Source organism: Nicotiana tomentosiformis, chromosome 12 (genome assembly GCF_000390325.3).
Source record: "Nicotiana tomentosiformis chromosome 12, ASM39032v3, whole genome shotgun sequence".
In the NCBI taxonomy this organism is placed as follows: Eukaryota; Viridiplantae; Streptophyta; class Magnoliopsida; order Solanales; family Solanaceae; genus Nicotiana; species Nicotiana tomentosiformis.
Window position 1 is genome coordinate 27,076,000 of NC_090823.1, and position 72,089 is coordinate 27,148,088.

General features: G+C 38.2%; 1 protein-coding gene and 1 pseudogene across 1 annotated transcript; both read right to left on the minus strand.

Moving 5' to 3' along the window:
• Positions 1–35,462: 35,462 nt before the first annotated feature.
• Positions 35,463–36,152, minus strand: LOC138902386 (uncharacterized). The gene has a single exon (XM_070190246.1). It carries the CDS (start codon positions 36,150–36,152, stop codon positions 35,463–35,465), a length of 690 nt encoding a protein of 229 aa, XP_070046347.1.
• A 17,509-nt stretch (positions 36,153–53,661) lies between these two features.
• On the minus strand, positions 53,662–55,854 carry LOC108942803 (putative pentatricopeptide repeat-containing protein At1g12700, mitochondrial; annotated as a pseudogene).
• Positions 55,855–72,089: the final 16,235 nt, after the last annotated feature.

Consider the following 72,089-nt stretch of genomic DNA (forward strand, 5'->3'; position numbering starts at 1 on the left):
AATTTGGTATCAGAGCTCTAGCTTCATAGGTGTTATGAGTCATAAGTAGATTTTGTAGAGTCTCGCGGATCGGTACGGAGACGTCTGTACTTATCTTCAGGAGGCTATGGAATTGTTGGGAAAATGTTCACTTCTTTGATTCCTTATCGTGCGCATTTGTTGACTTCGAAGTTCTAAATCATTGTCTTTCTATTCTCTCACAGATGGCGAGGACACTCATAACTGGATCCGATGATCAGACACCCACACCCCCTGTTGGAGCCACAAGAGACCGGGGTCGGGGCAGAGGTCATGCCAGAGGCTGAGGAAGACCACGCGGTGCATCCAAAGCACCTGCACGAGCTGCTGCAGTAGAGCCACTAGTAGCTCCAGTTGGATAACATGCACCTGAGATGCCTGTTACTACCCCTGCACATCAGGAGACTCTTTCCCAGTTTTTGAGCATATTTGGCACTCTAGCTCAGGTAGGGCTAATTCCACTTGCTCCTGCCACATCCTAGGCTGAGGGAGGAGCACAGACTCCCGCCGCTCGTACCCCAGAGCCACGGGCCTAGGTTGACCACGCCCCAGAGGTTATACTAGTATAGCTAGTTGTCCTAATTTGGCCTGAGGTTAGGGCAGCAGTTTCGGAGGTGGAGCAACTCAAGATCGAGAGGTAGAAGAAGTACCACCCTCCCACTTTTAGCGATTTGGATTCAGAGGATGCTTAGGGTTTTCTTGAGGAATGTCACCGTATCCTCCATACTATGGTTATTATGGATTCTAGTAGGGTTTCTTTCATGGCATTCCAGCTCAGAGGAGCAGCCTACCACTGGTGGCGGGCATACGAGTTGGATAGTACGGCTGAGGCAGTTTCACTCACTTGGACTCAATTCTCAAATGTGTTCTTAAAGGAGTGTATGTTCCTCAGAGTCTTATAGATACATGGAATGCATAGTTTGAGCAGCTGCGCCAAGGCTCTATGACCGTGTCAGAATATGCAGTCTAATTCAATGATTTGGCTAGACATGCACCAGCCTTAGTTGCTACTGTTCGAGAGTGGGTTCGTCGATTTATTGAAAGGCTCCACCCTAATATCCAATTCAGTATGGCCCGAGAACTGGAGATGGACATCACATACCAACAAGTGGTGTCAATTGCTACGATATTGGAGGGTATGCAGACTCGGGATAAAGAAGAGAAGGAAGCTAAGAGACCCCGAGATTCCAGCACATATAACAATTCTCATGCCCCAGCTGCAACCCGTCATGTTAGAGGCTATGCGAGCCATCCTATTCTTTTAGCACTTCCAGCTTCCAGTGATATTCTGGCTACTCCCAGACCTCAGGTTCCATATTATACACCGCTAGTGTCTATTGTACCTCCTGTACGGGGTGCCTTCAGCTGGAAGTCTAGTCGATCAGGCCCGAGCCAGTCCCCGCAGCCATGTCCTACGAGGGCTTATTTTGAGTGTGGTGACACTCGTTATATCATGAGTGATTGCCCCAGACTTAGGAAGGGTGCACCTCCACAGATTTCTCAGGCCCCACCCATTCCATAGGGCCCTCAGGTTTCTCAGGCCATAATCACTAAACCAGGTTCCATTCCACTTGCACAACCAGCTAGAGGTGGAGATCGGACAGGTAGAGGTCGCCCTAGAAGGAGAGTCCAGGCCAGTTATTATGCCTTTTTTGTTAGGACATAGGCCATTGCATCTTATTCTATTATCACAGGTATTATTCCGGTCTGTCATAGAGATGCATCAGTCTTATTTGATTCAGAATCCACTTATTCATATGTGTTATATTATTTTGCCCCGTATTTGGGCGTATCCCCTGATTCTTTGAGTTCTTCTGTTTATATATCTACACCCGTGGGTGAATCTATTATTTTGGACCGCGTATATCGGTCATGTTTAATTGTTATCAGTATTTTTGAGACCATAGATGATTTATTATTGCTCAGTATGGTGGATTTCGATATTATTTTAGGTATGGACTGGTTGTCACCCTATCACGCTATCCTTAATTGTTACGCCAAGACGGTGACGTTGGCTATGCCAGGTCTACTGTGGTTAGAGTGGAGAGGTACCTTGGATTATGTTCCTAGCAGCGTTGTTTCATTTCTTAAGGCTCAACAAATAGTTGAGAAGGGGTGTGACGCGTATCTGGCATATGTGAAAGATGTTAGTGTTGATATTACTACCGTGGAGTCAATTCCTGTAGTAAGGGATTTTCCTCAGGTATTTCCAGCTTATCTTCCGGGTATGCCACCCGACAGGGATATTGACTATGGCTTTGATTTGTTACAGGGCACTCAGCCCATTTATATTCAACCTTATCGTATGGTCCCAGCAGAGTTGAAAGAATTAAAAGAGCAGTTATAGGAGTTGCTTGATAAGGGCTTCATTCGGCCTTATCGCCTTGGGGTGCTCCTATCTTATTTGTGAAGAAGAAGGATGGTGCTATGAGGATGTGTATTGATTACCGCCAGTTTAACAAGGTTGCAGTAAAGAACAAGTACCCATTGCCACATATTGATGATATATTTGATGAGTTCCTTGGGATGTCTTTTGGACTGACCAACGCCCCAGCAACATTTATGCACTTAATGAATAGTATATTTCAGCCCTATCATGATTCTTTCATCATTGTGTTTATTGAAGACGTTCTGGTGTATTCCCGGAGCCAGGAAGATCATGAGCAGCACCTGAGAACTGTGCTTCAGACTTTGAGAGAAAAGAAGTTATATGTAAAATTTTCAAAGTTTGAATTTTGGCTGGATTCAGTGGGATATTTGGGTCATATAGTTTTGTGCGAGGGAATCCGGGTAGATCTGTAGAAAATTGAAGCAGTGCAAAGTTGGTCCAGACCGTCCTCAGCTACGGAGATCCCGAGTTTCCTTGGGATGGCAGGGTATTATCGCCGATTTGTAGAAGGTGTTTCTTCTATTGTTTCACCAATGACTAAATTGACCCAGAAGGGTGCTTTGTTCAGGTGGGCCGAGGAATGTGAGGAGAGCTTTCAAAAGCTCAAGATAACTTTGACTACGGCCCCAATATTGGTGTTGCCTACAGGTTCAAGATCTTATACTGTGTATTATGATGCATCGCGTATTGGTCTCGGTGCAGTGTTAATGAAAGATGGTAGGGTGATTGCCTATACATCCAGACATTTAAAGGTACATGAGAAGAATTTTCCTATCCACGACCTTGAGTTAGCAGCTATTGTACATGCCTTGAAGATTTGGTGACATTATTTGTACGGTGTCCATTATGAGGTCTACACCGATCACCGGAGTCTACAACATTTGTTTAAATAGAAGGATCTTATATTGCGGCAACGGAGATGGTTGGAGTTGCTTAAGGATTATGATATCACCATTCCCTATCATCCCGGAAAGGCCAATGTAGTGGCTGAAGCCTTGTGTCATAAGGTGGAGAGTTTGGGCAGTTTAGCATATCTATCGGTAGCAGAAAGGCCTTTAGCCTTGGATGTTGAGGCCCTAGCCAACCAGTTTGTCATATTGGATATTTTCGAACCGAGATGAGTTTTGGCTTGTGTGGTTTCTCACTCTTCTCTTTATGATCGTATCAGGGAGCGTCAGTATGATGACCCCCATATTCTTGTCCTTAAGGATACAGTTCAGCACACTGATACCAAGGAAGTCACTATTGTAGATGACAGTGTATTACGGATACATGACAGGCTATGTGTACCCAATGTACATGGCTTGCGTGAGTTGATTCTCCAGGAGGCTCACAGTTTGCGGTACTCCATTCATCTGAGTGCAGCAAAGATGTATTAAGACTTGAGACATCACTATTGGTGGAGGCGGATGAAGAAACACATAATGGAATATGTAGCTCGGTGCCTGAATTGCCAACAAGTGAAGTATGAGCATCAGCAACCAGGTGGATTGCTTCAAAAGTTAGAGATCGTAGAATGGAAATGGGAGCGGATCACTATGGATTTCGTTGTTGGGCTCCCATGGACATAGAGGAAGTTCCATGCAGTTTGGGTGATTGTGGATAGATTGACCAAGTCATCACATTTCATTCCAGTAGTTGTTACCTACTCTTCAGAGAGGTTAGCGGAGATTTACATCCGTGAGATTATACGCCTTGACGGTGTGCCCGTGTTTATCATATCCGATCGAGATACGTAGTTCACCTTGCACTTTTGGAGGGTTGTACAACGTGAGTTAGGCACACGGGTTAAGTGGAGTACAATATTTCATCCACAGACAGACGGACAGTCAAAACGCACTATTCAGATATTGGAAGATGGTTCGCACTTGTGTTATAGACTTTGGAGGTTCTTGGGATCAGTTTTTGCCACTTGCAGAGTTTGCATATAATAACAGCTACCAGTCGAGCATTCAGATGGATCCGTATGAAGCATTATACAGGTAGGCGATATCGTTCGCCAGTTGGTTGTTTGAACAAGGAGAGGCTCAATTGTTGGGTACCAATTTGGTACAGGATGCCTTGGATAAGGTCAAGATTATTAGGGATCGACTTCTCACAGCTCAGTCTAGACAAAAGAGCTATGCCTACTGTAAAGTTTATGACGTTGCATTCATGGCAGGAGAAAGAGTATTGCTCTGGGTTTCACCTATGAAAGGTGTAATGTGATTCGGAAAGAAGGGCAAGTTGGGCCCTAGGTATATCGGACCCTTTGAAATTCCTGAAAAGGGTGGGTGAAGTAACCTACAGGCTTGCACTACCACCTAGTTTATAAACAGTTCATCCGGTGTTCCATGTGTCTATGCTCCGGAAATATCATGGTGATCCGTCCCATGTATTAGATTTTAGCTCAGTCCAATTGGACAAAGATTTGACTTATGAGGAGGAGACGGTAGCTATTCTAGTTTGGCAGGTCTGACAGTTAAGGTCTAAGAGTTATCCTTTAGTTCGGGTTCAATGAAGAAGTCAGCCGGTACATGCGAAATAGACATCCACACCTTTTCACCAACTCAGGTAATTTTCTAATTCCATTCGAGAACGAACATTTGTTTTAGAGGTGGAGAATGTAATGACACAAAAATGTCACCTTTAATTTAAACGTTCATTTTTGTGTTCTATGAAGATGTTGAGCTATGAGTTACGTATCACCTGAATAGTTGATGCTAATGGCGTTCCTTTTCTTGTAATATATTACTTATGATGGCACTGTTAGTATTGTTTTCATGTCGTGTTACGTTGATTGGATTATGTATGTGTTGTTAGGATTGGTTTTGGGATTCTCTGGCAGGTGGATAGGCCCAGTTACAAAGGAAACTCTGGCAAAATGTTTAGAAATTTTGGGAGTTAGTAAAATTTCGGGAAATTAAAATGGGTGAAAGAAGAGATAAGTTATGTTATGTGTTTGGGGGCAGACTCTACTTCTCAATTGTGAAGTAGTAATATTACGGATATCAATTGGATATGATAATAAGTGTACGAGGTATATCTGTCAGCGTCCGCAGACTCCGGAGTCCCCTTCTATCCTTATCATGTTGCTTCCTTATTTTCTTTAGACTCTGATATATAGAGATATTGAGGATAAATCCTTAGAAGCTTGTGACTTATTTCTACTGGGTTTTGGGAGTTGTAATTATATGAATTTGCATAGTTATTTATTTCAGATTTCTATTGTTATTCCGCAATGATAGGCTTACCTAGTATTAGAGACTAGGTTCCATCACGACATCCTACAGAGGGAATTTGGGGTCGTGATAGTTACTTGTTGAGTTGGTTGTACTCATACTATACCCTGCACCTCATGTGCAGATCCAGGTATTTCTGGACACGGTGGTTGATAGTTTTTCGAAGCTTTATCTGTTGGAGACTTTCGAGGTAGCTGTTTGGCATCCGTAGACCTTGACTCTCTTTCCTTTCAGTTTTTATACTGTTCTATATTTTCAAACAATATTTTTATTAGTCGGACTTCGTTATCATTTAGTTTCACATGTACTCAGTGACATTGGATTTTGAAAGTGTATTTATATCCAGTATTTGTGTTCCCTTAATCTTAATTATGATGTTTTCCGTATTTAAAAGATATTGTGGGTTATTGATATTGTCGGCCAACCTAGTATTGAGTTAGGCGCCATCACGATGGGTGACATTTCGGGTCGTGACACTATGGTTTAGGTACTTTAGTATATTTATTTTAGGTCTTATAATTTCTACGAGTCTTTTGGTCATATATGATATTTATATGCTAGTAAAACATATAGAAAATTTCTAGTTCTATTAGTGACACTATTATTATTGTTGCTGTAGTATAATATTGGTAGAAGATGAGGAATAACTGAATAAAAACGTTCTAGAATTAATGTTATCCAAAGCATAAAGTGTGCTCTAAATCTTGCAAATTTCAGATTTCTTCCGACCTCAAAACACCAAAGAAAACATAAAGACAAACTTATAAAGAGAATAACTAACTAGAATGAATTACTTCAAAGAAACAGAAAACAAAGTTCCAAACGCAATTGTAATCCTAATTCACGCACAGCATTAGGTGTTATTTTAGTCTCCACATATGTTACAGAATTGTAACGACCTAACCAGTCGTTTTGATTTTTAGAACTCTGTTCCCCTAAATAAAATTCCCTATATGTGCTTATAATAAATTATGACTTGCGGGGATGGTTGGTTCGGGATTTGGGATTGTTCGGGTTGAAATAGGAACACTTGGTTCTTTAAGTTGGCCTTAGAATGTTAAGTTTGACTTCGATCAACATTTTGAGAAAACGACCCTGAAATCAGGATTTGACTGTTCCAAAAGCTCTGTATGGTAATTTTGGACTTAGAAGCACGTTCGGAATTTTATTTGAAAGTCCGTAGTTAAAATAGGCTTGAAATGGCTAAATCAGGAATTTAAGTTTGGAAGTTTGACCAGGGAGTTGACTTTTTGATATCGGGGTCGAAATCCAGTTCCGAAAATCTTCATAGCTCTGTTATGTCATTTATGACTTGTGTGCACAATTTGAGGTCAATCGGACTTGATTTGATAGGTTTCAGTATCGAATATAAAAGTTGAAAATTTTAAGTTTCATTAAGCTTGAATTGGAGCATAATTCATAGTTTTAGCGTCGTTTTATGTGATTTGAGGTTTCGAAAAAGTTCGTATGAAATTTTAAGACTTGTTGGTATATTTGGTTGAGGTCCCGAGGGTCTTGGGTGAGTTTCGTATAATTAACGGAATAAAAGTTGGACTTAAAACAACTGCTGCAATTTTTCCTTTCAGCTAAAAATTTTAGGTTGTGATCGAGCCCAAGATCGAGACCCAGGATCGAGGCCATGATCGAGGGTCATGATCGAAGTCCCATGATCAAGGGTCATGATCGAAAGACATGATCGAAGACAAAGGCTCAAGAGTTGAAGCCACGATCGAGGCCGGGGATCGAGGCCATGATCGAGGCCGAGGATCGAGGTCATTATCGAAGACCCAGGATCGAGGGGCATGATCGAACCACGATCGAGGTCATGATCGAGGGCTGCCTGGGCAAAATTATAAAGGAGGGCATTAGTCTCATTCGCCATTTTTAACAAATTGGAGCTTGAGCAGAGGCGATTTTTGATAGATTTTCAAGGAAAAGATATTGGGGTAAGTGATTCAAACTCAGATTTAATCAATATACACGAAAATATTATTGTTTTCACCATTTAATTAGTGTTTTGAGATTGAAATTTGAAAAATTATTAAAAATCTCATAGAAATAAATTTTTGAGATTTCGGTATCGATTCGGAGTCGGATTTGAGTGAAACTGGTATGGTTGGACTCGTAATTAAATGGGTTGTCGAATTTTATAACTTTTACCGGATTTTCGAGATGTGGTCCCCACTGAATAATTTTTAATTAATTTCAAAATTTTTATTGAAAATATAGTATTTTCTTATGAAATTGATTCTATAATTTTTGGTGGCTGTAACGAATTATTTTTGGTTAGATTCAAGCCATTCAAAGTTGGATAATCAAGGAAAGGGTCTACTAGTAGATTAAATTGGAGCAAGACGAGGTAAGTCTCTTGTCTAATCTTGTGAGGGAGAAATTACCCCATAGGTAATTAAAGTAATAATTATTGCTAATTGTGAGAGAAAAATTACCCCATAGGTTAATTAATATATATATATATATATATATATATATATATATATATATTGTGAATTTTTAGATAAAAATACTAAAGGATGGAAATCTCATATACTTGATTTTCTGTTTTAATTAATTAATTATTAAAAAAAATTATTCTTCCTCCCGAATTTATCTTATAATAAATATACTCTCCTTCCGGAGGTACATAAGAAAATGTTCTCCTTTCTTGTGGAACGGGCCGAACGCCTCGGCAGGATAGATGCATCTATGGACCGTGCCGCACGTCCCTCGGCAGTGTACACGACACTCTGGATCGAGCCGTACGACCTTGGCAGAAATAATGCCTAATAATAATATTTACACGATACTTTGCTATTTTAATTGCAACTTGTGAATTTAATTAATAGATTGAGAATTGTTGCATCTGAAGAAATTTAATTGATAAATTTAAAATTATTGGAATTGAAAGATTAATTATCTCTGTTTGTTAAGGATATTATGGTTATTCCTGTAAATGAGGCTAATTGATAAATTAAAAATTTATTGGAATTGAAGGAATTTAATTATTTCTGCTGGTTAAATAAAATCATTGTAAATTCTATAAATCATGTTGATTTAGACATTGATATCTTTATTTCATTTATTATTATTGACTCTTAGTGAGTGTCAAAGTCGGCCACCTCGTCTCTACCTCTTTGAGATTTGGCTTGATACTTACTGGGTATACATTATTTTCGTACTCATGCTGCACTTGCTGCACATTTTATTGTGCAGGTATATATATGTCTAGCGGCCTTGTGGGCGCAGAGGTTGGTTAATAATTGTGGGGATAAAGGTGAGCTGCATTCTGTATTACGATCCGCAACAAAAAGAGTATCCTTCGGAGTTATTATATTTTCCTGTCTAATTTGTATTCTGGACAGATGTTGTACTTTATTTTTAATTCCCTAGTAAATGTTCATGTACTTGTGACACCGGAATTTGGGAATGGTTATGAACTGTTTAGAAATTTAGTGCTAAATTATTTATCATTAACTCTATTAGTTCTATCTTTATTATTTCAATGAAGAAATTTTGATTTCAAAAATTCTCAAAGAGGATTTAATTAACTATTAAGTGTTGGATTGCCTGACAGCGGTGTCTGATGCCATAACGACTTTAAATGGATTTTGGGTCGTGACAACATGGTATCAGAGCACTAGGTTCACGTAGGTCTCACGTGTCATGAGCAAGTCTAGTAGAGTCTTGCGGATCGATACGGAGATGTATGTGCTTATCTTCGAGAGGCTACAGGGCTGTTAGGAATACTTCCCTTTTTGATTCCTCAACGTGCGATTCGATTCCTTTGAGGCTTATGCCTTCATTTCCTTCTTATTCAATCTTATGCGACGCAAAGCGCTTGTTATAAATTGGGGATCGAGGAAATTTTTAATGGTACTACAGATGTAGTGCAGGATGTTTCTCCCTATGTAATTAATTGGGCTCTTGTCGTCGCCTTGCGGAAGGCCGCTCTATCCTTTCAGTTCAGTATCAATACTATCTAGGGTTTTGAGATTTTGCATTGATTGTTATGACGATTCATGCGTTGTTATCGCACAGTGTTTATGTAATGGTAAAATGCCTATCTATGTGTAGGGCAGTAAACGACTTGAAAGAATGTTTTTCCCAGTACATGATTCAGAGGTTCCATGTTTTATTTCCGGCAGAGAAAAGACAATCGAACTATGAATGTTTAGGTTTGGGGTTGATGGAGTAACGAAGCATGATATCTTCGAGCATGGTAGAGTTCTCAATTTTGATGTGGTGTCATCGCCTTGTTAAAAGCGTTAAGGTTTGCCGATGTTATAGTTTTCTTCATCTCACCTTCACGGCGGTGTGTTAGGAATTGGTATAGGGGAATCAGTTGTTAGAGATCATGGTGTGCAGTGGTTCAGGGTCGAAGCAGTGTTCCTAGTATTGATGGCTCGAGAAGAATAATCCTCGGAAAGGTTTTAAGCTGGTAACGACCTATTGGTTCAAGTGCTACAGAGACGGATTTTTAGTTAAGGCAACAACTGGACAACAAAGGAAGAGGAAGAACATGTGAAAGGTATCTTGTGGTGGTTAAGTTCCTTGGAGGCCAAGTGTGAGAAACATAAGTCGAGTAGTTGCTTAAAGGAGAGTGGCAAGGTAGCATATGAGTTACATGGTAGGATAACTACACGGCTTGAGAAAAGTTTGAAATGATTTTAGGATGGACAGTGACTAGGTCTACGAACTTAAGTTGTAATATTAGTTGCTATATTGAGGAAGAGTGGATACAACAGGAGGGACTTGCTTGATATGAAAAAGGATACGACATGACTTTGGATTGGAATGTATTGTCGTACCTTTAGTTGACGTCCATGAGGAGTGAACGGACTAGTACAACTAGTGAATGAGCTTGGACTCGGGATGATCTACTGACTTTGTAGTAATTGCACCCAGTGCAGCGATGTTGGAATATGTCGGTATTTAATTTCCACAAGTGGGTTATCTCCTGTGAGCAGGTTATCGGTCACGTGGTGTTGACGAAACTTCTGCGAAGAATTCTACTGGCTACCTGGTAAGAGATTTAATATGTAAGTGTGGCTAATGGTTCATAGTGTTTATTAAAGGTTAATAGAAGGATTTCAAGAAATTTGGCAAGTTACGTGTGCAAGATCATGTCAACGATGAAGAAAGAATCTCGGTGGATTCCAAAGTTATGTAATTGTAGCTTCAAGCTAAGTGGGAGAGCCCACCATCTACAATTGGATTGCATGGTTGTCTATTTATGAGGTTCCTAGTTATCAGTGTATTGGTGGGTCATTGCAACTAAGGGAAGAAAACATCACTGGTAATTTGAGAAAAGTATTTGGGGAATGTGTGTCATATTTGGCCTTATCGATTCATATTCAGGTTTTTGGAAGACTCAGAGTTTATGCTTTGTGTAGATGTAATGCACAGGGAAAGTGAGTCCGTTAGGTGTTTGATTGAGAAAGTGTCCATGTACTAGAAGGGCCTTGGAGTTGATTATATTTGGGAATAATTCAGAGCAAGTGACTCTTGATAACGGTCTTAGAGGGTTCAAAAATTTAAAGTATGGTGCCTAAGGATCTCGAGTCCGTAGTATGGATGAGTATCGAGCTTTTGCAATAGATTATGAAATAGGGCTTGGAGTACTCTGTGTTATCTTCCGGTTGTGGTGTAGCATTAGAGAAACGGAAGAAAATAACTTCATATTCATAAAAGAAGTATTAGAATGGGTGTACCAGTTGAAGATGTAAAAGTGCGCACAAGGAGGATTATGAGATGATTCGTGGGTTTTGAAACAGCGTGGTCTCGTGAAATAAGTTCACTCTGGATGAGTGTGGATTTGAGTTCGTGATGTAATGATTGGAGTTATTATTATTTTTTAGGCAAGTTGAGAATAAATTGAGAAAAAGACGTGTCGGCTAACAATGGTTGAATCGGTATGATGGTGGCAATGATCAGTTCTTTCAGCGCATAGAGTTGTGCATGTAATTTGTGGAGGTACGCGTGAGGCTTGGCAGCCTCTGTAATTGATTTTATTTGGAGGAATTCAAGTATTATGGCATGTTATATGTAGAGTGATCCTGGAAGAGTTATGGTGGATTAGGCCACTACTTGAGTCCGGTATTTTCTGCGGATATGGGAATTTAGTCACGTGTTGCAATAGTTCTCTTGAAATGAGTTAAGTAGAAGGTTGATATATGATGAAGTGTTTACCCTATTAGTGGTTCGAGAGTTATGATGGAATTCTTGTACTCCTACGTATTTGCATGATTAAGTGCATTAAGTAGCATGAGATTCGAAAGTTGAGGATTTAAGATTTCGGTTCAGTGTTGACAAGGATGTCACAAGCTCGGACGAGCAGAAAAGGAGTTAGAGGTTTAAATCAAGTTGGCATTGTCTTCAGTATCACCTGAGATCGGTGTTATGTGTAAGAGGCTTTGTGTATTGATTTGTGGATCCTTGATTCTCCTTACAATATTAGTATGGCCGGTGGTATGGATGTGCAGACTTGTTATCTGTTGCGGAAGGTCGTAGGAGCGTATTCCACGGGAGAGTTGTATAAGTATGACAAATAGTCACTTGATTGATTAAATATTTAATAACCAAGTATGAAGATTATGGTGATATCGCTAATTCGAGAATTTATGCCTGGAGGGCACTCGGTTCACTTGGTTGTGGAATGTGGAAGTTTGTTTCGGTTATGATGGTTGTCCTTGTGTGTTATGGGAAAAAGGGTTATTATGGATCCTTGAAAGGTTATTACCCTAGTACGGTGCGATCAGAATCGTCTTGAGGTCTGTGGATGGATTTAAATATGAATGCGGGCTCTATATCAGGCCGGATGTGTTCAATTCAGTATAAAAGCTCCTTATGGATGAGTATTCAGACGTTGGATGTCGTTTCGTCATCGATTATTTCATATAATACTATATTGTGTCGTGTGAGTTGTGAAACGGCTTGATAAATTTCTTATGTGTTGAGGTTCCGCATAGCGATGGTGTTATGTGAGCATGATGGCTCTCGAGATTCATATCATATATCGCACCTTAGTTGTGCTTGAGTTTTATAGTGTATGGAATTGTCGGTCCTTCCATGGATGGTATTATGCACTTAGCGTGCTTGTATCCGATATTCGGATATTTTATAGTAATGAGCATTCTAGCTCAGCAAGTATGTCTTTATAGATTCTTTTTGTGCAGATCGGGTGGCACGCCGCCACGAGTATGTTGTTTGGATCGGGTTGTACGCCGCAACAGTGTGATGTTGAGTACAGTCCCCTATATTCTATTTTGTGTCTCATTTTCTGTGGAAGGTTCATGACACCTTTTCAGTTGCCTAATTAGTCACGTGGGTTGTATAATCCTTTCCAGAGTTCGTCTTTCCTTATGTATCGCAATCGAGACTGTAGCTTATTAGCTCATTGTGGCGTCATATGAGGCTTTTTTCCGTGTCTGAGGTGGCTTATTGCTTGGGTAGCTTGTACTGGGGTGAGACGAGATTATTGGACCTGGGATCAGTATGATCAGATTTTTTGAATGAAACATATTAAAGAGCAAATGTCGTTATTTGGTTCATAATGAGTCAATGGTTCTTGTCTGAAGGAGAAACTCAATAATTTGTTGACTCGGCAATTGGTTATGAATTTCTAAATATTTCTTCCATCGTGGAAGCATTTCAAGAGTTGGAATAGGACTTATATGTATCATGAGGAGTGTTGTGAACATCAGATTCGTGGAATTTTGGCTATTGCTATCGGAGGATATTATTATGGTCATATGAATGATGCGGTGCAAGATCTAAATTCTACAAAGGTATGCAATCTTGTATTGGTGCATCATGTAGTGATTGATACGGTGTTCATAGGCTGGAAATATGCATGGTTGAGAATTCTGAATGTTAGAATTGGGATCTAAGTCTTATTTGCCTGAATAAAGGGGAGAATCTTCAAACGAGTTAATGTGCTCAACAAGGTGTGGTAGCACAGGTAGGTGCACGAGGTGTTAAACAGTGATTTTGGATAACTTCGGAACACTCCTTAGCACGTTCGAGGACGAACATATATTTAAGTGGGAGAGAATGTAACGACCCAACCAGTCGTTTTGACTTTTAGAACCTCGTTTCCCTAAATAAAACTCCATAAATGTGCTTATAATAAATTATGACTTGCGGGGATGGTTGGTTCGGAATTTGGGAGTGTTCGGGTTGAAAAAGGAACACTTGGTTCCTTAAGTTGGCCTTAGAATGCTAAGTTTGACTTCGGTCAACATTTTGAGAAAATGACCCCGGAATCGGGATTTGACGGTTCTAATATCTCTGTATGGTGACTTTGGACTTAGGAGCGTGTTCGAAATTTTATTTGGAAGTCCGTAGTTAAAATAGGCTTGAAATGGCTAAAATAAAAATTTAAGTTTGGAAGTTTAACTGGGGATTTGACTTTTTGATATCGGGGTCGGAATCCAGTTTTAAAAATTTTTATAGCTCTGTTATGTCATTTATGACTTGTGTGCAAAATTTGAGGTCAATCGGACTTGATTTGATAGGTTTCGGTACCGAATGTAGAAGTTGGAAATTTCAAGTTTCATTAAGCTTGAATTGGAGCATAATTGTTGGTATATTTGGTTGAGGTCCCAAGGGCCTCGGGTGAGTTTTGGATGGTTAACGGATCAAAAGTTGGACTTAAAACAACTGCTACAATATTTCCTTTATGCTGGAAATTTTAGGTTGTGATCGAGCCCAAGATCGAGGCCCAAGATTGAGCCCAAGATCGAGACCCAAGATCGAACCCAAGATCAAGCCCCAAGATCGAGACCCAAGATCGAGGCCAGGATCGAGGGTCATGATCGAAGGCACGGCTCGAGGGTCATGATCGAAGGCCCATAGGGCTCGAGGGTCATGATCGATGGCCCATGCTCGAGATCCATGATCGAAGAAAAAGGCTCGAGGGCCATAATCGAAGCCACGATCGGGGCCGAGGATCGAGGTCATTATTGAAGACCCAGGCTCGAGGGCCATGATCGAAGCCATGATCGGGGCTGATGATCGAGGGTTGCCTGGGCAGAATTATAAAGGAGGGTATTCGTCTCATTCGCCATTTTTAACAAATTGGAACTTGCGCAGAGGCGATGTTTGATAGATTTTTAAGGGAAAGACATTGGGGTAAGTGATTCTAACTTGGATTTAGTCAATATACACGAATATATCATTATTTTCACTATTTAATTAGTGTTTTGATATTGAAATTTGAAAAATATTTAGAAATCTCAAAGAAACGAATTTTTGAGATTTCGGTATAGATTCGGAGTCGGATTTGAGTGAAACTGGTATGGTTGGACTCGTAATTTAATGGGTTGTCGGATTTCGTAACTTTTACCGGATTTTTGAGATGTGGTCCCCACAGAAGAATTTTTAATTAATTTTGAAATCTTTATTGAAAATGTAGTATTTTCTTATGAAATTGATTCTATAATTTTTGGTGACTGTATCGAATTATTTTTTGTTAGATTCGAGCCATTCAGATTTGTATAATCGAGAAAAGGGTCTACTAGTAGATTAAATTGGAGTAAGACGAGGTAAGTCTCTTGTCAAATCTTGTGAGGGAGAAATTACCCCATAGGTAATTAAAGTAATAATTATTGCTAATTGTGGGGGCTACGTACGCACAAGGTGACGAGAGTCCGTGCGTAGCTACTATTAATACTAAAGTCCGGGTTGTTTAGGACTCAAAGCATGAATTACTTGTGCAAATTATATTCTTTGTTTAATTAATATTATTTGATATATATATATATATATATATATATATATATATATATATATATATATATATATATATATATATGTGTATATATGTATGTATGTTGAATTGTTAGATAAAAATATTAAGGGATGCAAATCTCATATACTTGATTTTCTGTTTTAATTAATTAATTATTACGAAAAATTATTCTTCCTCTCGAATTTATCTTATAATAAATATACTCTCCTTCCGGAGGTACATAAGAAAATGTTCTCCTTTCTTGTGGAGCGGGCCGAACGCCTTGGCAGGATAGATGCATCTATGGACCGTGCCGCACGTCCCTCGGTAATGTACACGACACTCTGGATCGGGTCGTACGACCTTGATAGAAATCGTGCCTAATAATAATATTTACACGATACTTTGCTATTTTAATTGCAGCTTGTGAATTTAATTAATAGATTGAGAATTGTTGCATCTGAAGGAATTTAATTGATAAATTTAAAATTATTGGAATTGAAAGAATTAATTATCTCTGCTTGTTAAGAAAATTATAGTTATTCCTGTAAATGAGGCTAATTGATAAATTAAAAATTTATTGGAATTGAAAGAATTTAATTATTTCTGCTGGTTAAAGAAAATCATTGTAAATTCTATAAATCATGTTGATCTAGACATTGCTATCTTTATTTCATTTATTATTATTGACTCTTAGTGGGTGTCAAAGTCAGTCATCTAGTCTCTACCTCTTCGAGATTAGGCTTGATACTTAATAGGTACACGTTGTTTTCGTACTCATGCTGCACTTGCTGCACATTTTATTGTGCGGGTATATATATATATCTAGCGGCCTTGTGGGCGCAGAAGTTGGTTAATAATTGTGGGGACATAGGTGAGCTGCATTCTGTATTACGATCCGCAGCCAACAGAGTATCCTTCAGAGTTATTATATTTTTCTGTCTAATTTGTATTCTTGACAGATGCTGTCTTTTATTTTTAATTCCCTGTTAAATGCTCATGCACTTGTGACACCGTGTTTTGGGAATGGTTATGAATTGTTTAGAAATTTAGTTGCTTAAAATATTTATCATTTACTCTATGAGTTCTATCTTTATTATTTCAATGAAGAAATTTTGATTTCAAAGATACTCAAAGAGGATTTAATTAACTATATAGTGTTGGCTTGCCTGACAGCGGTGTCCGGCGCCATCACTACCTAAAATGGATTTTGGGTCGTGACAACAATGATCGAAGTAAAGTGACGCTTCAAGCTCAGCAACTTTAACTTCAACTTTTGTGTTTTTAAATGGCAAAATACATAAAGACCCAATTAAACTTATCAAAAATATAGGTTTGAACATTTAAACTAAACAGGTATTCTTTTACCCCTATTCTTGTCGGGATGAATTAAATAACACCCTAACACTATAATACCAGTCTCACAATGTGATATACTTTACACACGCGCCACATCATTGCCACATCAGCACCACATTAGAGCCATATCAACGCCACATTAGAGCCACGTCAGAAATTATCTAAATTTTAATTTTTTAACCTTTTCGTTTCTTTTTGTCTATTCACATTTTTTTTCCTTACTCATTATTTAATACATTAATAAATCTCTAATTAATTATTAAATTCCTCTTAATTATATATTTTTCATCGAATCCATATATGCACTATAAATTTAAATCCCTTCGATCTTGATTTATTCTCCTCTTTTTTTTTTTGTTTCTTTATATAATTATTTTAAATTTTTCATTTCAATCTTCAATATCCTCGATGATATTTTTCTTTTCAATTAACCGCAACAGAGAAAATACGACAAAATGCTAAATTAATTTTTAATTTTCAGGACAAAGAAAAATTCATTGAATAAAAAAAAAAGATGAGGCAGATGGCGAGAGAAAAAAGGAAGAAGAAAGAAGATGAACAGATAGTGCCAAAGGAAAAAATTATTAAAAAAAAGAAGAAGATGAGTACAGGAACAAAATTTGAAACAAAAAGAAGAAGAAAGACGACGAGGAGAACGGGGATGGAGAAGAAGGACGAAGGGAGGGGAGGGGTACAAGAAGTAGAAAGAAGGTTAGTGGGTTAAAAAAATTAGAGAGGCCCAGTCTTTATTTTATTTTATTTTTATTATACATTATTAGCGAACCCTCTTTTTTTAAAATTTTACGCGCTTTCATTTTATTTTCTTTTTTTTTTCCTTTCATATTAGCATTTAGGGTGTCATTTAATTCACTCCGAACAAGAATAAGGGGGGTAAAAGAACACACATTTAGTTTAAGTGTTCAAACCTATTTTTTGGACAAGTTTAACGGGGTCTTTATATATTTTGCCTTTTTAAATCATAAACTGTTAATTTCGTTTTACTCCTCCGAAACAACACGCCTCCATCAAAGGTCACATCGTCACATACCAATTTGCATAGTTTTCTAATCTCCTCTTATTTTCTTCATTTTACTCAAAATATATTCTAATCGTGGATATATATATATATATATATATATATATATATATATATATATATATATATATATATATATATATATATATAATATCCATTTTCCGTTGACATTCATCGTCTCTATTGCCCGACTCTTTGAACTAGGTTCTCTCAAAAAAGTCAAAATCTCTCTTGACTCTTGTCTGAGAAAATGAATTCGCTTGCAAACCAAAATACCAATTCGTATAATTTTCCCTGCTCTGTGGAAAGCAATTTTACTTCAGGCTTGTGAAATGCACCATCCCGAACAATATTCCTACAGTTTGGTTAAAAAAATATTGGTGGTTCTCAAAATTGGTTAGTAATTTTTGGATTCGCATCCTAAATAAAAATGAAGGGAAAGGGAACTAATAAAAAGTAGAAGCAAGATCATGTAAAGACCATGCATAGTATTTATGAATTTGATATTCATTCATCTGTTGCAATCTTTATTATTTGTATTAATATTTGCTATAACAACTGGAATGGACAGGAAGTAAGCCACAAGTATGAGCAGATGCTTCGTATATTCAAATTAAATATATGCCAAAAATACATCATATATCACTATGCATATCCAAATAATTATATATAATATGTATATATTAATTATATACATTGTATATAATATAATAGTAGTAATATTCAAAAGGTATATTATATAAATAATATTTATACAACTATATATATATTATTTATACAACTATTATATACTATATATAAAAACTATATATTATTTTTAGGAGTGAAAACGGAATAAAAACAATATAAAAGTAAATATATAAAGAAAACCTCCCATCACGTACACAACTTCCCATACTTGAAAATCATTGTTTTTGTCTATTAAAAGAAAAGATAAATTAAAGGGGGTAAATCAAAACGGAAAAAAGAAAAAGAAAAAAGGAAATTGGAAATGAACAATATTAATGTGGTCTAACGGTACTGCAATCTCACCTATAAATCAGCTAAATGTGTAACGTATCACATTAAAAGTAAGCAACGGAAAATGGAAAAGATTGAGAGGTCCATTAATTAAAATTCACTCAGTTGATCATTGTTACGATCTAAAATTCATTAAAAGTCGTGATGGCGTATAACACCGTCGTCAGACAAGCCAACAATAATTGATTAATTTAATTACTCATTTTAGTATTTTTAAAATTATAATTTCTTTCAATTAAATAATAAGAGGTAAAATTCACAGAGTAAATGGAAATGTTTTCACAACTACAATACTGAACAACCCATAAGTATCCCCAAAATCCAGTGTCACAAGTGCATGAGCCTCAACTAGGGAATATAATAATTGCAACATCTGTGTGGAATACAAATTAGACAGGAGTATGTAAATAACACTGATGGAGACTTTGTATGCTGCAGATTCGTAACATGGAAATGCATCTCACCGTAAGTCCCCGCAATAACTGCGCCTCTGTGCCCAAAAGATCACTAAACATATATGTACCTGCACAAAAATGTACAGCAAGCATAGTATGAGTACGTAAACAACGCGTACCCAGTAAGTATCAAGCCTAATCTAGAAGAAGTAGTGACGAGATATCGACTTTGACACTCACTATGGGTCAATAATATTATAATAAAAATATTTAATTAACCATGACTTTTAGGTGAACAACAATAATTTTCTACACAAGCAGAAATAATTAATTCCTTACATTTCAATAATTTCCAATTTATCAATTAACTTCACAAGCAGCAATTAAAATATCAAGATTTCGTGTAATTATTATTATTAGACACGATTTTTGCTGAGGTCGTACGACCCGATCCAGAGTGTCGTGTACACTGCCGAGGTACGTGCGACGCTATCTATAGATGCATCTATATTGCCGAGGTGTTCGGCCCGCTCCACAAGAAAGGAGGACATTTTCTTATATACCTCCGGAATGAGAAGTTATTATAATAAGGATAAAACATAAGGATGTACAATTTCTATTAACAATTAAATAATTTACACAAAAGTTCAAGTATATGAAATTTCGATCATTTAATATTTCCTCTAAAAATTTTCAATATAATTCCAATACTTTAATTAAATAAGGATGCAATTATTACAAGTAATTCATGCTTTGAGTCCTAAACTACGAGGACATAGTATAATTTGTAGCTACGCATGGACTCTCGTCACCTCGTGTGTACGTGGCCACCACAATTAGCAACCATTATTAACTAAAATCACATATGAGGTAAATTCTTTCTTACGAGGTTAGACAAGATTGTCTCAAAGCCCGCTTCCGATTACGACGTCGTTTAAAAATCTAAATTCGGTGCCGAAAAATCCAAAACTATCCAAATATTATATAAAATAATAAATACATGCTCAACAATTCGAAATTTATACTATCCAATAAATTACCCGACCCAAAATGGTAAAATTCCTAAAATTCATCCCAGGCCCACGTGCCCGGATTCCGAAAATTTTTGGAGCATAACGTTACTCATAATCTCAAGAACTCAAATAAATAATTTCCCTCCAATTCGATGTCCAATTTCGTGGTCAAAATCCAAAAATATTAATTTCTAGGTTTTTCTTCAAAAATCCCAAATTTCTATAAATTTTCATGTCTATATCCATGTATAAACCTTATATTTAACTTGCAATAGGTGGGAACTACTTATCTCGTGTTACTTGATGAAAATCCCTCCTTGAAGTTCTCCAAAAATCACCTAACCAAGTGGAAATGAGAGGAAATGGGCCAAAATCCCGTACTTAAGCAAACCTTCTACCCATCGATCACCGCACCTGCAGTCCTGCTTCAGGCCCCTCATTTCCTGCTTTTGCGGCTCCACACATGCGGCCAAAACTTTGCAGGTGCAGTTACAGCAGAAACCAACTGCCTCAGCATTTTCCTTAGTCCAATAATCGATCTGTTAAGTATTCGAAACTCACCCGAGGCCCCCGGGCCCCCAACCAAATATACCAACAAGTCCTAAAAAATGACACGAACTTGCTCGAGGCCTCAAATCACATCAAACAATATCGAAACTACGAATCACCCTCCAAATTCAAGTTAATGAACTTTGAAATTTCAACTTCTACAATCGATGCTGAAACCTATCAAATCACGTCCGATTGACCTCAAATTTTGTACACAAGTCATAATTGACATTACAGAGCTACTCCAACTTCCGGAATAGGAATCCGACCCCTATATCAAAATATCCACTCCCGGTGAAACTTCTCAAAATCATGCAAATTTCCAACTTTCGCCAAATAACCCCAAAATGACCTACGGACCTCCATATCCACTTCCGGTCGCGCTCTTAAGGCCAGAATCATCATACGGATCTATTCCAAGACTTGGAATCCCAAACGGGCATCGATAACATTGAAATACACTTCAACCCAAATTTATGAAATTTTTTCAAATGCCAGCTTTTCACCATAGGCGTTGAAACGCTCCGGGTGATCCAAAACTCGACCCAGACATACGCCCAAGTCAAAAATCATCATACGAACCTATTGGAACCTTCAAATCCCGATTTCAAGTCGTTTACTCAAAAATCAATCCTTAGTCAACTCCTCTAACTTAAAGCTTCTAAAATTAGAATTTCTCTCAATATCAACTCTAAACATCCCGAAATTCAATGCCGATCACACGTACAAGTCATACTAGCTGAAGTGAAGCTACTCAAGGCCTCAAACCGCCGAATGACGCGGTAGAGCTCAAAATGACAGGTCGGGTCATTACATTCTTCCCCACTTAAACATATGTTCGTACTCGAACGTGCTAAGAGTTGTTCCATAGTTGTCCAAAATTATTGCTTAACACCTTCTACACCTACTCGTGCCATCACCATCCCAGTTTGGCACCTCAGCTTGAGCCGGACGGAAGGTCCTTCCTTTCTATTAAATTAATAAGCCTTAGAACCAAATTCCAACCTCCGAATTTCTTTATAATACCTTATTCTAACATACGAACACCGAATCAATCACTGCACACTGTGCTAAAACACGATTGTGCATTTATGCAGACATCACACCATCCACCACATAACTAATTTGCCCAAGACAACATCCTTCGACCACAATAACTGGAATTTCACGAACCCGATGCTCGCAATACACCTCATGACACATATAAGTCCTGTTCCAACTTTTGCAATGCTGCCACGGCGGAAGATATGTGTAAAAATTCATAACCAACTGCAGAGTCAACAAATCATTGGGTTTATCCTTTTGACAAGAACCATTACCTCATTCTGAACCGAATAGCGATATTTGTTCCTTATTATACCTTATATAAATCTGATTGCACTAATTTCAGGTCCAATAGTCTCGTCTCACCTAGTATAAGCTACACATGCAATAAGCCACCTCAAACACTGGCCGAGATCTCGTATAATGCCAACAATGTGCTAATAGGTTACAAACTTGAATGTAATACATAAGGAAAAGCAAACTCTGGAATGGAACTTCCCAATCTGCGTAACATATATAACGGTCGACTAGACGCTATGAACTCTCCTCAGTGAATGAGAAACAAAATACACATAAATAAATATATGGAACCGTACCCAACATCTCACGATTGCGGCATGCAACTAATTCATCACGACACTGTTGCGTCATGCAACCTGATCCAAACTAGTGCAATGTGCCACCAGATCCTCACATAACAATCAAGGAGAAATCGCACATCAAGTCACAACGCTTACACTTATGAAATACTTGAATATCTATTACAAGCACACTAGTGCATAATATGAATCCTAAGAAGGCGAATAGCACTACACGCTACGAAACCCAAGCACAACTAAGGTGCAATAAATGACATGCATCTCGAGAGATATCCTACTCATATAATACCGCAAACTACACGGGCCTCAACACACATGCAAATAATCAAGACATCTCACAACCCGCGTGGAACAACGTAGGCTACACAGAATAACTGACGGCGAAAATAACATCCAATGCCTGACGATGCCTTAGTAAGGAATGTTATGATGAATAGATATATCCGACCTTACGCAGAGCACACATTCACATTAGTCCCACCAATGAAACTCAAACCGATTCTGATAATACCATACTGGGCTAATAACCTTTCAAGGATTCACAATGGCCCTATTCACCGCACACACGAGCAGCTGTCCCAATCCGGAAGAAACTCTCACATCAACGATTGTACCCAAAAATCTTCACACTTAGTTTTTAAATCTTTAGTACTCAAGTGACCAACACATCACACTTTTACAAATTTTCCCTATGGAATACACTCCCACAACCTTCCGCAGCAAGCAATCATATCTGAACATCAATGGACATCAACCATGCTATTTCTACATAACTAGCCAGGCATCCACATTTCAATACCCCAACACTACTAACGCAACATATACCATCCTCCGACTGCCCGGCAATAGTGCCACCATACACTGGACATCTAAAATCCTCCGCCGCTCCTATGAGCTTGTGACATTCTTATCAAAACCAATCGCAACCTTGATCTTCAACTTCCAATTTCCATACTACTCACCGCACTTATCATACCGCTATGCAATAATACACGTATTACGCAACCCTTGAACTACTAGTAGAATTAAACACTTCACTTGCTAGAAACCTTCCGCTTAGCATCATTCCATAAGGGCCAATGCAACACGCAACCGAATTTCCCCAATAGTAGAAAACAACACAACCTCAAACTGCGATCTAATCCGTCATAACTCTTCCGGAATCCATTTACACAACAAAGCCATTTGAATCAACTACCTCCCAAATCATCATGACCCAAAATCAATTAAAGGTTGTGATGGTTGTCAAGCCCACACGTACAACCGCAAACCATATATTATAACTTCACACACTGAATGAACCGACCACTGCCACAATCATGTTGATTCAGCCATTACAACCGACCCAACTTCTTTAAATTTACCCTTGACATGCCTTATAAATAACGTTACCTCCATTCACAACATAACGAACTTAATCTGCACTCATCCCGAGAGACCCGAATCGCGAGACCATATCATCTCAATACCCATGAATCACCTCATACCTTTCTCCAGTGCATAATAGCATCTCCGACTGGTATACCCATTATGCAGAACCTCCCGCAAATCTGAATCCCTTCCTTACTTTCCTTCAATACTGCACTACTTACCCGATAACAACATAGAACACCCCAAGTCCCGTTCACAATCCACTACAGAACTCGATCCTTAACCATACAACAGACCTGAATCTTTATGTACCAGAGTTGAATTCTTGAACTCACTGCACCATTGTTAAGAGTCACCCACTCTGACCTACTCTCAAATATCACCAAACCCCATTGCCCTGCTAGTATATGAATACCCTCACAAAGAAGCAACCGGTTAAATCCTTGCACATTACCTCCATAATAAGTATAACTCTGAGTCTACCCAAGATCTTCACCTGAATCGATAAGACGAAATATAGCACACATTTATCAATCGAATTACCACTAATGTTCCCTTTTTATTAGTCAAAAATAATCCACCAATGCGCCAATAACCGAAAGCTGCACAAGCCGACAACCACACGATCCAATCGTAGACAGTGGGGCTCCCCCACTTAGCTTTAAGATACCATCACATAATATCGAACCCACAACTATTCCTCCTCCTCATTTACCATGATCCCGCGTCGTTAACCGCCAAATTCTAGAAATCCTTTTGTTAAGCTTTCCCCAAACATTCTGAACCATCAGCCACAATCACCTATTCGACCTCTTACCGGGTAGCAATTAAAATTCTTTGTAGAAGCTTCATCATCATCACAAAACCGTTATCCAGCTCACACGAGATAACCCACCTGTGAACTTCCATGTCGACATCTTCCAGCGACGTTTCACTGGGTGAAACTACCACGCATTCAGTAAACCTTTTGAGCCTTTTCTTGTCCACCAGCGGTACAAATCCGTCCATTCCCTATTGACATCAGTTGAGAGTTCAACCGTATCATCCAACTTAAGTTATATTGCATCTGAAACGATAATCAAATCTTCACACCCCTTCTCATTTCAAGCAAACTTCTTCCTGCAATATTAAATCTCTCTCCATACAATGACCATTATTCCAAATAGAATACGTAGACCAAATCACCTTTCATCACGATCCCCAAGCCGTTCAGCACTTTCTCAAGACACATCGTTATTCTACCTCCGAATCCATATACTACTCTGCCTCTTCCACTTCGGTCAAATCATCTCCTTTAAACAACTTCTCTACTTACGCTTCTCATACTTGACTCGCTAATAATTCAACCAACGCAAGATACCTCCCACCTGTCCTTCCTCATTCCTCATTACCCAATTGTTGTATCAAATCAAAATCCATCTCTGTAGCACCTAAACTAACAAATTACTACCAATTCTAAGTCTCCTAGTAGATCATCTTCCTCTAGCCATCAATATTGGAATCACCCATTCGATCCTGAACCGTTGCACACCGCTATTTCTGACAACCGCCCCTCAGGCACCATTTCACAACACATTGTCCCGATAGAAAAATTAAGAACACCATAGCAATGCGAATCTTAATACAATAAAACAAGGATAACGACACCACATCATAGATAAAACTTCCACCATAGTCAAAAGTACCAAATATCGTTACTCCATCAGCCCAAACATGAACATTTATAGTCCGATCGCTTTTCCTTTGCTGGTATTAAATACTGAACCTCTAAATCATGCACTGAAAAATCCTCTTTTCGATCCATTCACCGGCTTGACACATAGACAGACACCCTACCATAACACCACCACTTGTTATGACAGAACCTTCTTTCGTAAGAAGACAATAAACATAGGAATTACCGATCTTGAGCTGAAATGACAGAACCTTCTTTCGTAAGAAGACAATAATACTTGTTTGAGTGCGCAGGGAGAAACATATAGATCCACGTCTGTAGTACCATTGAAACTCCTTGATGCCCAATTGACACGAGCGCTCAACATCATACAAGAATGAGTAAGAAGGAAATAAAGGCACAAGCCTTAATGGAATCAAATCGCAAGATAAAAGAATCAAGAAGGGAAATGCTCCTAACAGCCTTGTAGCCTCTCGAAGATAAGTACAGACGTCTCCGTACCGATCCGCAAGACTCTACTAGACTTGCTCATGACTCGTGAGACCTAAGTGAACCTAGAGCTCTGATACCACTAAATCTCATTAAACTAGTCAATTGTTAATTGGCTTACTTAGCGGGTTAGATTAGGTGTCATCACGACTAGTTAGATTTTGGGTCATGACAAGTTGGTATTGGAGCTCGAGGTTCATAGGTTCTACAAGTCATGAGCAAGTGTCTAGTAAATTCTTATGGATCGGTACGATAACATCCATACCTATCTTCGAGAGGCTACATGGCATTTAGGATAAACTTCACATCTTTATTTCCTTATCGTGCGGCATTGATTCAGCTTGAAACATAACTCTTTGAATTCCATCCACACATTCGTGTGCGCATGTAAGGGTTAGGTATTAGTTGTGCATCGTCGGCTTGTGATTCCATAGATGAGGTGCGGGATGTGATTTCTGTGTGCTGATGATGGGACATTTTGGAGGACTTGACGCCGGGTTATGACTGTAGATTGAGCATGTGGATTTCGGTTATGTGAGCATGTGCTTTTGGACTTATATGTCTGGTAGTGTCCCTATGAGTAGAATTTTTGACAAGATGAGTGGTTGGATGGCTATATGATGAGTATGATGTGACTGCGGGATGTGTTCAGATAGTTTGAATGTGATGAAAAGAGTTTTCTTGAGATGTAAAAAGGACTATTGGGTGCTAGATTTCTGTCTTGATATGACATATAGTCTCGAGTTGAGTGTGTTGAAAGTTTGTTCATGTTGTTTAATTGTGGAACGAATTAGATTTTCATGTCTTGTGGTGAGTTCAAACTCAGGAAGATTAAGTGATGGCATAGTAATCGCGGCTGCAAAAGGGTATAGCAAGATGTCAGTTTGAGGCTAAGCAGGTGGGTTATCTCCTATGGAGTAATCTATAGAGGTATGGTCATTATAATGTTGTGTGGAGAGTTTCCTTTCTACCAGCGGGGTATATGTGTTGATATTTGAATTTGAATTTGGTTGAGAAAGTTGACCTGATCGTCATGTGGATATATGCGAGCTTAGTAGATGATTTGAGGTACTATGTGGTTTGTGTTATGTGAGCTTATGAAGGATTTAGTTGAATCTCCCTACGGTATTATGGCAGTAATAGAGTATGGGTATGGTGAGTTATCAGATGTTCTATTCTATGGCATTGAGCTAAGTGGGGGAGTCTGTTATTGACGATTTGATTGCATGGTTACGTGTTGCATTGGTTTTGGTCTGAGGAATACTTGTGGATCAGTTATGACTTGTAGAGTTTGAGATCGAGGATGACTCGAGTAAAGAAGTTTCTGGATATGGGTTATGTTACACTTTATGGGTATATGGGAATCATGGGATGATTGAGTTATTAGTACTGAAGGAAGTAGTGCGCGTGGAGTAGGAAATTGCTCGGTTGCTTAAAGATGTGGATTACTTCTTTGGTTGTTGTTGTGCTAATGGGGCATAAGTCGTTCGGTCTGTTTGGTTGGTGCAATTGATATTTGAGCAGAGTGGATGACTCTAGAGAAAGTTTTAATGGATTCAAGATTTATATATATCAATTGATAATTTTATAGATTTGTATATGGCTAGAATCTGAGATTTAAGTTGGATGGTGTCGAGACTTGTGGAATTTCTATATCATTATGGATTATACATTTCAGCGTCAGGAAGGTGAAAAGAAATGTTTGGGATTCACAGAAGGTCTCTTCAGAGTGTGTGTCTCAGTTGTGGTATTTTTGGGGTGCTTACGAGGGAATACATCGACTTATGGGCCTTGGGGCGGTGTGATTTTATTCTAGGGTCTCATGGGGTGAGTTTTGGTTAAAGATCATGTTGTTCTGGCAAGGAGAAGTATTACATTGAGGGTAATTCGAAAGGAACTCGAAGGAATACGATTGTTTGGTAGTAGGTTGGATCAGTACGACAATGGATACGATCGGTTCCTTGGGTACTTATGATGCGCTGAGTTTCTATAGGTGTTCTGTGGCAATACTCTGGGGTTTGGCGACCGGCGTGTCTTGGTTAAGTTAGAGAGATTCAGTTCTGATGGCTTGATTATGTGCAAATAGGTTTCGAAGAGTTCTCGATGGTTTCTACCAAGGTTTGAGATGGATATTTCCTATCGGCGTGAAGCGCATGTTCCATATTGTGAGTTTTCTCCTGGATAGGATCAAATGGAAGGTTTTTTATTGATTGAGTATGTATTTTGCTGCCAACTCAGAGTGGATTATGAGATTTTCGTACTTGTCATATGATGTCATGATGGATGCGATGTATGTGTGGGATTGAGATTTGCATGTGCAAGGTCACGATTCATATTTGGAGGGAAGGTCATGAATTTTGGACAGCATGGACAGTTTCAGATATATAGATAAATGTTATAACTTCTTTGTAATTCCTGAGAAGGGTGCGCATTTCAGAAGGCGCACTGAGTGTTGATTTACGGATGCTTCATTGGTATTACGGTACTCGTCTGGTTGATCGACTCCTGATATTCAGATTTTGCTATGTGGAACGGAAGAATTATGAAAGTATTCCTCGGGTGATGATCGTGTATGGGAGATATGTTAGACATTCGAGCAGTGTGGTTGGGATCAGATATGGTTGATTTTGCCTTGGTTATGTTCTCTCCGGACTGTGGGATATCGTGCTAGTTGCTTCTCCGTGGTTATGGTCACACACTTCGGGTATTTGATGTCGAATTGCATGTAGTTGTTGATTTTGAGCATGGTGGCTTGAGGTATTCCATATGGACCCGTGCCTGGACGGGGTCACGCATTGTAGTTGGGTTATGTCGGGATATGATCCTTTGTGTTAGATTCGTGTGTCTTGGTTATATTATGTAAGATGGGTTTTTAACATTGTAGTTGTGGTGGTACTTATTGATCTTCCAAGATGGTTCTGGAGTCATTTTCTATGTTTAAGTACATTTGGATTGTTGCGAATTGGTGCACGAATTGCACGGTTTGTGGCTATGGGTAGTATTGGTGTGGCATGTAAGTAGATTAGTTTGTATTTGATAAGATGAGGTCGTTGGACCTAGAATGGGTGCTATCAGATCTGATTTGCGGTATATTTGGAAGGATAATGTTGTTGATCGGCTTAGAAATTGGTTATAGTTCTTGTCGAATGAGAAGGAGCTCCATGGCTTGTTGACCTGATAAGTGGTTATGATTTTCTGCGTATTTCTTCCATCATTAGCAGTGTATCAAGGTTTTAGAATGAGGTTTTGTTTGACACGAGGTTTATTGCCGATACCGGGTTTGCTTTGAGTAGTTATTGTGGTCGGAACTATTGCTATGAGTATTTGAGTTATGTGGTATATCATGTGATTGCATCTTGGGTTATGGTTATGGCTTAATATAGCTTGTGGTTTACGGGCTAAGGTTGAAGTAATGATCTTCAGTTATGTTGCATTGTCAGGCCTATATGGAATAGGGTGACGTGGGATCACCCCCGGGTATGTGCGTGGTAAGGTTACACGACATTTTGATGGCTTTGGAACAACTCTCGGCACGTTTGAGGACTAACGTATGTTTAAGTGGGGGAGGATATAACGACCCGACCGTTAGTTTCGAGCATATGCACTTCGCTCGATAGTTTGAGGGAAGGAGTAGCTCCGTATGATGTATTATGTCTTGTGCGAATCATCGGTTTTGGTTTTCTGGTTATTCGGAATCGATTTGGAAGAATGAATTTCATTGTTAAAGTTTTAAGTTGGAAGAGTTGAGCAAGTTTGTCGTTTTAGGATTTGACCTCGGATTGGAGTTTTGATAGTTCCGTTAGGCCCGGATGGTGATTTTGGACTCGGGCGTATGCCTGGATTTGCAATTGGATATTTCTAGAAGGATTCGGCACTAATTGGCGAAAGTTGGAAATTTGAAAGATTGAAAAGTTCATAAGTTTAACCGGAAGTTGACATTGAGGATATCAGATTCGGATTGTGGTTTCGGAAATTGGAATATCTTCGTTATATCATTTGGGACTTGTGTGCAAAATTTGAGTTCATTCCAGGTTGATTTGATGTGTTTCAGCACTAGTTTTGGAAGTGAAAAGCTCAAGTTCATTTAAGTTTGATTTGAGGTGCGATTCGTCGTTTCGATATTGTTGTGTGTGATTTGAGGCTTTAACTAGGTCCATATTATGTTATGAGACTTTTTAGTATATTCGGACGGGGTCCTGAGGGGCCCGGGTGAGGTATGGACATGTTTCGGATCATCTTTCATTCATGTGGGATGGTTGGCCCTTGTTGAACCTGGTGTGACCGCACTTGCAGAATATCGGGCGCAAGTGCGGAACCGCAAATGTAGCCACGTGAATGCAGAAGCGAAGTAAGCTGGAGCAGGGCATCCACAAAAGCAGGGAAGTGGACCGCATCTGCGGTAGCGCAGAAGCGGTAGGATTAATCGCAGAAGCGAGGAGGTGCGCAGGAGCGTAGCTTGTGGCGCACCTGCACTTGCGTAGAAGCGGGACCTGTTGCTCAGGTGCGGAAGGTTGGAGTTCCAGTGTTTTCTGACGGTGAACTAAACATGTAACTACTCTTTTAATAAGTTTCCAAGTAATTAAATTCCATTTATTCAGAGATTAAAGAGTAGAAAATTTAATAAAATAAAACGAAGGCGACTGAGTGGGCAAATATAGAGACAAAAATACTCCAAAACCATAAAGTAGTATGTGTGCCAAGACCTGGTGTCACAAGTATATGAGAAACTAATAGAATATACAAACTCTAACTATTGTCTGAAATAAAGTAGACAGAAATTAGATACAAAAGAGAGACTCTAGGTGCTGCAGAATGGCTCAGGAAGCAGCTCACCACTAGGCCTCGGGATAATAGGGGTGCGTGCCGATATGACTGCCAGATGCACCTACCTCAGATCCTGCACGATTAGTGCAGAAGTGTAGTGTGAGTACATAAACAACATGTACCCAGTAAGTATCTAGTGTAACCTCAATTAAGTAGTGACGAGGGGTTGACTTCGACACTTAATATGGGCTAACAATAAAATACATAAATTCTAAATAAGCATAGGTTATATAAACAATAATAATAACTCAGTAACAAACAGTAAGTACATAATTCTTTCAATAACCGAAAATTCCATGTCAAATTCTGTCATTAATAATTACGACCTCTCAAGCCATAAAATAATATCAAGTATAATTAATCTCCTGTAATATTACGCAGGATTCATGTCGAGGTCGTACAGCCCGATCCAGAATAATGTGTACACTGCTGAGGGTCGAGCGACAAGAACCATAGATTCATCTATCTACTGTTGAGGCGTTCAGTCCGCTCCACAAGAAGAGAGGATACTTTACGAACAACCGATTAGAAGCTAATACAAGGCTAATGCACAAGGAGGCACAAATTTCTATTAACGGTCCACTAACCTGCCAAAACCTCAAGTAAGTGAAATTACGTCCTTACAAATTCCTTAACAAATTTCAATATAATTTAGGCACTTTAACTAACATGTAGGGTGCAAACGTTACAAGTATTTCATGATTTGGGTCCTAAGCTACCCGGACATAAGTATAAGTATTAGCTACGCAAGGACTTTCGTCACCTCATGCATACGTAGCCCCCACAATTTGCAGCAAATAGTAATTTAAATCACCTATGGGGTAAATTCCCTCTTACAAGGTTAGGCAAGAGACTTACCTCGTCTCAAAGCTCACTTTCCGGCCCGCAAATTCACTCTAAAGCCTCAACTCGGTGCCGAACAATCCGAAACTAGTCAAATGTTGTATAAACTAATAAATTCATGTTCAAAAGTTCATAATTAAACTATTAGAGTAATTACCTAACCCAAATTGGAAGATTCCTAACGCGCCCGCATTCCAGAAATATTTGAAGATAAATGTTACTCATAACCTCACGAACTCAAATATATAATTTTTTTCCCAATTCCATAACCATTTTTGAGGCTAAATCCCATTTTTATCCAAAACCTAGGTTTTCCAACTAAACCTATAATTTTCACAATTTTACATTTTAAAATCTACCCAGCAATTTCCGCTTCTACGAGGAAACGGCCGCTTCTGCGGCACCGCACCTATGAAAAATCCATCGCAGGTGCGGTCCTAGACCGAGCCTCCTGACCTCTATTTTGCGGATGGGCTCCCGCTTCTGCGGAAGATGCGTCGTATCTGCGGTCCAGGCCTGTCCAGCCTCACCTCGTATATGCGGCCCTTCCATCGTAGAAGTGAGGCCGCTACTGCGGTAGTTCCTCCGCTTCTGCAGGCCACTGACCACTCCCACATAACCGAATCTGCGGCCAAATGCTCGCACCTATGGCCCAAATCTCGCAGGTGTGGACGCACCAGCAGCCCCTTTCAAATTCAAACTTGATCTGTGCATCGTCCGAATAGCACCCGAGGCTCCCGGGGCCTCGCCCAAGCATACCAACATGTTTATAAACATACAATGGACTCATTCGCACCCTCAGAACATGGAAAACAACATTAAAACTAAGAATTGCAACCCAAAACCAATAGAATCAACTCATGAACTTCAAGTTCTTCCCACTTACTCCGAACGCGCCGAATCATACTTAAACTACTCATAATGACACCAAATTTTGCTTGGACCATACAGAACTATTACTGAACTCGAAATTTCAAATGGACCTCGATAACACCAAAACCTACTCCAAACCAAATTTAAAGAACTTTAAAACCTTCAATGCTCCAAGACGCTCCAGGGTCGTCCAAAACCCGATCTGAACATAAGCCCAAGGCCAAAATCATCATACGAACCTATTGGGACCATCAAATCCCAATTCCGAGGTGGTTTACTAGAAATGTTGACTCAAGTCAAACTTAACCTTTTAAAGTCAATATTAAGGAACTAAGTGTTCCGATTTCAACCCGAACCCTTCCAAACCCGAACTAACTATCAAAGCACATACATGGGATCTTATTTAGGGGAACGGGGATCTAGAAAGCAAAATGTCTGGTCGGGTCGTTACATTCTCCACCTCTTAAACAAATGATCGTCCTCGAACGGATCTAGAATCGTACCCGGAGTGAAGAATAAGTGTGGATATCTTCTCCGCATGTTCCCCTTGGCCTCCCAAGTCACCTTCTCGACTGGTTGACCCCTCTACTGAAATTTTGCCGCAGAAATCTTCTTGGAACTCAACTGGCGAACCTGCTTATCAACAATGGTAATTGGATCCTCCTCATAACCCATGCTCTTATCTAACTGAACCGTGTTGTAGTCTAACACATGCGACCTGTCGGCATGATACCTCCGGAGCATGGACACGTGGAAAACTAGATGAACTCTCGATACACGTCCTTTAAACCTTGGGCTCAACTTGCCCTTCTTCCTGAACCTCATGATTCCCTTCATCGGCAAAACCTTCAAGTGAACCTTCTCGCCCACCATGAATGATAAATCATGCGCCTTCTAATCCACGTAACTCTTATATCTAAATTGTGCTGTGTGAAGTTGCTCATGAATGAAATTTACCATTTCCAAGGCATCCTTCACCAAATCAGTATCATATAACTTAGTCTCACCGGGCTTAAACCATCCGACGGAAGAACGTCATCGACGACCATATAAAGCCTCAAATTGAGCCATCTCGATGTTGGACCGATAACTGTTGTTGTAAGCAAACTCGGCCAAAGGCAAGAATCGATCCCACTTCCCTCCGAAGTCAATCACAGATGCTCTGAGCATATCGTCCAAGATCTGAACTGTCCACTCCGACTGCCCGTCAGTCTGTGTATGAAAGGTTGTGCTGAGCTCTACCCGGGTCCCCAACTCACTTTGTACTACCCTCTAGAAATGCAAAGTAAATTGAGGGCCTCTATATGATATAATGGAGACAGGCACACCATGCAACTGAACAAACTCCTGAATGAAAATCTGGGCCAATCTCTCTGAAGAATACATGATCACCACCGGAATGAAGTGTGTTGACTTGGTCAACCTGTCAACAATAACCCAAACTGCATCAAACTTCTGCAAGGTCCGCGGCAACCCAACTACGAAATCCATATTAATGCGCTCCCATTTCCGCTTAGGTATGACCATCTGTTGGAGTAGGCCACCTGGCATGTGATACTCGTACTTAACCTGCTAGCAATTAAGTCATCTCGCTACATACTCAATTGTCCTTCTTAATCCGCCACCACCAATAATGCTGCCTCAGGTCACGATACATCTTCGTATCACATGGATGAATAGAATACCGAGAACTGTGTGCCTCCTCTAGAATCTTTTACCTCAACCCATAAACATCCGCAACCACATTCTCCTTGCCCGGATGATAAAGGATGGTAATATCATAATATTTTAGTAACTCAAGCCACTTGAACTGCCTCAAATTGAGATCCCTCTGCTTGAACAAATGCTGCAAAATATGATGATCAGTGTAAACCTCACAGGAAACCCCATAAAGATAATGCCTCCAGATCATAAGAGCATGAACTATCACGACCAACTCCAAATCATGTACGAGGTAATTCTTCTCGTGGGGCTTAAGCTGACGTGAAGCATATGCAATAACTCTCCCCTCCTACATCAATACATAACCCAAACCAATGCGCGAAAAGTCGCAATACACAGTATACATCCATGAACCGGAAGGCAACACTAATACCAGTGTTGAAGTCAATGCGGTCTTGAGCTTCTTAAAGCTCGCCTCGCAATCATCGGACCATCGGAATGGAGCACCCTTCTGGGTCAATCTAGTCAGAGGTGCTACAATATATGAGAAGCCCTCCACAAACCCATGATAATAACCTGCTAACCCCAAGAATCTCCTGATCTCGGTCGATGTAGTAGGATGAGGCCAACTCTAAACTGCCTCAATCTTCTTGGGATCTACCTTAATACCCTCGCCTGATACAACATGCCCAAAGAATGCTACGAAACTTAACCAAAACTCACACTTGGAGAACTTAGCATATAGCTTCTGTTTCCGCAAGGTCTGAAGCACCACTCGCAAATGATGCTCGTGCTCCTCCGTGCTACGCGAGTAGATCAAAATGTCATCAATGAAGACAATAATAAATGAGTCAATATATGGCCTGAACACCTGGTTCATCAAATCCATAAACGCTGTCGGGGCATTAGTCCACCTGAAGGACATCACTAGAAACTTGTAGTGGCAATATCTATTCCGGAAAGCCGTCTTCGGAACATCCGAATCATGATTCTACAACTGATGGTACCCCGATCTCAAGTCAATCTTAGAGAACACCCTGGCACCTTGTAATTGGTCAAACAAATCATCGATACATGGCAGCGGGTATTTGTTCTTAATGGTAACCTTGTTCAACTGGCGGTAATCAATGAACATCCACATAGTTCCATATTTCATCTTCACGAATAACACTGGTGCACCCCAAGGCGATACACTCGGTCTGACGAACCCCTTTTCTAGCAACTCCTCAAGTTGTTCCTTCAACTTCCTCATCTCTTTCGGAGCCATGTGGTACAGTGGGATAGAGATAGGATGGGTACCTGGAGCCAAATCAATACAGAAATCGATATCACGATCTGGTGGCATGCCTGGAAGATCAGAAGGAAACACATTCATAGAACTCCTGGACCACGGGAACTGAATCAATCGCCGAAGTCTCTGTAGTAGTATCCCAAACGTAAGCTAGATAAGCCAAACAACCCTTCTCGACCATGTGTCGAGCCTTCAAAAAAGATATAACCCATCTAGATGCACTGACACATGAACCCTTCCACTCCAATGTAAGAAGCTCTGGCATTGTTAAGGTATTAGTCTTGGCATGGCAATCAAGGATAGCGTGATATGGGGACAACAAATCCATGCCCAGGATGACCTCAAAGATGGTGATATCAAGCAACAGAAGATCCGCACTAGTCTCATAACCACAAAAAGTCATGATACAGGACTGATAAACCCGATCCACCACAACAGAATCGTCCACTAAAGTGGACACATAAACAAGAGTACCCAAGGACTCGCGAGGAACACCAAAGAAATGAGGAAGCAGAGATGAAGCATATGAATATGTAGACCTTGGATCAAATAGTACCGAAGTATCCTTACCGCAGACAAAAATAATACTTGTGATCAATGCATCTGAGGCTACTGCATCTGGTGTGGCTGGAAAGGCATAGAATCTGGCAGGAGCGCCACCTAGATGGCCTCCACCTCTAGGACGGCCCCTACCCACCTCCCCTCCACCTCTAGGCCGACCGACGACGGGTGTGGAAGCTGGTGCTATAATCATAGGTTGATGACCCTATTGTACTGCCTTACCCTGAAGCCTGGGGCAAAACCTCCTTACATGTCTAAGATCCTCGCACTCGAAACAACCCTTTGATAAGGTGGATTGCTGACCTGAAGTCAAACCTTGATGGCCTGAATACCCACAGAAAAAACCCTGAATAGCTGGTGGGTGGTAGTTACTCTCTGGCATGGCGCTGATTAGGGCCGCACTGGAACACCCCGAGGAGGCGACGGTGTTGGATATGTGGGCCTACTAGACTGACTCCTCACAAACTGACCTCTACCCCCAGACGGAGCACCACTAAACCCTCCTGATTATCGATCCCGCTTATCCCTCATCACCTGCTCTCGGCTCCGCTGATGAACACCCTCGATCCTCTGAGCTATCTCCATAACTAGCTCATACGAAGTACCCATATCAACCTTTCGGACCATATTAGCCTAAACACCAGAGTGCAAACCCGCAACAAACCTCCACACTCTCTCTACATTGGTAGGAAGTATCATAAGTGCATGGCGAGACAACTCAGAGAATCTCGCCTCATAGTCGGTCACCGACATCTGGCCCTGTTGAAGCTGCTCGAACGGAAACCGCAACTCTTCCCTCTGATAGGGTGGAGTGTATCCATCCAGGAAGAGACGTGTGAACTGGTCCCAAGTCATCGGAGGAGAACCTGGTGGTCTGTCGAGAAGATAAGACTGGCACTATCTATGGTCCCTGGTCTCTAGCTGAAAGGTGGTAAAGTCCACCCCGTGGGACTCCAATATCCTCATGATGCGCAGTCTGTCCCTGTACCGATCAATAAAGTCCTAGGGGTCCTCATGTCGCTCACCTCCAAAGACAGAAGGATGTAGCCTGGTCCATCTATTCAATAGCTTTTATGGCTCGCCGGTCGCAACTGGTCTGGGCTCAGGTATAGCTGCAGTAACTAGCTAACTTCGCCCACGGGTAGTGCGCCCGGGGTCTTATATACGGTAGTTTCATGCCCTGGAGCATGAGCGGTAGGGGTCTGTGTCCCCCCTCCCCCCCCAAGATGTGGCTAGGTCCGCTGAAAATAAATTAGCCCGAGTCATAGAGTCCATGAACCGCATCATACGGCCCATGACCTCCTGCAATCTCGGTGCGGACATGAAATCCACCGGGTCTGGTTCTGCTGCAGGCACCTCACCCTGCTCCTCAATAATAGGATCCTCTACTGGATCCACTGGTGGCAAAACTGGGGAAACTCTAGGATGTCCTCATCCTCTACCACGGGTTGGAACCCTCCCTCGGCCTCTAGCAACAGGGGAGCAACTCTTCTATGATTAGGTACATCTATCGCGCGCGTTCTCACCATCTATGAGAGAATAAGAGAAAGATACTTAGCACAACATTAATTGCACGATAGGAGATGAAGAAAGAGTAGTTTCCTAACACCCTATAGCCTATCGAAGATAAGTACAGACGTCTCTGCACTGATCCGCAAGACTATATTAGGCCTGCTCATAACTTGTGAGACCTACGTGAACCTAGTGCTCTGATACCATGTTGTCATGACTCAGTTTCTCCTATAGGCCGTGATGACAGTAAACGTCGCCGCTAGGAAAGCCAATGGTGAACTAAACATGTAACTACTCTTTTAATAAGTTTCCAAGTAATTAAATTTATTCAGAGATTAAGGAGTAGAAAATTTATTAAAATAAAATGAAGGCGACTGAGTGGGCAAATATAGAGACAAAAATACTCCAAAACCATAAAGCCTACTAGTATGTGTGCCAAGACCTGGTGTCACAAGTGTATGAGCAACTAGTAGAATATACAAAACTCTAACTACTGTCTAAAATAAAGTAGACAGAAAATAGATACAAAAGAGAGACTCTAGGTGCTGCAGAACGGCTCAGGAAACAGCTAACCACTAGGCCTCGGGGTAACGGGGGTGCACGCTGATATGACCGCCAGATGCACCTACCTCAGATCCTACACGATTAGTGCAGACGTGTAGTGTGAGTACATAAACAACATGTACCCAGTAAGTATCTAGTCTAACCTCGAAGAAGTAGTGACGATGGGTTGACTTCGACACTTACTATAGGCTAACAAAGTAATATAGAAATTCTAAATAAGCATTGGTTATATAAACAATAATAATAACTCAGTAACAAATAGTAAGCATATAATTCTTTCACTAACCGTAAATTTCTGGTCAAATTCTATCATTAATAATTACCATCTCTCAAGCCATATAATAATATCAAGTATAATTAAGCTCCGAGTATTATTACGCACGATTCATGCTGAGGTCGTACGCTCCGATCCAGATTAATGTGTACACTGCCGAGGGTCGAGCGACACAAACCATAGATGCATCTATCTACTACCAAAGTGTTCAGCCCACTCCACAAGAAGAGATGATACTTTACGAACAACCAATTTAGAAGCTAATACAAGGCTAATGCACAATGAGGCACAAATTTCTATTAATGGTCAAGTAACCCGCCAAAAACTCAAGTAAATGAAATTAGGTCCTTACAAATTCCTTAACAAGTTTTAATATAATTTAGCACTTTAATTAACAAGTAGGATGCAAAAGTTACAAGTATTTCATTATTTGGGTCCTAAACTACCCGGACATAAGCATAATTAGTATCTACGCACAGACTTTCGTCACCTCGTGCGTACGTAGCCCCCATAATTATCAGCAAATAGTAATTTAAATCACCTATGGGGTAAATTCCCTCTTACAAGGTTAGGCAAGAGATTTACCTCGTCTCAAAGGTCACTTTCCGTCCCGCAAATTTGTTCCAAAGCCTCAACTCGGTGCCGAACAATCTAAAACTAGCCAAATGTTATATAAATTAATCAATACATGTTCAAAATTCATAATTTAACTATTAGAGTAATTACCCAACCCAAATTGGAAGATTCCTAATATTCACCCACGTGCCCGCATTCCGAAAATCTTTCAAGATAAATGTTACTCATAACCTCACGAACTCAAATATATAATTTTTGCCCAATTCCGTAACCATTTTCGTGGCTAAATCTCATTTTTATCCAAAACCCAGGTGTTCCAACTAAATCTATAATTTTCATAATTTTACATATTCAAATCTATCCATAATCTATGTTTTAAACTCATATTGCATAGAAATTAATTACCTCAAAGTACTAGGTGAAAACCACCCTCTAAGAGCTCCAAATATCGCCCGATGAATGCAATAAATGAACCCGAAATGGCCTAAGTCCCGACTTAAATGAAGCTTCTGCCTCCAGCGATTTCTACTTCTGCGGCACCGCACCTACGGAAAATCCATCGTAAGTGCGGTCCTAGCCCAGTACTCCTGATAGTGCTTCTGCAGATGGGCTCCCGTTTCTACGGAAGATGTGTCGCATCTGCGGTCCAGGCCTGGCCAGCCTCACCTCGCATCTGCGACCCTTCCATCGCAGAAGCAAGGTCACTTATGTGGTAGTTCCTACGCTTCTGCAGGCCATTAACCACTCGCCCATAACCGCATCTGCGGCCAAATTCACGCACCTGTGGCCTAAATCTCGCAGGTGCGGACGCACCAGTACTGGTGCACCAAAAGACCCCTTCAAGTTCAATCTTGATCCGCGCATCGTCTGAATATCACCTTAGGCACATTGGGCCTCGCCCAAGCATACCAACAAGTTTGTAAGCATAAAACGGATTCGTTCGCACCCTCGGAATGCGAAAAACAACATTAAAACTAAGAATCCCAACCCAAAACCAATAGAATTAACTATGAACTTCAAGTTCTTCCCACTTACTCTGAATGCACCGAATCATACGTAAACTGCTCGGAATGACACCAAATTTTACGTGCAAGTATTAAACTACCATACAGAACTATTCACGAACTAGGAATTCCAAACGGACCTCGATAACATTAAAACCTACTCCAAACAAAATTTAAAGAACTTTAAAACCTTCAATACGCCAAAACACTCCCGGGTCGTCCAAAACCCGATCGGAACATATGCCCAAGTCCAAAATTATCATACGAACCTATTGGGACCGTCAAATCCCAATTCTGAGGTCATTTACCAGAAATTTTGATCCACGTCAAACTTAATCATTTAAAGTCAATATTAAGGAACTAAGTGTTTCTTTTTCAACCCGAATCATTCCAAACCCAAACTAACCATCCCTGTAATTCATAAAATAGTAAAAGAACATACCCCCGAGGTCTTATTTGGGGGAACGGGGATCTAGAAATTAAAACGATTGGTCGGGTCGTTACACGCATGAGTGGAGTTTTGTCGCAATGGTGCCACCGCAGAAGCAGCCCTTTTGTTCGCAAATACGAGATTGATGGGCTATACTTGAAAAGCATGCCTATTTTCCAGAACTGTGAACGAGTTGAGCGCTATATCTTTGAGTTACTTCTTTTATCACTTTTATTATGTTGTTATGAACTGTTGTTGTCTAAAGCATGCATGTTGATGGCTTTTCAAGTATGTCAGTGAAAACCTAAATCTTTTATCGGAATCACCAAAATATGAGTACGTTTGTAAAACTGTAACTTTTTCCCAAAATTTTAAATAGGTAAATGGTTCATTTTCAAATGACATGAGTAAAGTACATCTCTATGCCTACATGTCAATGTGTATGTGAAGTCATGAATGATGCAATATCATACAACATGAAAAAAAATGCATCTCTATGCATGTATGTCAAGTGTGCATGTCGAATGCAATGCAACTCAATGATAAACCATATGCATACTCTCAGAGTATCAATTCACTCAGTCCTCTCAGTCACTCAGCCCTCCCAATCACTCGGCACTCGCACCTCAGTAGGTAACTGCGCTCACTGGGGGTGTATACAAATTCTGGAGGGACTCCTTCATCCCAAGCGCTATAACAAGCCAATCATGGCATAAATCAATAAAATATGATGCGGCGTACAACCCGATCCCATCATAAATCTATAATACCTGCAGCAGCGTGCAACCTGATCCCATCAATATCCTCACCATCAGGCCCTCGGCCTCACTCAGTCATCAATCTTTTCAGTCTCTCGGGCTCACAATGTCATAAAAATCAGCCCAAAATGAGGATGTGATGTATCAATAAATGGTAACAGAGCCTGCAATATGATATACAAATGAATGCGTATGACTGAGTATGTAATTGCAATATAAGCAAATAACTCAACAACAGAAATGACCTCAGTGGGTCTCAACAGGATAAGCATATAGCGTAGATATGGTTTCTAACATGGATCAAAGATCAATTACTATAGCACGTAGATATTTAATAGATACAAATAAGATTAGGTAACTACACAGTTCCACAGAAATAACCGAGTCACAATTCACATGGTGCACGCCCACACGCCCGTCACCTAGCATATGCTCCACCTCAACATCAAACATATATAACATATATTCAGGGATGTATACCCTCATCACTAAGTTTAGAAGTATTACTTACCTCGAACCGTGTAATTATTTATTCTGCAATGCCTTTGCCTCGCGAATCGGCCTCCAAACTCCTCGAATCTAGTCATAAATAATTCGATTCAGTTAAAACAAATTATAGGAATTAATTCCATATGAAAATACTAATTTTCCAACAAAATCCAAAATTTCACCCAAAATCGCCTGTAGGGCCCTCATCTCGGAACCTGATAAAAGTTACAAAATATGAACACTCATTCAACCACGAGTCTAACCATACAAATTTTACCAAATTCCGACATCATGTCACGTTCCAAACTCGGGGAGCGCGACTGGCGCTCAACCGAGAGAACCCGGCCGAGCAAGCATGTTAGATTTCCTTCTACCAAAACTCATCCATGAATAAATAGGAGATGTACTTCATTAATCAAACATTGAAAAGATTTTTATTAACAACTTCCATTTCATTCCCATTAGCAGCTTCATTCATAATTTCCAAAATATTATGAGTTTATATAATTAATGAAAAAATATAATTTTCAAATACCAACTTTTCTAGTTCAATTCTCAACATCAACCACAACCCACAGCCTGTCTACGGAGCCTCTAAGTACAATAGAAGAGTAATATGAAAATGCCGGCAACAAGGTCCCAGCTATACCTCAAAACACAGTACTTGAGGAACAAAAGATATATGACCCCGAAATGAAGTGGGGATCACCAAATCAGCTGAAAAGAGTGTATTGCTATCACTGATCAATGCCTCCTGCTGTAGAACCACCTGCATCCATAAAAGATGCAGCGCCCCCGTCAAAAGGGGCGTTAGTACTGTCGAATAGCACTAGTATGTATAGCTAAAAGTGCTCTTTCAAAATAGAATGCTCATATAAGAAAAGGCAACATATAGAAACAACAAGTCGTAATCAACAATATTCAAATGTCCAGTTAAAACATAATAATTTTCAAAATACGAACTTCATATACAATTTTTGGTTGGGAGATCATTAGCACTGATATTCCACCGTCTTTGTTAGCACGGAGTCCGATCACGCCCGATCGTCTAGGATACCTCTCCACGGACAATGTGGTTTGACAGGTGATGCGAAAGAAAGTTGTTACCAAGAATAGTACCACCATGTGTGCAACATGGCGTCCGATCTTCACCCGATTAGCTAAGCAGTCTTCTCATATATGTCGTGTGGGTTGACTTTGACAATCCACAATTGTTACCAGTTTCATCCCAATTAAGGGGAATAATATCACAATTTCTCCAATATTTCAATTTCATCCTAAATAAAGGGAATAATCACAATCCACCCCTACACCGGCACGTGTAGTTTTAAATGTGGGCCTTATGATCCACCCTTCTTCGGTTTTGCTAATGATGCTCCCAAAAATACTTTTTATTTGATTAGCACACAAAGGTAACATAAATACAATTGTATTCACCTCAACATTTTTCACATTGTATAAATTCTTATTAATATTTCCAGATACTCACAACAACAATATTTCCTTGGCTCATTTGGCCATTCACAAGATTCTTTATTCCTGGCACGGTGGCCGTATTTCATATTCTACATTTTCACCTCTTTCAATTACAAAGATCACCATCAAATATCAACATATAGAATATTTAAGCAATCATATAACTCAAATTTATTAGTAATGGAAACTTTAAACACAAAAGGTTTCTTCCCAAATAATTGGGCATACCGACCAGCAATACAAGCACACATCAAAATCATAAGCAATCAATACACCATTTATTCTTGCAATACTCCTTCCTAGAAATGATAATATACAATTTCAACACCTGAGTATGTAAGAAGTCGAATCACACTGGATATATTTGTAAAGCAAAGCATTAGTTAAAACAGCCACTTATAGGCATGAATGGAGTACAAAAGCTTTTAGGCAATTCTATTTTCGAAATCAGTTTTAAACAATTGAGTCGAGTCTCATTTCATATTCTTTATCGCATCCTCTCAAATCATTTGCACTACTAGCCACAATCATAACTTAAACTCTTGGCACGTTGGCCACACACGATACCCCCAATTCAATTATTTCATTTCCAACCATTTTTATAGATTATCAACCATAAGACATTTCCAATCAAGACTTTAGGTACACATATAAGCAATTAAGAGACTTAAGAATATTGAGATTTTCTCACACAATTTGGCATACTAGCCTTCATTTGAAATATGATTCAAAGCCTTAACATTTTAATACGCAACTCATACTTCGAAACTCATGGAGACATTATGGAATTCGATTCTAAGAGAGAAAGTTTAGCCAACATACCTCAATTGAGCTTCCTTACACGCTAAAATATTTCGAAAATCTTAGCAACTTCAATCTATTCTGAAAATGTAACAAATTGAATCAAAATTAGGAGGATGATCATGGTTCTAGCCCATTTGAGCATTTTATCAAACACTAGGTGTGCATTAAAGTTCTTAAGGCCATTTTGCGAAAGATTTCATCATTCCCCAACCCATTCTCTACCATTTTTAGCTTATAACCTTTTCACATTATTTGATAACACATGCATGCAAGATAACAACTCCCATACCAAAGAATTGCCTCTCTAACTATCCCATTTTTGTAAATTTTCGAAATTGAGAGCTAGGACATAGATTCTTACCTTTGGGATGAAGACTTCCTTTGTTAATCCTCAATGATTGAGCAAGAATTGATGGATAATAGGTTGAAGGTTACTCCCCCACTCTAAGAACTCTCTCTCACTCTAAAGTATCAAGTTTTGCTCAAAAATGGCCCATTACATCTATTTTAACGAACTAGGGTCGGATTTTAAAAATTCAAAAATAAAGCTCTGAAACAGGTTCTGCGGTCGCATACATGACCGCATAATGATTATGCGGGCGCGAAATTGGGGTTCCAAAACTGGAAAGGAATTGACCAGGTCTGCGGTCACTATGCGGCCCGCAGACAGAACGATTCTGCGGTCGCATACTGCACCGCAGAACCTCCCTCCGAAAAATCCCAAAGCGGGATATGCGACAAGAGTGCGGGCCGTGAAGTGGTTATGCGGTCGCATAATGGCCGCGAAATTTGACATCAAAATGACCTAGAGGAATTTCTACTATTATTAACCTCAACGCCTGCCCCGACATCACAGAACCCCGGGTTTTAGGAAACTTTTCACAGGGGCTTACACATCAACTCGACCTCCAAATCTCAAATTCTTATTTTGAACCTAGGCCCAAATCCTCTAATTTTACCTCAAAAACATGTAATTTAGTTGAAATACTCATTGATAATCCAATATTATTGACTAACAATGATCACAAGTGACTTACCTCAAAATTTTCCGTGCATTCTCTCTAAACAATCGCCCAAACCGTGCTTGAAATGTCAAAAATGACAAAAATGTCGGAACTCCTCTGTTTTGTACATGCCTAGTACTTTCGCACCTGCGGTTAAATTTCTCACTTCTGCAAGGCCACTTCTGCGAAGGCACGCCCAGTCCCTGACTCGCACACCTGCTCTCAAAATCTTGCATCTGTGGGTGCGCTTCTGCGAGCCCCTCACCACGCCTGCGACCACCCAAGTGCAGAAAAATAGTCGCACCTGCGAGCTCTGCCCAGCTCTCTTCATGGTCACATCCGCGCTCCTCAGCTCACACCTGCAACCAAAATTCTGCAGGGGCGAGTGCACCAGAAGACTAAAATTTCCAAATTTTTCCTTAAGTCCGAATTTGATCCATTAACTATCCGAAACTCACCTGAGGCTCCTGGGACCTCAACCAAATACACCAACAATTCCTAATACATCATACAAACTTAGTCGAGCCTTCAAATCACATCAAACGATGCTAAAAACATGAATCACGCCCCAATTCAAACTTAACGAAAACTAACAAATTCCAACTTCTACATTTGATGTCGAAACCTGTCAATTCAATTTCGATTGACCTCAAATTTTGTACACAAGTCATAAATGACATAACGGAACTATTCCAATTTTCAGAATCAGATTTCAACCCCGATATCAAAAAGTCAACTCCTCGGTCAAACTTCCTAAAATTCAATTTTCGCTATTTCAAGCCTAATTCCACTACGGACCTCCAAATCACAATCCGGACACGCTCCTAAGTCCAAAATCACCCAACGGAACTAACGGAACCATCAAAATTCAAATACGAGGTGCTTTACACATAAGTCAACATCCGGTCAACTTTTCCAACTTAAGTTTTAAATTATAAGACTAAGTGTCCTAATTCACTCTGAAATCCTTCCAGGCCTGAACCAACTAACCTGGTAAGTCATAAAACAACAGTAAAGCATAAATTGAGCAGTAAATAGGGAAACGGAGTTGTAATACTCAGAACGACCGGTCGGGTCGTTACATAAAAATACTCTAATAAATATCACATTTAATAAGAAATTATTAGGCAACAAAGCATACAATAATTATGATTTATTTAGGAAACAATGAATGACAAGTAGCGATTAATTGTGAAAATCAGGGAGAAAATAGGCAATTTAAGGGAGAAAATAGGTAATTTAATATTTAATATGCTAAATGTCAAGTAGTGTAACGACCCGGTCGGTCGTTTTGAGTGTACTAGCCCCGATCCCCTATTTACTGCTTCCCTGTATCCTTTTCTGCTTATGTGACTTGCCGGGAGGTTTTGTTGTGGTTTCGGAGTGATTTGGGGTAGTTGGTCCCTAATATAGAAGCTTAGTATTAGGATTTTGACCGTAGTTGGAACTATGTGAAGACAACTCCGAAATGGAGTTTCGTCAGTTCCGTTGGGTGATTTTGGACTTAGGAGCATGTCCGGATTGTGTTTTGGAGGTCTGTAGCTAAATTAGGCTTGAAATGACGAAAGTTAAATTTTTGGAAAGTTTGTCCGGTAGTGGACCTTTTGATATCGGGGTCGGATTTCGGTTGCGGGTTGGAGTAGGTCTGTAATGTCGAATATGACTTGTGTGCAAAATTTGAGGCCAATTGGACGTGGTTTGATAGGTTTCGGCATCGGTTGTGGGAGTTTGAAACTTTGAAGTTTATTAGGCTTGAATCAATGTGTAATTCGTGTTTTAGTGTTGTTTGATGTGATTTAAAGGCTTGAATAAGTTCGTATTGGGATATAAGACTTGTTGGTATGTTTGGTTGAGTTCTCGGGGGGTCTCGGGTTGATTTAGAGTGGTTAACGGATCAAGGTTTGAAGTTGAAATGCTGCTGAAGTTTGAGGGCTGCTGGTGTAATCGCATCTTATGACTGGGAACTGCAGATGCGAGCTCACAGAAGCAAGAAAAAGGGACCGCATAAGCGGCCAGGGATGCTTTGGACAGAGGCCGCAGATGCGGACATGCACGCGCAGAAGCGGTTTGCACAGAAGCGGATTTTGGGCGCAAATGCGGAGAATGGCGCAGGTGCGAGGGCTGTTCCACACATGCGGTTTGCGCAGAAGCGGGATCTGGGGCGCACCTGCGAGAGCGCATAAGCAGCCAAGTTGTCGTAGGTGCAGAAGACCTGGTCAGAACCCATAAATGCGAGACTTCGAGATTTTTTCACCATTTCTAACATTTTGAGCTCGGAGCTTGGAGGTTTTTGAGAGGATTTTCAAAGGGGTTCTCGAGGTAAGCTCCTTGTGTTCATCTTTCTCCAATAATTATGTTTCCCTAATGATCTTTCACCTAGATGGTGTGTTTTTTAGGTGTAATTTGGGGGGTTTGAGGCTAGGGATTTGGGGAGTAATTTTTGGGTTTTGAGTGGTCATTTGAGGTCGGATTTTGATACATTTGGTATGGTTGGACTCGTGAGTGAATGGGCTTTCGAATTTTATAATTTTTTTCTGATTCCGAGATGTGGGCCCGGGTCGACTTTTTAGGGCGATTTTCGAATTTCTTGTTTAAGTCTTGATTTTATTAATTAGCTTAGTCTATTATAGTTGTATTTATGATATGTAATTGTGTTTGGCTAGATTTGGGTCATTCAGAGTCAGATAATCGAGAAAAAAGAATTCTTACGGATTGATTGAGCTTGGTTCAAAGTAAGTGGCTTGCATAACCTTGTGTGGGGGAAATCCCCTTAGGATTTGGTACTGTTGTGATATGTGAGCATCGTGTACGTGAGGTGACAAGTGCGTACACGGGCTATTTATGGTAAAACCCGATTTTTACTGAGTAGTAACATGTTTTCATCTTAATTGAGTTATACCAGCATGTGTAGTTATCATGTTTAGTCTAATATCGTATGTCTACGTGCTTTAACTGTTTATTTGAACTCTATGCAGCATGTCTAGTTGATTTTCTTGTTTCTCCTTGATCTTTATCAGCCTTAACTGTAGAATTCTTGCTGTTAACTATTGTATTTATCGGTTTGAGCTGTATTTACTTTTGAGACTATGAGGTGGTACCTCGAGAGTTCTCCCTGCACATTTACTTTTGAGACTACGAGGCGATACCTCGGGAGTTCTCCCTGTACATTTACTTTTAAGACTACGAGGTGGTTCCTCAGGAGATCTCTTTGCATATTTACATTGAGACTACGAGACGGTATCTCGGAAGATCCTCTGCTGCTTAACCCCTGTGTGATGTACTGCAATTTTGTTGTGTTTTCCTTTTTGTTAAATTCCAGTCTCTTATTATATTGCTACATTTTCCTGCTTTATGTATTATATACCAGTGGGCCCTGACCTTACCTCATCACTACTCGACCGAGGTTAGGCTTGGCACTTACTGGGTACCGTTGTGGTGTACTCGTGCTACTCTTCTGCACATGTTTTGTGTGCAGATCCAGGTGCTTCTTATCAACCCTGCTATTAGCTGAGAGTGCTTGTTGTTGTACGGAGACTTCAAGGTACATTTGTCGCGTCCGCAGACCTCAGATTCCCCCTCTATTCTCTCATATGCCATTTACCTTCAGTACTTCTTTATTAGACTCTGGTGTATAGAGATACTAGTTTTCCTCTGTAGCTTGTGACTTATGATGTTCTGGGTTTTGGGAATACTGTGTATTACTAGAGTGTTAGTTATTGTACATGTCAAGCGGCATTGTTACCAATTAATTAGTTATTTGTTGAGTTAGTTGTTAAAATGAGTAAAAATGATGAGAAAACACCCTTTGAAATCGCCCAAATCTGAGACCCAAAACTCAAAAATGAGTAAAAATGGCTAACACCCGATTTCTATGTGTTCTGTCCACCCAAAACTCAAAAATAAGTAAAAATGGCTAACACCCGATTTCTATGTGTTCTGTCCAGCATTTTCGCATCTGCGGACTCACATTTGCAAGACAAAGCTCGCATTTTCGGAACAAGGCAGCCAAGCAGAGAACCGCATTTGCGGACCTTCACGTCGCTGAAGCGACTGTGTAGAAGCGCGAAGGAAGCTGCAAAAGCGAGGACGATTGCATCTGCGATCATGGCAACACAGAAGCGGACGCATACCTGCGTCCCATGCTTCGCAGAAGTGAAGTTTCTCCCCTGGCCTCAAAGTCACAGAAGCAACACAGCCTCCGCAGAAGCGATCACGCACCTGCGGCCAAAATTGCGCAGGTGTGAAATACCAGAACCAGACCTGCAAATTGTTTACCAAAATGGTCTGAAGCATATCTGAAACTCACCCGAGCCACTCGGGACCTCGTACAATTATACCAACCAGTTCCGTAACATAACGCGGACTTACTCGGGATCTGAAATCACGTCAAATAACGTCGAAATTATAATTCACACCTCGATTCGAACTTATGAGTTTCAAACTTTTCACATTACAAAAACTCGTGCCGAAACGTATTAAATGAATCCGGAATAATTTCAAATTTGGCGCACAAGTCATAAATGATATAACTGAGCTATTACAACTCTCGGAATCTCATTCCAAGTTCGTTATCGATAAAAGTCAATTTGTGGTCAAACTGTGAAATCTTTAAGCTTTCAAACTTCTACTTTTCAATAATTGGCTATAACTCGAGCTAGGGACCTCCAAATTAAATTTCGGGCATACACCTAAGTCCTAAATCACGATACGGACCTACCGGAACTGTCGAAATACTGATCTGAGTCTGTTTGTTCAAAATGTTGACCGAAATCAACTCAAATAAGTTTTGAAGATCTATTTCACATTTTTATCAAAAAACAAATTTCACATAAAAACTTTCCGAAAAAATATATGGACTGCGCACGTAAGTCGAGAAATATTGAAATGTGCTATTCGAGATCTTAAAACACCTAAATGAATATTAAATTTAAAGATGACATATTGGGTCATCACATATATAAAAAAATTATTTCTAAATTTAATGATGTTTTATCATAATCGCAGCAAATTCCCTAGTTATATAATTATCTTACTTGATAAAATTTTCCACATGTTCATGTCCGGTACTGATGATCTATTTCATAAGATAACTACAAATCCATGAAAAAAGTCTTGCCTTTCTTTTTCTTCTTACTTCCAATTGGATGGTTTATCTAAGGAATTATAGGTGATAAATTTTGAAGGCACTTATCATCTTCAGTTTGATACCTACTGAATCTTGTTTTCACGTCATCATGTAGGTATCTCGAACAAAAAGTCAAGTACTTTTCAGCCAATAAACCCTCCGCTATTGACGCTTCCGGTTAGGGATAAGATACTTAAATGTGGCAGGGCATCATTTTTTATGAAGAACCAACAGACTGAATAAAGAACCATAAGAACTAACCTAACTTCCAAGATACATTTTTCCTGTTGGTTCTCAGCCGAGCACATACTTGTGTGTACAAAATGTGCTACAGAAAAGTGATCAGATTGTATATTCCTTGACGTTAAGCAAAACTCCAGGACGCCAAGTGCAGATTTTACAAGCCACGACGTAATCAAGGATGGAAATGTTATCTTGAGAGTGAACTCATCAGACAATTGCATCATTAATAAATACAAAAAGAGCTCAGTTTCTGCTTCACAGAGTTAAAACAACAAATCTCCTTCGATATGTCAACTGATCAAAATTGTGTAACATTTAAGAAGCTGATATCAAGAGGGTAGGAGGGCAACATTTTTTAGAAGTAATGCATGGATTTCATTCTTGGCATAAAAAGCTCCTTTCTCGAATGATAAATGTTATGTCATCAATCGTCTATTTGGTTGCTACTAACCTTAGAAGTAAGTCGTCCTTTTGGATCAAAACTAGTGCCACACTTCTCGTTAATGAAGCTGACAAAGTCATCTAAGCCTCGACACCATCATAATCTTCACCAGCTTTGTTGGCATTTGAGAAGAATTTCAAATTGGAATAGCCACTTACACCCTACCTACTTAGTATAAGTACAATTTTATATCAGCTTCAATATGCATGAGAGTGAAGAAATATCTCTATATATGTGTGTGTGAGTGTGTATATACACATACATAGAGAGAGAGAGAGAGAGAGATAGGTGAGGTGGAAGGGGACTTTGCACATTGTGAACAAAGGCACAATAAATAGCAACAGCAGAGCAGTTTGATAGATAAAGCATAATTTTCTAGTAGCGAATATAAAGCTATGGGATAACTCCCACACCCTAAAATACTTATCCATACTTATAAGTTGTAAAGAACAAATTGGTACAGACAACCTTTCTAAGGTAAGCAAATAATGCAATCCATCACTTACCTTGTCTCTCTTTTCTATACCTGTCCTGTAAGCTTTTATAGCTCCATAAGACTTTAGATGTAATGTAGCACTTTTATTTACTTGATGTTGGCAATTGGACCTACACTCCCTTAGCTAAATACTGTCACATGATGCTATAAAATACATATTTCGCCTATCTATTTTGTCTAATATCATTAATGCGTCGTCCTTATTAACGAGGACGCGAGTATGATAAAGGAATATCTTCAACAAGTAACAAGGGCTGGCAACCGCACAAAGTTCTTTCCTTAAAAATCAATACACATGCATACACAAACACAGAGGAACTTTAATAACTATGACGAAATAAGGTATAAAATGGCTGAAAAAACACCATTGTTGAACAAATCTAAGCATATTCTTGGAGACATTCAACGGAAACATATGAGCCAACAAAGGAATTTCTGTAACATGGGTAGAAACTAAGTTGCTCCGACTCTTCATTTTCAGTGCCGTACCCGTGTCGACACGATGTGGGTGTAAGATCCGTACCAGATTTGTTCAACCAATTTTGGGTACTTTGACCAAAATCAATGGAGAAATTCGGGACAAATATATTGATTTCTAAAATCAAAACAAAAGTTAGGGTGAAATTGAAGAAAATGGAATATCTTGTGTATAGAATTTCTACGTCAGTCCTTTTATCTCCTTGGATTCTCCTCTTGATCAATATTTTCTCCTTCTCGGAATACCTTGTAAGTTTACCAAATAATGTCTCATAATTTAGACATTATTTTATAACTCTATTGTTAGATATTTCAATTATTTTTAGCCGAATCCCCGCAGCCGTATCTGTGCCTGGATCCGTACCCCGAATCTTAAAATTTAAATCATGAAGGATCCGACCTCTAGATCCGCACCCGTATTGGACATTTGCACCCGAGTCCGAGCAACTTAGGGTAGAAAAGAAAAAGTGTTTGGAGACCAAATTTGACTTTTGAAAAAAATCTCGAGTAGGACTCTCATAGCACTCCCAAAAAATTAACTATAACTTACTTCTCCACGAGATCCTTGAGATGTCCGCACCAAGATTAGCAATACCACCACATTTTCCTCTTGTTTGGACACCGACTCAACCTATTCGTAAGTTTGAAAAAAAGCAGGATATGAAATGAGGTTGCTGTACACAGTTTTTCAGTTATGACTAGTCTCACTTAGCCAGGAATCCACTTATTGGAGCAAGGTTTTGCAATGATCACACCTGCAAAAGGTAAAGTATAAATCAAATATGGAAAGGAGAAAATGATGTATACCACACTCTACTCTGTTGAATTGCACCTTTGGTGCTATACACAGAGACCAGATAAATAGAACTTACCGATCTATTCTATAATCAAATGAGTGACCTGCAGAACACTAGTCCCTAAAATAGAAGAAAAAAATGTCAATAATGCTTATTTGATATCACCCAGCACGTCTGCACATAATCCAGTTCACCACAAATTTGCCATATCTGATACTCTTTCCTTCTCAAACATTGGAAAATAAAATTGAGAAAAGAGGAGCTAAACCTTCCTAATAGATAGACACAGGTTAGGTAGAATTGCCAAACCCAGTATATGTAAAACTCTTACTTCAAGTTGAGGTCGTGTTACACTTAGCACAAAGGCATACGAAAAGATTGAAAATATTATGTATTTAACGTGAACAGCCAAGAGAGAGAAAGTAAAATTCTATTGTCTTCTTAAGCTCATTGCAGATACTACAATGTACAAAGCATAGCACAAACTTCCCTTCTATAATTATGAAAAACTGTACTATATCCATCTCCCTAACATAAAGAAAGGTTACCATGCAGTATAACACAATTCTGAAGTATAAGATAAGACACAGAACTCCTTCTCCCCCAAATTCTTAAAATAAGCAAGCAGAGTTTAGCCTTAAAAGTTAAAATCCATAATCTAAAATAAAGAAACAAACAAATATAGTTGAGAATTGCAAACAGATTTGTACGTCTTCATAGGGATATTCCACCTCCATCTTCTAAGTTAGTTGAAAATTACGTTATGGAGTACAACCCTTTTTGGATTTTGCTAGATCTGGTGATCCATTTATGGATGATGTTACCAAGACCTAAGAAACTATCGTAAGTAGAGTTTTTGTAACAATTGCTAAGTTATAGAGAGTTGCTATTGATTCCTAGAACAAGATAGGAAATGATATATAATACCTGAAGGTAACTAAATACCAATGAAAATGATATTCCTAGACTTATAACGTGTGCAAATACTCACATTATTTCTGATATTAAGATTTAAGGTGCAATAACATGAGATTTCCAACACAAGAAGAGTGGCAAAACAATCAAAATAATGTACCTCTTCAATAAGCTCGAGCGGAAAGCTCAAGCAATGCTCTAGCTGCCATTTCCCTGGCTTCCGCAATTTCATTGGATGCGATTTCTTTTGTAGAGGTGAAAGGAAATTACGTCATAAGGATAGTACAGACGAATAAACCAAGTGAAAAAAATACTATTTTAGACAGAAAACCAAGTGAAAAATATTCACTTCTTATTATCGGGGTGAAACTCTGATATCATGTTAAGTAAGGAAGGATCCTTCGCTATAACATATATCAATAACTTTGTTGTAGTTGCATCAAATGAGATGCTCTTCCCGGTCATTTCTTTTAAGAAAACCTTCGTTTCATTAATTCTATTACTTCTAAGAAATCCTTGCAGAATAACATTGTAAGTTGCGTTGTTTGGAAAACAACCATTCTCTTCCATTTTTTTTAGCATGTGTTTAGCTTGATCTAACAACCCTTTTCGACAAAATCCATTAATCATTATATTGTATGTTATCACGTTAGGATGTAAACCTATTACGCAGAGCTTCTCAAAAACAACACGAGCTTTGTTAAACTTTCTATTTTTGCACAATCCATCGATGACGACATTGTAAAGGTCAGTATCAGTATCTTCTCTCTTACATTCCAACTTATGAAAGAGTGAAATAGCTTCTTCAACGAGTCCATTCTTAAAATAACCACCAATCAAGATACGATGAGTACATAAATCAGATTTGCAGCCTGCAGATATCATTTCAGCAAAGAACTTTCGTTCGGTGCTGATTCTTCCAACTTCAAGCAGACCATGCAAGATGGTATTGTAGGTAAAAATACTAGGTTTGGATCCATTTCGAGAAACTTCATGACACAATTGCATGGCCTCCTCCAAATCCTTCTTTTTACTGTATCCATTTATTAGTATGTGATAACTAATAATGTCAGACTCAATTCTCTTATCTTTCATGGAATCAAATATTATCCTAGCTCTATCCATTTGACCATGCAAGCAATATGTTATGAATAGGCCCATTACTGATTATGTTATTGGGTTAGAAGCTAAGATATTTGGGTCAGTTGCTGAATTGAGGAAAACCCAATATGTGATGTGGGATCCAGGTTGAGACAAGGCTGGTGAGCTAAAAAGAATACAAGGCTTATAAATAGCAGGAGGGTGTAGGGAGTAGAGTATGCGAATACTGAGTCTTCTCTTTATTGTGGCTTAGCTCTTGTTGGAGCATTCTGGGACCTCCCTCCATTCTTGTTTTCCTTTTATTTTAGTTCCTTGTTCTTAGCATTGTTCATGGTTGGAACTAATAGAAATTGTCTCTATCTTCTTCGGTAAATATGGATCCATTACACAATATCCATCAGACTCTACACCTTTTCCAATCATGCATCTCATTATTTCCTCGGCCTCTTCAACTTTCCCTCTTTGCATAGACCATCGATCACCGAGTTGAAGGTTTTCACATCTGGATAAATATTCGCATGTATCATCTCAAGGAATAAAGTCCCAACTTTTCCCCACTGGCCAAACTTACACAAACCATCAATCAACGAATTATATGTGACAATGTTCGGAGGAATGCCTTTTTGTTTCATCTTGTTCAAAAGGCTGATAGCAGCATTTAGCATTCCATCTTTGCAGAGGGCATCTATAACAATGCTATAGATGCATGTATCAGGCTTAGTGCTTCCTTGTTCCATTACCCGAAGCAAACTAAAAGTTTATTGAGTATGACCCCTTTTGCTAAGTCCATTCATGACAGTTGCATACATAACTTCATCAGGTTCACAAATATTCTGTCTTACCAATTTTTTAAACAATTCAACTGCATCTGTAATCTTATTTTCAGCGAAGAGTCCCCTTATTAGGGTGTTAAAGGTAACAACACTAAATGGAATACGATACTTGAAGAAAATGGTCAATACAGAAAATCCCAAATAAACACTATGCATGAGGCAATAACTGTTAATCACGATATTCAAGATGAATTTATCTATTGGAATTCCTAATTTATGCATTTCACCAAAAAAGAAAACAACAGCAGAGTAATGCTTCATATTTACCATAGTATTCAACAATTTTGCAAAGCTGACAAGAGAGGGAAGAGGCTGTTCTCTAACCATTTGATGGAATACACTAACAGCATCATCTAAACACTTGACATTTTCAAAGCTATTGGAAAAACCACATTTCCCCTTTATCGACTCAAAGCTGTTAGAAACCCCAAGTTTCCCCTTTATCGAAATGGCTGTATTGCTATGACATGAAGAATAATCTCTAGGATGAGTAATATCACCATTGCGAGGAGAAATAGCTAATAATGAGACAAAGGGATTAATATTACCATTGCGAGAGTAACGTTGAACAAGAATTTAAGGAGTGAGTAGTTTCTACTTTCTATTTTGAATGTGTCTTTATTCTGCTTGGTCTTTTTCTTTCTTTCAACATTATTCTGCTTGTCTCATTGAACAAGATTTATTTTTTGAAGTTTTCACTTTTTATTTTGGGGCTTTTATGAGTATTTAAATTGCTTATTTAATAAAGAGAAATTATCAGTTATGTCATCCCATAAGTAAGTTAGTATAAAAATAAGTCAATTCATAAAATATTACAAATATTAGCCAATTAGCTATTTGTAGCCAAAAAGTATCAATTTTTTTTTAAAGCGTTGTTGGAATATATTGTATATATCTTAATAAGTTTAAATCTCATTTTTGGGATGATTTGTAGAGTTTTAAGGTGGTTTGAATTGAAAATTCGAAATAGAAGATGAACATAAAAAAAGATGATATAAGTATCACACTGTGTATCATTCATGTATCACATATGTATTAAATGTGTATCACATGTATATCCTTTATATATCTGGCTGTGAGATATATGCGTGATACATGTGTCGCATAAAAATAAATTTGAACTCGTTTTTGACTACGAATTTTGATACCAAATCAGTCCAAATCACCTCCAATCTTCCTACGCATCTATGTTTTCAATGAATTTCAACCATACCCATTAAAAAGGGTTCCTTTTTGCTTAGATTTTTGGAATCTTTTATATATATATATATATATATTGTATTTCATCACCTTGTTTGATACCTCATCCATAAAATTTCCTTTCCGTCTTGCATTTAATGTTGTTGATCACGTTTAAAAATATAGAAGAAGATTTTTGCGTGTAATTCTTGGAGAGAAATAATCCTTATTTATTTGGTTTTCAATATTTGTATGTGTTTTGCTAGTTTTGGTAAGTCTATGATTAATGGCTAGAAGTTAGTAAGTTATGACCTATTTGGGACATTTTCGTAAGATTCTCTTTAATAAAGAGAAATCACATATTGCAACCATGTAGCCTACATACAACTTTACAAAACAATAGGCTAAGATTCAACAACCAACTCCAAATAGGTTCTTGGAATCCCCAATTAGTTTTTCTTAAAGAAACCTCAAGCTTCTAACCTAATTTCGAAATTAATAACTGTGACTCAAATTATTTGAACAAACCAAATTCATTTGGGTGGTAAAAATTAGATTTTTAAGGTAATCCATCATTGTTGAACAACCTTAAATAAGTGGATCTAAATTTCGAAATGGTGTTGTTTAAACTTGTTAAAAATTGTCTAAGGAGGTTATTTACAAATTTTAAAGTCATTTAATGGAGATTTGGATTGGTATTGAACAAGAATTGCAATGAAAATCATAGAAAAAGTTCATCTACAGACGCATATATACTTTTATACAATGTTATATACTTTTATACAAGGCATGTACATTATGTATATAGGTGTATAAAAGTGTATAATAATATATAAGAGGTGTTTATACACCTACATATATACTATTATTCAATATACAAAAACTGACTTCGTCTTTTTCCTTGAGTCCTTACTAAATTTAATGCAAAATTTAGCTTAGATCTACTCCAAATCACTTCAAATTTAAGATTTGAACTCCTCTTTTGTTTCCGATCGATAAAAACAATACTCAATCCAAATAACTAAGAAACTCGTAAAATCTCAATCCTGAAATAGGTCAAAAACATCACCAAATGGATCATAAATTCTAGGATGATCTTCACGCCAAATAATTCTCCACAATACAAAAAGTTGGCCAAACCCGACCACCATTTTGTTTTCTTAAAATATATAGTTTTGCCTCGCCTCTGTTTGCTATAAAATTCTCATAAGATTATACTTTTAAAATGCTCATTAGAGTGGATCGTGGATCAAACAGTTGGTAAGCTATCTTTTCTTGTTAGTTTGTGCGCGTAATAGCAATGAAACTTTACCGTACATTGTCAAAAGAAGAAAACTAAACTAATTTGATCACTGATGTCTCATTAATCCCTGATTAGAATGTTTTTGCCTTTGTTACTGCAGTTTTCATCAATCACTAATCAAACTCCCTCGTATAAAGAAGTGGGAATAGTAATGTGGGCTAAAGGATGAAAAGATTTTGAGAAAATGACCCTCTATAACCTCTTAAAATTTTAATAGCCCGTGTTTTTTTTTTATTGATCCGAAATGTCCCTCCGATTCAAACATATTACATCTAATAACCCGAAATGTCCCTTTGGCTCAAACATATTACATCTAATAGCCCGAAATGTCTATTTTGTATAGTGACATTCTTTTTTGTATATTTTTTGTATAGCGACAGTCTATTTTGTATATATTTTGTATAGTAACAGTCTATTTAGTATATGTTTTTGTATAGTGACAGTCTATTGTATATAAATTATATAGTGACAGACTATTTCGTATAATTTTTGTATAGTGACAATCTATTTTGTATCGTGACAGTCTATTATATATAAATTGTATAGTGACAGTCTATTTAGTATATTTTTTGTATAATGACAGTTTATTTTATATATATATTGTATAGTGACAGTCTATTTAGAATATTATTTGTATACTGACAGTCTATTTTGTATATATTTTGTATAGTGACAGTCTATTGTATATAAATTATATAGTGACAGTCTATTTAGTATATATTTCAACGTTATGCATAGTTATTTGAGAAAGAACAATAATAAAACTTCTACAATTCAAAAAGATAATTCCAATGAGAATAAATTAATTCAAATTTATCATTAAGGAGAATTTTAGCTATATAGCAATTAGTCACGAGATAACAACTCGAGCATCCCTTCGCACCAACGTCATGGGACTAAAAGAAAGAGGGGCGAACTGAAGACAGAATTTTCTCAAACTTGTTAACTAATTTAGATACACCCCGCCCCGCAATGTTCAGTCTTAACCCGAAAAGACTTCAATACACCTTGCCCCGCCATGTATAGCAAAAACTTCTTCTTTTTTCTTTCTTCTGTGTAACCATATCTTGACTAAAAATAAAATCTATTAAGTGCATGTAATATCAATCTTACTGCAGGAACTATCAAATTGAGAAAGTAAAGACTGATATTTATGATGGGTTATGATAATTATTTGGATGGTGGAGCTGGGCGTAACAAGGAGGCAGAATGAAAAAGATACTGTGGGTTAGTGAATGTTTGTTGTAGCCAATGCAATAAATATTTGGCTATAACTTGAAATCAAATATAATGGGCTGGCGATTGTCTTAAGTTAGTGCCGAACGACCAATTATGTCACAATCTCAAAGATTTTTTCAAATTATATAAAACATAGGCCAATCTAAGTTAGAATAAAAAATATGGGCCTAATTCGGTTGGGTTGTTGGCCCAACAAACAAAGACCGTAATTTTGTCTTTAATAATCAAAGGGAGTAATAAATCATCGGCTACAAAGGATTCCTTTGATGAACATGTATTGCTTCCAAACGCACACGCAAGTATACATGGTCGTACAAGTAATAAAGTGATAAATTGAGTGTCGAACTCACGGAGACTTGTGTTAACTACCCACTAGTTTCACCAAGATTATTATTCAGTCGAGTCAATCAGAGTTCAATAGTGTGATTATACTAAGTACTAATTCTAACAACTAACTAAATTATCAAGCAGCAAAATAGTTGTTGTGTATTCAGTAGAGACAAATATTCCGGGGTTGTGATCGATTCACCAATCCTATTGTGCCAACTTAGAAGATGGAGACATCTTCCCACCATGGCCAAGTGCTTGCTCCACAAATAAGCTAGTGCATGCTCCACCATGGAGGATGGAGGGTCGTTCATCTTCAAAGCTGGCTGCTATATATATGTGCAACAGCTGTTGATGAAAGACACGAATGAAAACCGAAAAACACCAACAAACAAAACTGAAAATGCTCAACTTTGGCTATACATTGCACTCCTTCCTCTCAGCATTTCCATACGATTTGAGTTTCTACTCCTTTGTTCTGCATTGTTTTAACTTCAAACAAAGCAACTGTAAGTGTGATTTGCTACCGAACTTTGTGTTCGCTAAAATACTGGGGTTTGAAGTACCGCTACACCAGTGTGTGATTCGTTCTATCCTGGGAAGAAATAATCCATAACCTTGGGTACTAGGAAGGGATTAAATTTCTTAAGGAAACACTGTGAATTCAGTGGGCTCGAATTAATTACTGTTTTATTACGATAACTTATATTTTTCAGAATTATTATTTACAAATACAGCAATATTGGCGGGACTAACAATCTTAAGGAATTTAATATTTATTTCTGTATTTGTGTTATTCTTATTATTCTGCAAACTAAAACCTTTGTGATTTTGTGTACTCCCGTTTTGGAGAGTAAAGCCTTCGTGGCGTTTTGTTGGAGATTAAAATCTACGTGATTTTTACTCCAGTTTGAAAACGTGTATTAAACGTTTGTTTTTGTCATTCTTTTACAGAAAAAAAATGACGACTGAAAGCGAAAACCAAGCTGTTCCGACGGTGACTGCCAATGCATCGACAAGCCGAACACCGGCGTTGGCACCGGCAGAAAAACCCGAAAAATTTTCCGGGATTGATTTCAAGCGCTGGCAGCAGAAGATGTTCTTCTACTTAACTACGTTATGTCTACAGAAGTTCATCAAGGAAGATGTTCCTGATCTGCCAGATAAAACTCCAGAGAATGAACGCTTTATCGTGATTGAAGCGTGGAAGCATTCTGATTTTTTATGCAAGAATTATATTCTTAGCGGACTGGATGATAATCTGTATAATGTATACAGTGGCGTGGAGACGTCAAAAGAATTGTAGAATGCGCTTGGAAAGAAATATAAAACTGAAGATGCCGGGATGAAGAAATTCGTTGCCGCAAAATTTTTGGACTACAAAATGGTAGATAGCAAGTCTGTTATTACCCAAGTCCAGGAATTGCAAGTGATTATTCATGATCTACTTGCTGAAGGTCTTGTCATCAATGAAGCATTCCAAGTAGCAGCAATGATTGAGAAGTTGCCTCCGTTGTGGAAGGACTTCAAAAATTATTTGAAACACAAACGAAAGGAAATGTCCCTTGAAGATCTCATTGTTCGGTTGAGAATCGAAGAGGACAATAAAGCTGCTGAAAGGAGAGGCCGTGGAAATTCAACAATAATGGGAGCAAATATTGTTGAAGATAACAAAAAGAGGAAGAAGGCTTCTGGTCCGAAATACAACCCAAGCAAGATGCGGTTCAGTGGAAACTGCTACAACTGTGGGAAAAACGGACACAAATCTACGGAGTGTCGTGCTCCGAAGAAAGACAAGAAAAGGGGTCAAGCAAACATGGTAGTAAATCATGATGATGTTGATAACTTGTGTGCCATGCTTTCTGAATGTAACTTGGTGGGAAATCCTAAACTGTGGTGGTTTGATTCAGGAGCCACTCGCCATGTTTGTGCAGTTAGAGAAGCTTTTGCTACTTATGCTCCTGCTGGACCCGGAGAGACAGTTTATATGGGAAATGCTTCAACAGCAAAAGTTGAAGGATATGGGAAGATATTTCTGAAAATGACTTCTGGCAAGGTCATGACTTTGAACAATGTCCTTCATGTTCCCGAAATGAGAAAGAATTTAGTCTCTACTGGACTTTTTGTTAAGCACGGCTTTAAGTGCGTTTTTGTGTCCAACAAGGTTATCATAAGTAAGAATGAAATATTTGTAGGAAAAGGTTACCTCACCGAGGGCCTTTTCAATTTGAATGTAATGGTTGTGGAAAATAATAATAATATTTCAGCTTCTTCTTACTTACTTGAGTCAAATGATTTATGGCATGTACGTTTGGGTCATGTCAATTATAAAACCTTGCGGAAAATGATTAACTTGGAAGTACTGCCCAAGTTTGAATGCGAAAAATCAAAATGTCAAATATGTGTGGAATCTAAGTATGTTAAACATCCTTATAAGTCAGTTGAAAGGAATTCAAATCCTTTAGACTTAATTCACACAGATATTTGTGACATGAAGTCAATACCATCTCGCGGTGGAAAGAAGTATTTCATAACTTTTATTGACGATGGTACTCGATATTGCTATGTTTACTTACTGAATAGTAAAGATGAAGCAATAGACGCATTCAGGCAATACAAAAATAAAGTTGAAACGCAACTTAACAAGAAAGTAAAAATGATGAGAAGTGATAGGGGTAGTGAATATGAATCTCTTTTTGAAGAAATATGTTTAGAATATGGAATTATTCATCAAACAACAGCCCCTTACACGTCCCAATCTAATGGGATTGCGGAAAGAAAGAATCGCACATTAAAGGAGATGATGAACGCATTGTTGATAAGTTCTGGTTTGCCACAGAACTTGTGGGGAGAAGCCATTCTTACGGCTAATCGAATATTAAATCGAGTGCCCCATAGCAAAACACAATCCATTCCATATGAAAAATAGAAAGGAAGAAAGCCCAACTTGAATTATTTTAAAGTGTGGGGGTGTTTGGCAAAAGTGCAAGTTCCTAAACCCAAAAGGGTAAAGATAGGACCCAAAACCATTGATTGTGTTTTCATAGGATATGCGACAAAAAGTAAAGCATATCGATTTCTGGTTCATAAATCAAAAAATCCCGACATTCATAATAATATGGTTATAGAATCAGATAATGCTGAGTTCTTTGAAAATATATATCCGCATAAAAAGGAATGTGAGTCGTTTGGTGAAGGATCTAAACGACCTCGGGAAGAAACAAAAGAAATTACATGTAATCAGGAGGATCCAAGACGTAGTAAACGTCAAAGAACGTCTACTTCATTTGGATCAGATTTTGTGACTTTCTTATTGGAGAATGAGCCTCAAACATTTAAAGAAGCTATGACTTCTTCCGAATCATTGTTTTGGAAAGAGGCAGTCAATAGTGAAATAGAATCCATATTGAACAACCATACATGGGAATTGGTTGATCTTCCTCCTGGAAATAAACCTTTGGGTTCTAAATGGATTTTTAAGAGAAAAATCAAAGATGATGGCACTATTGATAAATTCAAGGCAAGACTCGTAGTCAAAGGGTATAGACAATGAGAAGGTCTAGACTACTTTGATACATACTCTCCAGTTACAAGAATTACGTCCATACGTATGTTAGTAGCATTAGCTGCAGTGTATGGTCTTGAAATTCATCAAATGGATGTTAAGATGGCCTTCTTAAATGGAGAGTTGGAGGAAGAAATTTACATGGAACAACCTGAAGGGTATGTGGTTCCAGGTAAAGAAAAGAAAGTATGTAGACTTGTTAAGTCTCTTTACGGACTAAAACAAGCACCCAAACAATAGCATGCGAAATTTGACCAAACAATGTTGTCAAATGGTTTTAAGATAAATAAATGTGTGTACATTAAAAATGTTCCAAATCACATAGTCATTGTTTGCCTATATGTGGATGATATGCTGATAATGAGTAATGACATTGCCAACATAAATGCTACTAAGTGTATGCTCAATAGCAAGTTTGATATGAAAGACTTGGGAGCTGCTGATTTAATTCTAGAAATTAAGATCCATAAGACTCCTCAAGGTCTGGCATTGTCACAATCTCATTATATTAAGACAGTACTTGAAAAATTCAAGCACTTGGGCTTTAAAGTTGCAAAGACTCCAATTGACGTGAATCTTGTATTAGCAAAGAATAAAGGCCAAAGTATATCACAATTGGATTATGCTCGTGTGTTGGGATGCTTAATGTATATCATGAATTGTACACGACCAGATATAGCTTGTGCTATAAGTAAACTGAGTCGATATACGAGCAATCCAGGCCAATCTCATTGGATGGCAATGAAACGAGTTTTGGGATATTTAGAACATACCCAGAACTTTGAATTGCACTACAGTAAATTCCCTGCGGTGATTGAGGGATACTGTGATGCAAATTGGATCACCGGTTCGACTGATTCTAAGTCCACGAGTGGATATGTATTCACTAATGGTGGAGAAGCGGTATCTTGGAAGTCGTCCAAACAAACATGTATTGCCCGCTCTACAATGGAGGCTGAATTCATAGCCTTAGATAAAGTCGGTGAAGAAGCTGAATGGCTCCGGAATTTCTTGGAAGACATTCCATTTTGGCCCAAACCGTTGGCACCAATATGCATACATTGTGATAGTCAAACGACAATTGGAAAGGCTGGGAGCGTTATGTATAACGGTAAATCTCGTCATATACGACGAAGACATAAAACCGTTAGGCAATTACTCTCTAGAGGAATTATCACGATTGACTATGTAAAGTCAAGTAATAATGTGTCGGATCCACTTACAAAAGGCCTAACTAGAGAGGTAGTTGAGAAATCATCAAGGGAATGGGGCTATGGCCGAGAACAAGTCATTGTGGCGGTAACTCTACCTAGAAGACTGGAGATCCCAAGATCTAGGTTCAAGGAGATCAAACAAAGTCATTAATGACGGTTCAACATTGTCAAATAAAATTTTAGTCCGTTCTCGTGATGAGACAATGTTCAGTACTAAGGATAAAACATTAAGGCTTTTTAATGATTTCTAAATTTGATACGGGGTATATCAAAAAGTGTATCTACAGGATGACACGTTTAGGAATCACCTATGTAAGTGTGAAGTGTTAGCCGCTTCAAGGAGAACTTTGTAAGGCCAGTTCTCTACGCACTTATGAAACCAGGCGGTGTTCATGGCTGAAACGAACACAACAATGAGAACCAAAGACGGTTAAGGGTTGATTGTGTGACTTATGGTTGTCTAGGTATACACCAAAGATCGACGGTTCAAAGATATCAAATCTACCGATTGACCGAGTATATCCGACATAAGTTTACTACGGAAAGTTCAAAGGGAAACCTACTTATCCAGATGCGATTAATCCTTGCTTGTAAATCACACAGTTTTTCCATGCATACTTCCGTGATATAGCCATTCCCCGATTCATGTGGGGGATTGTTGAGGTTTTATTTTTAAGATGAAATAGTCTTAAAATTAGGGTGAATGGGAAATGGAGGGAAAATAAAATTTTTGAGTAAAATTTTAAGTTTTTCCCTCTTGACAATGAGACATTGTCCCATATTGGAAGAGGAAAAGATTTTTGGTGGGTATATATATAATTGCTCTTCTTGTAGCTCTTAAAGAGTTAAGAAGAAAGCAAGCCTCGCGCCGTCGTCGTCGTCGCTCGCTCGGCTCGGCTTCGGCTTCGGCTTCGGCTTCGGCTTCGGATTCGGATTTGGTCAAATGATCGATTGATTGATTAATTTTTTGGACCAAATTTATTTGTTAATAGTAAATATTAACGTAAGATTATCCGCATTTGTAACGGTTATTTTTCAATCCGTCTATTGACCACCAGCTGCAATAGCAGCCGCCTAATGCTCTTCCCACCATGGCCAAGTGCTTGCTCCACAAACAAGCTAGTGCATGCTCCACCATGGAGGATGGAGGGTCGTTCATCTTCAAAGCTGGCTGCTATATATATGTGCAGCAGCTGTTGAAGAAAGACACGAACGAAAACCGAAAAACACCAACAAACAAAACTGAAAACGCTCAACTTTGGCTATACATTGCACTCCTTCATCTCAGCATTTCCATACGATTTTTTGAGTTTCTACTCCTTTGTTCTGCATTGTTTTAACTTCAAACAAAGCAACTGTAAGTGTGATTTGCTACCGAACTTTGTGTTCGCTAAAACACTGGGGTTTGAAGTACCGCTACACCAGTGTGTGATTCGTTCTATCCTGGGAGGAAATAATCCATAACCTTGGGTACTAGGAGGGGATTAAATTCCTTAAGGAAACACTGTGAATTCAGTGGGCTCGAATTAATTACTGTTTCATTACGATAACTTATATTTTTCAGAATTATTATTTACAAATACAGTAATATTGGCGGGACTAACAAAAGCAAGTACAAAAGCCCATGATAAATAGAACGGATCATAAATGAACAATGCTGAAAAGAAATGTGGAACAAGTTAGTTATCGTGTTTCCATCAATTCAATGATACAAGATATGACTAAATTCATTTACAAATACTCTTCATGTAGTTGATAGAAACATACTAACCTATTAAAGTGTTCCAGTTAGAATTCCAACTAGAATAGAACTGAAAAATCGACATCAAATTAGTATTCCAAAAATGATTGTAAGAGAGCCTGCAATTTTGAGCAACTTCCCATCACCTTTAGTAATCTAACGTTGAAAGAAACTGGAATTCAGGGAAAGTTGTTGCAATTCTAATAATCTTCCTATTTCAATCTTATGATATACTTCCTGTTTTTTTTTTAGCTAATATTTATATAATAAATCCCAAGAAACTTGGGTCCAAATCTTACAAGAAATCAAGCCAATTCAAATATACTTCCTGTTAGAGCATATAAACATGGATAAATTTCTCAAAGAGGACAAGTGACTACAATGATAATACAAAACTACACATATAGACACTTAGTTTTTATGCAACAGCAGTTTCAATTTAATTACCAAATCTAGTGCACCTTTGCATGAGGCTTAATCTAGTGCACCTTTGCTTCCACTGTTCATTTCAACTACGCCTTAATCACAAGATATAATTTGTTTTTAGTATTTCAAACCAAGACAAATTTTATATAACTAATATATCATCTACAAATTAATATGTTCCACTTCTAGTCGGATAATCCTACCTATTGCCAAAAAGAATATATTATACTTCCACAGTAGAAGTAAAGAAAACGCACATCAAATGAGAAGATGCTGAATGCGTGGACAAGGAAATGTTGATGCTAAAAAGAGTTTCACACTAAGCATGGCAACAATGTAAATCCCCTATACATCATGTGGCTTACAATGACCTCAAAACATTAGGTTACCTCTGCTAAGACAACTGCACTTGTTTTAGATGTTTACTTCGAAAAATACAGAAGCCAAACTCGAGCACAAAAATATAAACTAAGTCACCAGAACAAGGAGATGACCAGCCGTGAAAGAACAACATATATCAAACGGGGCTCTTATCACTAGGAAAAAGGTACTCAAAAGTCACAAGCACAGGTAAAATTCCCCAAAATTTTACTTATGACATGTTAACCTTTTCCACCTAATCAGAAGACCAACCACACAAAAATCAGCTAGTTCCTCATTATGCATTTCGCTTAACTTAGGCTTATTTCATCAAATTATAAGACTATGAAAGATAAAGTACTCCTTTTTCTTATGACAGTGATGCCGGGCCATTTTGTGCGCACCTCGACTATTCCACCGTGTACTGCTATCTTCCACCAGCACAGGCACCGAGTAACTCTTACCAATGCTTGGATATATGGAAAATAATCACCTAGCTTTTTGGGAAATTACTCCTATTTCCCAAGCCAAATCAATAATATGAACAAAATAATATAACATAACACAAAAAAATTTACCAGGCATTTTATCACCAAGTCTAAGAGAGACAGCCAATTTAGGCATATGTTCCCTCCAAGTAGACCTAACAACAAGTTTCCTGTACAAATCAAAATCCTCATCCTTCACTATCCCAAAAGTTACCAAATGCTGCAAGAAAGTATGCACATCTAGCGTCTTCACATTCTCAATCTCTCCTCTGTCTTTAAGGAATTAAACATTAATAATCACATTAGATAGGTAGGGTTCTGCAAAGGAATTAAACAAGAATCTATCTATATACACATCTGCATATATTCTTTTGATTATCTTTCTTTATTCAATTATTCACTATAAAACCTTTATCAGTGTGCAGGCTGAAGTAAGGATCAATGTTTCTGCAATGTTAATACTCAATAACATCCTTTCCCAACAATTCTAAATTATCTATATCTCTTCCATCACGAATCCTAAATTGAAGAAAATACAAATTTATAACAGTGAAAACCTTAGGAATCCACTAAGTTCAAATCAAAGTAAAATTGAACTTCAATTAAGCACATTACACACTCAGAGAGAGAGACCACACCAATTGGAGAGGGAGGACAGCAAGGCGGTGGTAGCAGAGAGTCTGTGCCATCTTCATTTTGCAATTTGGGGCATAGGGTTCTTTGAACAGCGTGAAAGAAAAGAACTGAAAATTTAGTGGACAGTGCTTGCGCTTTTTTATTTTGGATATGTCCGCCAAATTCGTAATAGCCATTAACGACCGGATATCTTAATATTAATGAGCCGGATATTATCCTTTTGTTATTGTAGAATTAAAAAGCATCATTAACGACCGGAAATATTTTTTGTCTTTAAAAGTGTACTTATAACGATCGGATTCACATCCCTTCGTTAAAAAGTGATCGTTAAAAGCCAAGTTTCTTGTAATGCTAATTGTTGGCAAGACAATTAAGTATTTAATCACAGAATTGAAGAAACAACCATATATTAGTGAATTGTAATCAAGGTTAAGTCAACTTTAAACAACAATATTCATGGCTAAATCACAACCCCAGAACTATGGGTTTTAGCCACTCATGATAATATCAAAATACTTTTACAAGTGTTGAATAATTGGGAATACTAAGAAAAGATGAAGAAAACTGAGATATCCTTGCTCTCGGATGTTCCTCGTGTGTATTTTTCCTTCAAAGTGGTATCTCCCCTCTCAAAATAGGCTTAATCTTACTTTTATACGCGTTGGGAGGTCTTGAGCTGAAATAACCTTGTCCCGCGCAAAGTAGGAGAAACTTCCCGTCACCAGCGCCCAGGGTAGCGTGAGGCGCTATACGTGGCACTGTGAATTTTTGGTTTCTGACTTCTGCGCCACAGGTAGCGCCCTACGCTGCCTGTGGTGCTACAAATGGCAATTTTCAAATTTTGGGCTACAAATGGCACTACAAATGTGTTGGTTTGGGCTCAAACCCTAGAACCAATCTCGAGAATTGCAATGCTTTAACCACCGAACCAAACAATCCAGATTTATCAAGTGGTGTCATTCTATATTATTTATACGAAATTTATTATTTTTCGCATATTATTTATATGTGTATTTAGTAAAATTTTCACGTGACACCGCTGAGCCTAAGGTAAATCTGCCTCCGCTAAAGGAGAAAATTAAATTTTTGATATATTCAGGACACTTTTTCGAACTTCAGGACAGCGTCCTAAAGTTTGACTGGACTTCGAACTTGAAGTTTTTGAACTGCTGTAAATTGAACTATAGTGAGGCTAAAAATACCTATTCATGGATAAAATTTTAACATAAATGTTGGGAACTTTGTATGGGATATATTTTCTCAATTTTTGCCTTTTTTAAATGTATGATAAGTTGAAGAGTTAACAAGAATATATACATACAATATTCAACTTCAATTTTCTTTTGTGCTCTTCTTCTACAGTACTTGTAATATCCTTACGTACACTTTCCACAAACTTTTGGCAACAGTAGGTGGTTACGTTGTGCATAATATGTTAGTTATTGGAGGTTTGAACTAGAGTTACTTTTGCTCAAAGGAGTTAAGTTTGAGTTTGAGATTGAAACATTGTCTCTGTATTCGTTCACTTTATTGTTTGTGCAAATAATAAGAAAGAAAAATGTAATATAAGAAGGGTAGAAGAAACGGAAAATGAAGAAGAAAAGGAAGCGGGTCTTTACTGCTTTTTAAATTATACTCCCACCGGTCTATAATGAGTAACTTTATTTTTTAATATAAAATTCATCTAACCCATCTTTCTCATGTAATCCACCCTATAAAGAAAGGCGCTTATTATCAAATAAGTAAAAATCAATCATAATTGTTATTTCATTGTCTCTGTTGGAAGATGATTTAATATATTAATGTAAAAAAACTTTCCAAAGCAATACCAATTACTTGCTTTTCAATCTATAATGCGTAATGTTAAGAACATTCTAAAGCAGTCTCAGTTACTATTTTCAAACTATTGGCTAATCTAGTTTTCAAACTACTGGCAAATTTTGTAAAATTGCAATTAACAAAATTGGAATCCAATTAGCAGTAGCAGGAGTACGTTAATGTAATTAACCTCTTGAACATATTTGCAATTACATTCTTGTTACATCTAATTGGAATCCAATTAGATGTAGTTTAAATGTTTGGGTGGGCGGCTATTTGGGTTAATTCTTCTAAATTTATTATTTCATACTTGTTTTATTTTAGTTTGATGCTCAAATACTACTATGCATAGTTACGTTCTTAACAATATGGTCACAATTCACGACTTAAAAGTTTACACTTTATTTTCAGTGTAATTTTAAACATACCATAGCAAAAGTTAAAATATATAAACACATGCGACAAGTCGACAACACCTTAAGTTGACTAATTTTTCTTGACATAGTAAGATGTTTATCAACATTATAGGAACTACTCCATATATCATTAGCCACACGCTGATGCAACTTAAACTTAATGAGTTTTTTTGTAACTAATGTGGAATAATGATTAAGTAGTATAACTCATAATGAATTGTGCCAAGACTGCTTTAAAAATTTCCTAACATTAATAGTATATTTTAGTTTACAAAGAAAGTCATTGCCACTCCAACAAAAACAATGAATAGCAATTATGATCAGTTTTCACTTAATTGACAGTAAACTTATTTTCTTATTGGGTGAGTTAGATGGGTATAAGGATCATGAGTTAAATAAATTTTATTATTAAAAAAATAAAATCTTAATGGGTTAATATGTGCTTTTATATTTTGGGTATGTGACTTTATTATCTTAAAAGAAATAAAAGTGACTTTAATAGAATATTCCCATAAGTTAGGTGATGATCATCTAAGAAATTAACTCGGATACTTGCTTTGTTTCTAAAAACTTGTTTATTAGAAACAAATCATGATTAACAAGGAGACAATAAAACATTTCGTTCTCTTTCTACTTCTTAGTAAAATAACTTTTTTTCCGTGGGACGATATGTTGTTGATTTCTCTGATGAAAAAAGAGAGATAAATTTAAGGACGTGAAGAATTCTGACGTGAGTTACAGAAGGTGATATAATAAAAGAATTGTTGACCGCCAGGTATTTTCCTATTTCTGAAAACTAATAAGCGCCGATCTTCTTTTTTGCCGTTGGCCAACTTCAAGCTCCTGATATATCTTTGCATTTTGCTTTATTAATTTTATATGTAAAAAGATACTTAAGAAACTAAAGATTTAATGGACAGGAGAAATAATTATCGAATTAGAGATCCAAATGCACATTTACAGGGACGAGGGGAGGGTCTAAAATGATTTGACACTAATTTGGTAAAGGAGACAGAAGTGTGTTTTATGATGATATAGTGATAATATCCTCGCAATAATTAAAGGCAATAATATATATATATATATATATAGGTCTCGCTGTAAATGTTTTTGGGAAAAAGTTTAAAATTTGCTCGGATATTATTCAAAAATATAACTCACTTTTGCCGTCCATTACACTTTTGGTTTATTTATATTTTTACCATTAACGAATCGCAGGGGCGGTCCAACCTCATCGGAGGCCTAAAGCAAAATCTTAATAAGAGGCTTTAATATATATATATATATATATAATGAACATCGTTTTTAAAAAAATTAGACAAGTGAGGATGTATAATTAAAAAAAATGAGAACTTAGTTTTATAAAATACAGAAAATTAAATGAATTTAACGTTGATTGCATCACAACTGAAATGAGAGAATCCAGAAAACATAAGTGACTCCTTTTTTTTAGTAAGTCCCTTTCTATATTTGGTAACAATTCAACTTTAGATTTTTCTTTTTACCATTATTGAGATGATTTCTAGCCCAAAAACTTCTATGATTTATTTAAGATTACAAGTTTCAAAAGCTTTTCTTTATTTCATAAAATCCATGTCCAGTCAAACACTTTCATATAAATTGGGACGGAGAGAGTATAATTTATGTAAGAAAAATAAATAATAAGTTAGATTATTAGATATAGTTACGTGACCAACTAATGAATAGAGAAATATAATTAAGTAAAAAAGTAAAATAAGATTGACAGAAAATTATTTTAGTTATATTAATTAGAGAAAGAAATCGAATTATTAAAAATTAATATGACAATAAAGAAAATAAATTTATCAATAATAAAAGATAATTATATAAATAATATACTACTATATATAAAGAATACTAGTAATTTTGGGGTCTTTAAATTTTTGGGACCTAAAGCAAGTGAAACACTTGCTTTAGGGTTGGCCCGCCCCTGACGAATCGTCTCGTAGTTGTTCTCATCATTATCGGAACTTTAGCTAGCATGGAAAGGGTGGACTCTATCTGTTTAATTTTTCCGAGACATCAAACGTTTAAATTTATCCCTCAAGTTTTGACTATGTGACTTGAAATTACATTC

Excerpts from the sequence above, each read along its gene's own strand:
- LOC138902386 (XM_070190246.1), bottom strand. The coding sequence starts at position 36,152 with ATGATTATAGCACCAGCTTCCACACCCGTCGTCGGTCGGCCTAGAGGT.